At 42.6% G+C, this 72,089-nt stretch overlaps 1 protein-coding gene and 1 pseudogene across 1 annotated transcript; both read right to left on the reverse strand.

The window, feature by feature from the left end:
• Positions 1 to 30,696: 30,696 nt before the first annotated feature.
• On the reverse strand, positions 30,697 to 32,249 carry LOC149258665 (uncharacterized; annotated as a pseudogene).
• A 35,930-nt stretch (positions 32,250 to 68,179) lies between these two features.
• On the reverse strand, positions 68,180 to 71,101 carry LOC149258666 (uncharacterized). The gene is made up of 2 exons (XM_089372494.1): positions 69,914 to 71,101; positions 68,180 to 69,733 (listed from the first exon to the last, which is right to left on the reverse strand). The coding sequence occupies exons 1-2, from the start codon at positions 71,048 to 71,050 to the stop codon at positions 68,648 to 68,650; spliced, it is 2,223 nt and encodes a 740-aa protein (XP_089228620.1). The 5' UTR covers positions 71,051 to 71,101; the 3' UTR covers positions 68,180 to 68,647.
• Positions 71,102 to 72,089: the final 988 nt, after the last annotated feature.

A 72,089-nucleotide genomic window follows, 5' to 3' on the forward strand; every position in this document is an offset into this window, starting at 1 on the left:
TCAATAAAACTATTTGAGTTTCTCCTATATGCTTGTATATCAATCATGCTTTGTTATATTTGCATGTTTAGCTTAATCTGATCCTAAGCTATTTATGAATGTAAATCTATGTCTTTTGTGTAGTTTCCTCTTCTGTGATCTTGCAAGAACTTGGTGAAGCTGGACCAGTGAGAGAGCAGGCAGCGGGAAGCGAACAAAGGAGAGAGCGATTGGATCAACAAACTAGCGAAAGACACAGGTTAGTTACATCCTTCCTCTTCGTTTACATTTCATAAAGAAGAATACGAAAATAGTTTTCCTTGTTTGTTGCTAAGGCACTGTCACACCTTAGAGTGGGATAGGGGCGTTCTGAATGGATACTTTTCCCAACAACAGCGATGAAAGATAGATTTCCTGTCGAACAAGTAAGGACTTCCCAAAACAATTCCTGCTATATCAAAAGGTACCACATCAAGTTCAACTGTGTCAATAAAATGTGCAGTAATTGCAAAGCGCAATGTGCACTTTCTTGAAACTTGTAAATTTGCATCCTTGCAAATCCATCCAAGTGGATATGGCTTTGGATGTGGAACGGTCTCAAGTTTAAGCTACTTGACCAAGTCCTCTGATATAAGGTTTGCTTGTGACCCACTATCAAAAAGTGTGTCAATTTTAGTATGTTTTGAAATCACCCTCACATGAAACAGTTCAATTCTTTCTTCCTCATTAGGAGCTTGTACATGGCAGTTTGAGGTACTAGTGTTGGCTTGAGTTTCAACTTCTTTTCCCTTCAAGTTTTTCAAACCCATGGCTATAATTTTGGTTTCATCACCTGAATCTTCCCCTAAATCTTGTGGTGTAGATGTAGTAGCAACAGTTTTCTGTTTCCCTTTGGATTTGTTAAATTGAGGTCTTTTTTCAGGATATAATTTCCAACAGTTTTTCTCCTCATGGCCTGGTTTAGAACAGTGTTTACAGATCACTTTCTCACTCTCCTGTTTGACAGATGCATTCTTTTTGCCCTTTCCCTTGGAGGTTTTCTCTTTGTTTTTCCCCTTGGGGGGCTTGTTTCTACCCTCTTCAAATGTGTTTTTTCCCCTTGCCTCTAAATGTGTAGCTTGGACACAAACCTCATCCAGGCTAGTAGGGTTAAACATCAAGATGGTGTGTCTAAGGTAGCTATGCAAGCCACCAATGTATTTCAGCAAGGTTTCCTGGGTCTGCAAATCTACCCCTAACAAGAGAGCTCTTCTCCTGAATTCTTGGGTGTAGTCTTGGACACTCTGACCCTTAAGTTGTCTGAAATTTTGCCAATTCATAATGGCCTTCTGCATGTGAGCAAGAGGATAAAACTGTTTTTTAATGGCTAACAGAAATTCAGGCCATGTTAAGGTAACCTTACCAAATTTCTTGATCTCCTCTTTAGTCTTGGCCTCCCACCAGACCAATGCTGCTCCATCCATACTCAAAGAAGCCAACTAAATCTTTGTGGCATCATCATGCATATTCTGGATCCTCAAGTAAACTTCCAACTGCCTAATCCAGTTGTCAAGCTTTTCTGCATTCACTTCACCATTAAACATAGGTAATTCGAATTTTACATCAAGCTTCAAAAAAGGACTTTTTCCAGAGGATCTATGCTTATGAACAGAAGAAGACGAGGATGAAGAGGAAGAAGGTGAAGATGGGGGTGGTGGATCACCATTTCCTCCATGTCCTTTCTTGGAATGATCATCATCCTTCTTACCTCCTGAAGAGCCCTCTCCTTCATGTGGATGTTTGGACCCTTCTCTAGCCAATTTCTCATTTCTTTCTTGGTACAATATCCTCACCATTTCAGTGAGGTCCAAGAAAGCCTTTCTGAAGACTCTTTCTTCTTCTCTTGGATCTATCTCTATAGGAATTTCTCCTTCATGTTCAGACATCCTTGAAGCTTCTGTTGAGACTCTTGAGGGTGAAATTGAAGGTGGAGGTGATGGCTCTCTGGCCTTCCTTGACTGAGGATTCTCTCATTCTCTAGTCAACTGTCCTTCCCCTCTTTTAAGTTTCAACCTGGTAAGCATCAATACTTTGCAAGACAATTAGAAGATCTTTGCACAAAACCCTGAGCTCTGATACCAACTTGATCTGAATTTGAAACTACTTGAAATTTGTTTGCAAGGTATTCAATTCAGAATTAAACATGTTTAAAAGATTTCCATGTCTTGTAGAAAGAAAACACATGAAATTTTCAACTGTTCATGACCCATTTAAGCATAGCAGAGTTATTTCCTTTTACTATTAATACATTAAAACAAATTTGTTCTGCAAAACAAATCAACCACAAATGAAAAAGAAGTTGATAAAGCAGTTCACCCCCTCCAGGGCTACGTCTGCTGGGTCCAAAGCTCCCAACCGAGCTTGTCCTTGTTTTTATTAAATGCTCAAATTGAAAATACAGCTGAATAGAAGCATCTACAGGTGAAATAGATGGAAAAAATGAATTCAGAACACTGGAATCCTTCAGGATTGACTATTGGATCACCTCCAATGGATACCTGCAACCCTATACAGTCTTCACAAAACTGGGCCCTAGTGGCTCCTAGAACTTTCATGGCTCCAAAACCTCTGCAAATGACCTCAGATGGCTGTAAGACCTGCACCAATAGCTTCAGAAGGTCGAAAATACACAAAATCAAAAACAAATTCGTCCAAAACCGACTTTCCTAGCCAAAGTTATGGCCATTTAAAGTTTCTCCAGTTTTTCCCTGGAAAACTCCAGCTAACTTTAGTTAACTCCAGATAGCTCCGCCAATTATGGCGGGTCCGCCAAATTTGGCGCTCCTGCAAAAATTCCGCCAACTTAACTGCAGTTACATTTAATGTTTGGTGGTTGCCTCAGATTTCGTGCCAGGCGGAATATTCCTTTTTAATTTTTTTTTTGAAAAATTAAAATTTCTAATGTTATGGACAAATTCTTCTTTTTGTCATAACTTCCTCATACGGCGACTGTTTTTCGAACCGTTTGCGGCGCTGGAATCGGGAAGACGAGCACTTTCCAGTAATTCAACTTTGAACCAGTTTTAAGCACTTTAAATTTTGAGCATTTTACGACACTTAGGACATGAGCACCTGATCAGCTTTGGAACCTAGTAACAAGGAAGGTGGTGTACAGTCGAGATGTGGTGTTCAAAGAGGTGAAAGATGTTATTAAACATGAAGTCCAACTAAAGGAACCTGAGAAGATGGAGTTTGAGATTAAGGAGGAAGAATCAAACTCTACAACAGAGGAGGAATCAAAAGACGAGGAGCCACAAACTCTGGGTGTGAGAAGATCAGTTCGAGAAAGAAGGCAGCTAGAAAGGTATAGTCATTCTGATTTTTGTTCAAATTTTTCTTTACCTATTACTGATGATTCAAAGGATGGAAAACTATGGAAAGAGGCCATGGTTGATGAAATGGCATCTTTGCACAAAAATAATTCTTGGGATCTGGTGGAGTTGTCGGCTGGAAGGAAACCCATTGGAAAAAAATGGGTGTTCAAGACAAAGACAAATGTAGAAGGAAAGGTGGAGAAATACAAATCTCAGTTGGTAGCAAAAGGTTATTCTCAGGTGTCGGGAATTGATTTTGGTGATATTTTTTCTCCTGTTGCCAAGGTAGCTTCTATTAGATTGCTTTTATTTGTTGTTGCTGCTTTTGATTTTGAGGTAGAACAGATGGATGTGAAGACAACATTTCTTCACGGGGATATAGAAGAGGAGATCTACATGAAGCAACCTGAAGGCTTTGTGGTGAAGGGTAAGAAAGAATTGGTATGCAAGTTAAATAAGTCTTTGTATGGGTTAAAATAGTCACCAAGGATGTGATATCATAAATTTGATACATTTATACAAGGACTTGGCTTCACCAGAAGCAAAGCAGATCACTATGTGTATTTTAAATTTATTGGTGACCGTGTTATTTATCTGGTATTGTATGTGGATGATATGTTGCTGGTTGGAAATGACAAATAAATTATCCAGGATTTCAAGGCCCAAGTGTCCTCCAAATTTGACATGAAAGATCTTGGTGCTGCAAACTATATTTTGGGAATGGAAATTAAAAGAGATCGGGAAAAGAGGAATCTCTGGTTAAACTAGAGGAAGTATGTCGAGACAATACTGCCAAGTTTTAATATGGAGGATAGTAAAATGGTGAAGGTTCCTATTCCTGTAGGTGTGAAGTTATCTACTGAACAGTGTCCCAAGGCACAAGAAGAGGAAGAGGACATGTCTCGTGTTCCATATGAAAGTGCAGTCAGTAGCTTGATGTATGCAATGGTCTATACTAGACCAAACATTACACAAATAGTGGGAGTATTGAGCAAGTTTATGACAAAGACGGGAAAGCAACATTAGACAGCAATGAAGCAGGTTTTCAGGTATTTATGTCGCACTAGCGATTATGGTTTGTGCTACCAAGGAAGACCAGGATTGGATATAGTTTTGGATATCCGTAGCTTTGTTGATGCAAACTGGGATGGAGATCTGGATTAGAGAAGATCTACAAGTGGGTATGTGTTTAACCTATTTGGAGGTGAATTCAGCTAGATGAGTAAGAAACAATCTATAGTGGCATTATCAACTACAGAGTCAGAATACATGGCAGCCACTCATGCAAGAAAGGAAGCAGTTTGGTTGCAGAGATTGTGTTCAAGTATGGGGTTAGTACAGCGACCTATAAGGATAGACTGTGACAGCCAAAGTGAAATTTTCTTGGAAAAGAACCCTACTTATCATTCAAAGACAAAGCACATTGATGTTCAGTATCACTTTGTGAGGGATATGTTAGAAGACAAAAAGGTGTTGCTGGTAAAGGTGGACACTTTGAAGAATACTGTAGATGCATTGAAAAATCTCTGAGCTCTGAGAAGTTCTCTTGGTGTAGAGAAACAATGGGTGTTTGAAGGATGGATAAATGACTAAGCTTTCCTATGGCCCCCTGTGGAAAGAAAACAACAAGTGGGAGAATCTTGGGTTGTGTTATATTATTTCCATGACTAGCCTACGTAGTTTACAGGGGGTTAGAACAGGGTAGAGTCTGCCCTTCGTTGAGCCGACTGCGTAGCGGGGGGGGTCACAGGGGGGCAGCAACCCTCCTTGTACGGGGGGTTTGAGGGGGGTGATGGGCACATACCTCCTTTGGTGTGCGTGAACAGGTTCAATGGGCGAGATGGGAATTTGGTGCGGTGTGAAGCGGGTTCAATGGGCAAGATGGAAGCAAAAAGTGTTTCTCGATAGAACCTTACCTTACCAGGGAATATAACCTTACCTTTATGTAGGGCCCTAGCTTCGAAGGTATTCGGGTGTAGCAGGACACCAAAGAAAGACTCTTTCCATCCAGCTAGCGCTCCTCTATTATAAAGGCAAGTCATGAGGCAAGTAATGATCCCTTAAAGTCATGCCTTATCGGGTTGGGTTAAAGCCTTATTGGGTTAGGAACTGCTTACTTGCGCCTTACTAGTTGGGTTCAAGTCGGGTTCCAGTCTCTCTAGTTTCTATAGGAAGGCCAGTCTCTTTATAGCAGGCAGGAAGGCAGGAAGGATGGCTTGCTTGACGTCCCCTTAGTAGGCAGAGAAAATTCAGTAGGCAGGAAAGAAAGAAGATTCATTCAGTAGGCAGGAAGAAGAGAAGACTAAAGGAGAGCATTTTAAGCCAATTTATTCATGTTATATATGTTTATTATTTCACTTAAGCTTCACATGGTGCAGCTAAGGCCTACCATCCAGCAGGTGTCCCCGAAAGAGTGGGTGCCTTACTGACTTCCCTGGGGGAGGTTGAACCATGAGTGAAGTGTGTCTAAAGTGAAATATGTTTGGTTAGGTGCGTGTCTCTTTCGGTCCGTGGTTGGGTCTCGCTCGGGGTGGTTCGATCGGTCATTCCATCCCTGCAAGTGGCTAGTTCGTCCCGCTTCGCACCTCGTCCCCGTTAGGGCATGAAATCTGTTGGCAGTGAATAACTCTCAAAGGCATATCTGTCACAATTCGTTGCCCCGTCCGCTGGGCACGACACCCCGCCAGGTCTCTATCTGTTGGCTTTCAATCGTCAAAGCATCTCCGTCAAAGGTAGGTAGGACCACTCTTTCTCTTCTTGGTTAGTCCTGGCTATTGGCGGTAAGCATAGTTAGGGTTGGTAGGCACACATAAGTAGGCAGGTAAAGGTGGGTCTAAAGGCTAATAAGGGTTTATAGGAATGAGAGGTAGGAAGGTAGGTGTGCGTGATCGGGTCATAGGCGAGTTGCCTGTACTTAGCTCATAAGTACTTAGCCAGCCACAATATCTCCTAGCTAGCCGAAGGATCTCCCAGCCAGCCGAACCCCAATGTGGTAGGTGTGGTAAAGAATCTTTTCTTCCCCGATCTATACAACTCCGTCCTCATTTCCTACCTTACTAGTGGTGGATAATATGATTCGGGAATAACTATGTTGATGTACCTTACAGGTAGAGGTAAAGACTAAACTTGACCAAAGACAGATCTCTAAAGGACTCGACAAAGTATGTAAGCGAGAAAAGTCAATCTCTTGCAAATCAAGGACTAATAACCATAGAGAGCTTCATGGAAAGAGGGATTTCTTGGCTATGGGTGGCAAGAGATTCGTTCTTTACTAAACACTTCGGCAGGTATAGGGAGACAGCCAACCTACCAATGCTGGGATTTGGATGTTGCCCACCCAATAAGCATCAAGGAAGCATGGCTCAACTAAAAGGCTACCATCATGCATTAGCACACTCGACTGTCAAGGAGAGGGATATAGTCGCGGCTCACCTAGGTACCGGGAAGGGGGAATAACGGTGTGATAAGGGTAGCGGGCGGTAAGGATCTATGGCATAGTGCGGTAAGGGAAGCGGGCGGTAAGGATATATGGCACAGTGCGGTAAGGGAAGCGGGAAGGAAGGAAAGAGGTAAGGAGAAGGGTAAGGACAACGGTAAGGACCTATGGCACAGTGCGGTAAGGGGAGAAGGAAGGAATGAGAGAGAGAAAGAGGGGTTGGCTATTTTAGCTCAACGCCAATCAACCAATAAGGAGCTTATATCATTGGAGGGAGTTTCTATCATCGTAGGGAGCATATATCTATTATTAGAATTGATTCTTATTATTATATAAGTATTTATGTTTATGCCTAACTTGATGCTTATTGGGTGGGGGGTGGTGGTCGAGCCCTCTCCTTAACAGTCGAGCGTTCGTACCTCACCCTGCCGGGGGCATCCTCAGCACCTAACGTATTTATTGAGAAGTATCTAAAGGGAAGTATCTCAAGCCATCTGGTCATCCCTATGGCTTCTCTCGCTAGCTGTTGGGCTGAAAAGTTGTGACCCAAAACAAGCGACCTGCCCAAAAGAAAGGGGGATCAGAGATAGTGAAAGACTTTACTAAAGTGAAGATATTTTGGCATAATATAAACGTAGCTCTAAGCTCAGATCCCACCGAGTCAACATACACTCCAGCTCTATGAGAACTCAGAGTCAAACTCATCCCACATAGAATACTACCCATCAATGGTCCATTCAAGATGATTTCCACAGCCTTGAGTGTTAGGGGAGCTTCAGTGTATGGCCGACGTTCGCCCAGGATCACACGACCCAACCCCATCCGAATACAACGCATCCATACTAATAGCTGCGTTTTACTGGCCTCAGCCTATACCATTTGCTTCCTATCTGCACGACCTATACCAATGCGGTAATGGACTTTGAGCTCGGGCTCTTTTATTTCACTCGCCTACCCCTTCCATCAAAGGAAAGAGAGATAGATCTTTTCTTATCGATCTAATAACAAGGCAGGCACGAAACAACCTTCAAATTCTTCCTAACCTTCAACTCCTTCTTGACCTTCTTGCTCTTTTCCCCAGACCAATAGCATATGTTTCCTTGCACTCGAAAGCGCAAGACCCCCATACTTAAATTCAAAAAGAGTCAAGGGATCTCTTCTTGAATGGTTCATGAGGCACAATACTTGCTAAGGTTTTGCAAATGGGGTAGCAAGCTAAGTGGGCTTGATTGTGGGAAAAACTCCACAGTTAAGCGCGCTTGAGCCAGAGGAGTTCTGGGATGGGTGACCTCCTGGGAAGTCCTGGTTACCGGGTGCAAGCCCCGGAAGTGATGATTGATGCTATGTGATTCGTTCTCCACATTTCACTAGTTTCAATCCCACTTCTTCACCCCTGTGAGCATCACCCGATGCAATGAGTGCTAAGTGAACTATTCAAAAATCATGAGAAATTAGTCAGTTACGACTACCTCTCATGGAAATTGTCATACGTTTGAATGACTTACTTAACGCAGTTGAATCCCAAAAAAAAAAAATGATATCTAATATAATGCACTGCGTAAATCCCCCATACTTAAATTCAAAAATTAGTCGATCCAGTTGATTCAACATTTGAATAAGTAGATCTCGTCAAGCATGGAAGGTCGGAGCTATGGCTTAAGTAAGAAAGAATCGAGCATCCGCTCGTCATATTTGTCCATCATTGACCCACAACGGAGCATTCTTACTTACTGTTACTACAGTGGTATACCTATAGCGCTATAGCCCTACATCCGACAGCTTATTAGATACAGAATATAACATATGTAAGAATGATACTGAGTAGGGTCAATCTTGTTCGCTACGCCTATAAGAGCCACAGCAACAGATATACTCTGGAAAGACTCAACTCGTGGTTAAGACCTTTCCTTCCTTGCAGTATGGGTTATACCAACGGGAAAGACCTTGCAGTAGGCATGGGGTTGTCTCCCTGAAGGACATGGTTGAAGACATGGTTGAAGGCATGGTTGAACGCTTCATTAACTGCCTTTAGTTGGGATTACATGCCTCATGAACGGCCATCTTTGTGTCCTTTTTAGGCATTCGTCAGGTACCCGTTATCTCAGCAATCATGCTCCCTTTTTTCTCTTCGTAACGTCTGAGTAACCCGCCTCATTCACTTCCTCTTTCCCACTTCTTATGCCTTAGCATATGGGAAATGATCCTGCGTGAATCTGGAAAAGAAAGGGACAACCAATTGAGAGGTAAGGCCAAATTGATTACCACCTTGTTCTGGCATTGAGAGGGAAAGAACCTGCGTGAGGAATGGCTAGCCTTACTGGCTTATGAGCTTGCTATCGAGAGATATGCCCATCTACTATAGATTGACATTCAAGGAGCACTGACCACTATTCTTCCTTGGTATTGCACTTCCTTGGTGGAGCGACTGCCCGTATACTTTTTAAGGCACCAAAAGACACCAAGTGAGGCGCCATACGTGAGTGAGTGAGTTGCCTAGCACGTGGTAGTGATAGAGAAAGTTACCTAGCATGTGGGCAAGGAAATGATGGAAGGCTTGCTTTTTCTACTTGCCGGGAGTAAGGCAGCTGGGATTGGCCGAGAGGAGATGGCCCCCCCACATTACCAACAGACGACGAGAGAAGAGATGTACCCCAAGCGATAAAAGAGAAGGACCCATTCAATCCATACCCGATAAAAAAGAGTTACCCCATGCCCCGGGAAGGGACTATATGTGCAAGGGATGAGGCTATGTGAGTGATATCATCGCACCCATCTCACCCATTGCAGCCAAGTACAACAAAACCTACGTCCCTGGAACATAACCCTTAAGGAGGAGGAAATAGATAGACCCATGGAGAGGGACTAGGTTGAGCCAGTCACGCAGGTCAGATTTAGCCATTCAGGGAGGTCAGTTAGTGCTCAGCGTGAGGTTATCCTTAGAAACCATTCCCATTCCCCCAACTCCAAAGCCCTGGTTAGTAGTTATTGCTTGTTGGCCGACTGCTAGATTACATCCCCAATAAGCCCCGTTGCCCCACACCATACACGAGAGAAAGAGAGAGTGCACCATCACACGATATCTGAGTCACCTTCACCACATACATGAAAGATATATGTCCCCCATACCTTGGGACAGGACTATGCGCAGTGAACGACGGCCATGTGCACGTAGTGGTTGCCACCAAACGAGAGAGGGACCACATCACTGGCCCAGAGGAGAAGAGAAGTAACACATCAATGGATACCCGCTGAGAGAAGAGAGAGGTCCCACATACCCCTCATGAATCTGACCTCTACAAGGGGGAAATAGTGAATAGCAATGAGGAAGCGTTACATACGATGATTCACCCATTTGAGGATCATACGCAAATAGTCCTCAGGGAGAGGGGATAGAGCCAGTCACGCAGGTCAGGTAGTGCCCATTCCCCTAAATCCTTCCTCCATCCATTCCAAGTTCCCACTATATCCGAAAGAGGAAAAGGACCCTTTCAATACATACCCGACAGAGAGGCCATACCCCTGCACGATACAATACGGTAAGGTACGGTACAGGGCCAACACTGTGAGGCACACTGCCTACTGAACAATACAACTTGCAGCTGCTTGCCGAAGGTCTCTTGCTCGATCTTGCCCTGGAAATAATGAGAAAGAAATAATAGCCACCGGTTGCTCACTTTCTCTTTTCCCCATGTTCCCCGGGACCGGGCTTACCCAGAAGTTCCTACCTTATTGAATGAATGCTATGATGAGGCGTTACATACGATGATTCCACATTTGAGGTTCATACTCTTTCCATACATAGCCAATCATTGCCAGTCATTGCCAAATAGTAATCATAGCCGCCATACATCATTTCCGATCATCGCCAGCCAGAAGGTCATAGCCTATAGTCTTTCATAGCCAGTAGTCATTCCCATAAATAAGGTTATTGCTAGAAGGTCAGCTGATTTCCGGTCATATTGCCAGTCATTGCTAGCCGGTCATTGCAAGAAGGTCATAGTAAGCCAGTCATAGTAAGTCAGTCATAGCTGCTGGGCTCATGGGATGGGATACTCGGCTTGGATACTTGGGTGGAGGCAGTCATAGCCTAGAGCAACCATACATAGATCTCGACACTTGACCCTCTACCTCGACAAAAACATAGCCCTCAAAATCTATCTCGAATTCCACCTCGAACTCGATCTCGGCCCCCTACCCTACAGATAAATTGAACCTCACCCCTACAGAGAACTCGACCTCGAACTCAATTACCCTATGGAACAAGAGTTACTACCAACTCGATTTGATGGATGATCATTACTTATGATGCACCTGAGGATCATCGCCACATGGTCTCATTCACGCTAGGAAGGAATGCCAGTCAGGGAGGAGGGTTGTGGGTGTTTCCCGGATAGTGATTGATTTATAACATCTTGAGAGATGGGCGGTCCCATAGACAATAGAAAACATCTACCGAGATGGTGGTCCCACGACCCTATTTTTAGTCAGGCAAATGAAGACTAGCCAGGAGGGCCCTTACTTCTTCATAGGGGTCACTCACTATTCATATGGTGAGGGTGAGGTAACGAACGCTCGACCCCCGGGCCGCCATCGATTTATCGCTCACCTTCCCCAAAGAAGTGAGGGACTCGGCCGAGGTTACGAGGTCGGGGAGAGGCCCAATAAGGACTCACTATTCCGATGGTGAGAACCAGTAGGATGCGTAAGCATGCTCGACTATTAAGGCCGCCATCGGCTCGACTGTTAAGGAGAGGGACGAAGTCATTCACTCATTCCGATGGGTGAGGGATTATGAAACTCTAGATTATTAACCAATTATGAAGAACCGGAGAAGGTGATCCCTGGACTGATAAGGTCCTGAAAGGCAGGCCCCAACACTACTATTCTGTCTTTCTATGGTGTGGTGTAACTAGTAAGGTCCAGGCCAGGCGGCTATCCCAGTCAGTCCTTTCTTGAAAGAGACAAGCAACAAACAAGGAACAAACAAGGAGCCCTTGAACAGGTTTGGTAATGAACGAATCGAAATTTCCCTCTTCGCCCGCCTCGTAGTCCCCTTTCTTTATGCTATGTTATGGCTCTGTCTCTAGCCCTCTTTCATGCTATGCCCTAGCAAGGAATGAAAATCGCCAAGCTGAGAAATGAGCGTTCTATCAGGTCTCTATGGCTTCTATTGTTTGTGGAGCCCCGACAAACTCAGATCATTCATACACTGACTTATTACTGGCTGACCTACCATCCATATAGCAAGTAGACCTCTTTCCTTCCCCTAGGGCGGGCTGGGGCTTGGGAAGTATTCAGAGACCTTGGTTTTGGACCTTGTGAGTAGGAGGAGCGAGGCACCTTGCCCCCGGAGGGCCCGCCCAATTATGCTTCGCACCTCTCCACTACTGAGATCTATTATTAATAGGAAAATCAAGGGTGGGCGGGCTTCGCACCTTGTCTGATGCATAATTAATGCGATAATTAGATCGAAAAAATGAGCGAAGAATATCGTATACAAAGACAAATTGTCAAACCTTTCAATGGCATCAGGTCAGGTGAGATTCTACCAGTAAGCTATCTATCTGAGGGGTGTGGTAAGGACAACTAAGCGGTCCCCCCAGCCCCCCAAGGGGCATGTTCTCAATCGGTGAAGCCTCAATCAATCATCCGTTTATCTGAGTCTGAAGTCAGATTATGCATTTTCCTTCCCTGATTACAGGAAAGCGCCCTCCGGGTCCTTCTTCCACCCACCCGGAGTCTAGGCCAATGCTATGCCGGGCCGGACATCAATATGTGACAACATGAGTGAGTCCCCTAGTCAGACAATCTTGAAACGCAAAATGTATTTTTACGCCTACAGCAGCAAGCAAAGGCTAGAGCAACAAGAAAGACAACTGAGTAAGCATATGAGCCACCGGCATCAATTGCATTTGCACCACCAATACTAGAGTCAATTGATTGTTAGTACCCGTTGAATAACCACAGGGAAACCCAACACCTACCATGTGGGTAGCCCCATTACAGATCATTATTATATACCCACTGATTGGAGCTAAAGCTTTACGTGTTGAAATTGAGTGTATAGACTAAATAGTAACTAACTAGTAATGGTTGGGCTATGATAGTTACTATGATGAAGCGTCGGGGTAAAGTCCTCTCCCTGTGGTCGAGCCTGCTTACGCATCCTCTTAACATTGTGACGACAAAGCTGGGCCTATTAAGAGAAAAGGTGGGGAGAGCCTTGATCGGAAAAGAGATCTTTAGGGGAGGCATTGTCTTCACCACCTATTGAAGTAGCGGATCCACTTATAATATTGAAAAGTATATCCAGTAGATCTCGTTCCAGGACTATGGGCATCCCCTCCTTTTCAATATTCATATCCATATCCAGACACAGATCGAGATGCAAAGACGAAAGTAGGAAAGGCATAGCCCGGAAAGTCTATTGATCGAGTGAAAGATAAGAAAAGGTGGAGACGAAGAAAGCATAGGTAAAGGCCGTAAAGTCCCTAGTGACACAGTCCAGCGAAGGATCCCGCACCGGTTGACCTTATTTACTAATAACCCCCAATGACGGAGGCTCGGAAGCAGTAGTTTATTTACTTAGTTTCTTATCCAGTCAAAGAGCCAGCTAACCGTGCTTACCTAGTTGATGGACCCGCCCAGGTATGGTAAATAAGTAGGAAAACAGATAGCTAAAAGCTCGAAGAGAATCTTCAATTGGTTATAAACCAAAAAGGGACGTGGTTAGGTCCACCAGCTTTGACCTTTTCACTTTCTCAACTGAGTCCGTGCTTGGAACTGAAACTTAGTCAAATCAATCCCTAGCAAGAAGGGATACTAGGTGATATGGTGATGAGGAAGCTCGCTTTGGATCAACAACTGGAGAATCTGTTACCTTAAGTCAATTATCTCCCCCAAAAGAAGCAGAGGGTGTTTTTCCCTCTCTCAAGACTAAGATCGAGTGCCTAAAGGATATCCCTATCGGTCGGTTGAGACCTTAACCACAGCAACAAGCAGTTATCGCTTCCATCTTTTTCCCTTCTGCCCGGGAGGCACGTAAGCTGTATCCGTTCGATCAGCATACATTCGTTCTGGGCCAGGATCAAACCCGATCGATGCATACGAGAACCTGCCCTTCCGAGTCCATTATTGACGTATTAGGGAAGGGAAAGAGCATGAATGACCTCGACTCACTTATTCAAAGTTGGGTTATTTACGTAACATAATTGATTCATGTCACATCATCACATCAATTGTGCAACGTATGTAATGGAACAAGCACCACTTATATCTGAATGCCCTATCATTTTGGGGGAGATAATTGACTTAAGATCTAGGCTCTCTCTAGTTACCTCAGTAAGGAATTACCCAGGTGTTATTCTCTTTATGCTATCTTTGGACAGGGGAGATAATTGAATTTAGATTGTATGTCATCATAGCTCCCTTCGGTCACAACCCGTATGACCGGTATTGAAGTTTGCTCCCTCTCGGTCACATATGAATGGATGGATTGACTGCTCCCTCTTGGTCACACAAGAATGGAGATAAGAAAGGACCGCTCCCTCGCAATACTATGCAATACTCTCGGATTGGTTTGGTTCTGCCGAGAACCAAGAAGATATTCTAGTGCAAGCGGAAATAAGTAAGTAGTGCGGCAGGAAGGTAAGGCCTTCAGGTAAGGTCAAGTATTAAGGTATTGGCTCCTCTATTACTGGCTTTTCCACTAGTTCTTATACCGGTACTGCCTCTGCTACTCGTTCTAGAGGAGAAGACCCGTAGAGACACTGGGCTAGGAAATAATCGAACATCGCTTGGAATCCTATTCGTCCTAGTGGGCTGGGAGTGCTATCGTACTATTAGTCGCTTGGAGTGCTATCGTACTAAAGATAGTCGAGTTATTGAGGGGAAGAATGAAAGGGCAGTAACACCTCACTACCTGAGCCAGCCCCACAAACCGTTTCGAGCCCGAAAAGCACTTGAACCACTTGGCCCGGCAAGCGCAGGATGAACAGGCAGGAAAGTATCAGGAGATAACCCGATTCTTCTTTCAAGCAAGCCACTTGATAAGATAAGAATGATAACCTGAGCCCGGACCAGGGCCAGCGCTTTAGAAGAACGATAACCCTACTTTGACCACCCAGCGTTCTTCAGATTGGACGGGTTGGGTGGGTATACAGACAGCATTCACAGGCCAGGCTTCAATAAAGAAAACTTGCTTGAATATTCTTAGCAGTAGCAATAGTAGTATCATCACTAGTACTCTCTTACTCTACTCCCTTTACTTACGTGCATGCTACCAACCACCTTCTCTCTTTACCACCTCAATTTATCCCCTTACCTAACTTACTGATGGATGGCCTAACCACTTGCTTGACCGATGAATCTCAATCCCCCAAACAACCCACCAATATTGATAGCCCGGAACGAGACTAGAGACCCTATACCCTCCCCTAATGCATCCTCTCTTCCTTGCCATGCCATGCCCTTATTCTAAAGCTTCTCTGGCTAGCCATCCCCCCTATACGATTGGTGGCCAGATCAAGGAATTGATAATGTATGTCTAGGTTGCTTATAGTGAAGTAACAAACTACCGAGTGTGGGAACATGATGACCTCCTCTTTATATAAATGCCAGGCACGGAGTCAAGTTTGCTATAGAAAGAAGAGAGTTAGGGAAGGGACCCCAGTAGCCCATTATGTATACGAACCCGTCCACATCGTGCCTTGCTTCAACCAAGAATGTGGGTGGGTACAGCACTTAGTGCCCTCTTACTATTCACCCACTTTGTGCCTTGCTTGATTTTAGTTTGACCCACAAACTCTTTCGAGCTTCACTTACTCATCAACTTTGTGATGCCCAAATATCACTAGCTACTCACACCAATACCAATAGTTATACCGCTAGCTATCTAACCCACTAATGCTTATATCGCTAGGCTATACAGTAGATGGCGTAGCTTAGCTACCCAAGATTGCTTGTCCTCATCATAGGGGGTCCATTTTAGCCCTTCCATGAGCCCTTCGAGCTTTCTACACAAAACATAATTGCGGTCCCGACAGATTTTAGCAATCTATTAGCTATAACCCTAGAGAAAGGCTATTGTTCGAGAAATGGCATCCTCCCACTAGGTGATCCAGCTAGAGTCGTCGTGTGGTCGGGGGGAAATGTTCCACACAATACGAATGCAGGCCAGACATCTAGGGCCCTTAAGGTGGGAAACATTGATTTATAATGTAACAGGTTAAAGCCATGCGCGTCTGCTTGGCTCCCTAGGAGATATAAAACTATATGGGCTGGTGGTCAAAAATAGTAGCAGTGCCCCCCACATGGATTGGACAGACCCCGGTTGAATCAAAAAAGAAGGTCCGGAGGGTCTTACGCTTCCGAGTGCAAGGACCCTACAGGGGGCTCAACTGATAAGGAGAGGAGTTATGCTCAGAAAGGAGAGCCTTTCTAGCCTCCTGGTAAATATACTCAGTGCTTTTGTGGAATTTGGTCCTCATTCACCAAGCGGAGCAAGGTGAAGTAGTGATAAGCCCATGAACAGATGAATAACCAGGTGTAAGCCCAGTAACCCAAAGGATAAGGTGAAGCTAGAGCTATTGATTGATACCTAGGACACTTGAGTCTATCTAAAGCTAGTATAGAAATATATTGTTGACAAACCCCATCAATAAGCTCCTGTTCGTACAGTGCTTCCGCTAGCTGGGGTTAGACTCTTACCTTTGGGCAGTTATCCAGAAGCCCAGGATGCACTTTGATAGTCTTTTACCACCCCTTTTATATGCCCCGCTATATCGACTGGAGGTGGTTGAAACTTGGAGGTGGGTGAGGTGGGTGAACCTAGAGGTGGGTTCAACTTGGAGGTGACTTAATCAATAGACTCTATCATCGGGATAGGTCCAGCTGGTTAGGTACCGGGTATATACTCTTCAGGATCATGAGTTCTCACAGATGAGTTCTCAGTTATAAGAGACTCTTCAATGGGTAGAAGGCGAAGCCGAACCTACATTCCCCACTTGTGATTTCATGGCAATACACGAACACAAATGAGTTCATGGCTATGTTAGTTACGACATTTACCCGCCTCTATTTGACTATGTGCATTCTCAACTATCTCGGGGCCAAAGGTCTTGTTTCAGTGTGTTCACCTAAGCAGATAAGGTACCAAGCTCGTGGTAAGTAAATCCATCAATAATGTGAGAAGGAAGGGTTACGATCATCAAAGGAAGGGTGAGGTCATCAGAGCTAACAGAACGTGGTGAGTGTAAGGAAGGTCGAGGGTGTTGGCCAAAGGGCTCGAGTCCGGATAGATAGATTTATTTTCTTTATGGAAGCAAGGCATACTTACCAAGGAAGCATAGTTTCGAGGTCTATGAACAAGGAAGACATAAGCTAAAGGTTACTAATCCTGTGAGCTGACTTCTGAGCTGATCATCTATGTCCCTTCTATTCATGGAAGGAAGGCGAAGTGGTACATCCATTCATCTATAAAGCTACCTTTAGTCCTTCACCACCGAGATAGATTTCTTTGACTGGCTAGCCATGTATGGGAACACTAAGGAACGGGAACACTAAGGATGAAGGACGCGTACTTCTGAGCTGACTTATATGAGCTTACTAAGTACGAGGACACCGTTAGGCACAGCTACTTTAGAGTCAATTCTATGCTACACTTTAGGGCCCGAGGAAATACTTCAGTCTGAGGAAGGTCATAATATATATATGAAATTCAACATCCCCGGATCCAAGGAACCCATATTTGGATATTCGGGGATCTGCTTGGGTCCGGTTCATGCTCATCTTCCTAATCCCTTTCATTGTTACAGAAGCTGTACTTCCATTCATAGAGTCGCCTATAACTGTGAAAGTTACCATGAAATTGAACCAAGGAAGGCATAGTTACTGAGGTAGATGGGACAAGGAAAGACTCTTTAGTTTGCTTCTATCGTTGAAATGGCATTTACAGCAAGTCCAACAACGCTGGAATGGCCATGTGTTTTAGAACCACTTTACCCCAAGGAAGGTCAGAAAGCCGGGTTTTCCCGGTCATCTTGAATCCATATCTTTAGTAAGGAATGTCATTGCGGGAGGTAACAGGAGAGTGAGAGTGCTTGCCTATAATCAGTGAGCCTTCACGTTTTATGTAGATAGAGCTTTATGTGTTCCCTTCATGGCTTGCGGTCAATGCGGAGTTTTTAGTTCGAGGAGGCCTTACCGACCCAGTTGGGGAGTTATCCCATCGAGGAGGCTTGTCGACGTGGAGTTGTTAAGGGGATAAGTGCTTTCCTTATTACTTGAAGGAGAGTACTCGCTGTGTTAATACCTTTGGGAGATATCTGGTCGCTTTCTTATGAACTCTATTGATCACTCTTGCCTAACTCTATTATATACGAGTCAATGGGTTCTTGTTTAGTTAGACGCTGGCCTTCCCCAAAAGCCTAATGAGCTAGCCTAATTTGTGATTTAGTCAGTACCATTTTAAGTAAAGCTAACCTAAGCAGGGATCTCAATAAGCACCCTCTAACTGCCCTGCCTTAGAAGAAAAAGCCGTAGGGAAATATGAAGAATATAGATATATCTATATTGCCTTGCCCCCGCGAAGAATAAGTCGTACAGTTATAGATATATAGATGACCTACCTGACCGTACCGTTCACTGCCCTGCTGAGGTAGTATGCGTCCCATTCTGATACCAGCTACCAGCTAATAGAAGGGTATTTAGAAGCAGTATCCGACCCTCCTAACTAAGCAGCGATTCATTTCTTAAGTGGTCTAGGGTGAGCTTGCCGAACTCTCGACTAAAGGCCGCCATCGCTCCAGATCTCCTTTACAAGTTCGTGCAGGTAAAGCCCTTTAAATGGTAAACCAAGCCAAGCAAGCCAAGCCAAGGGTTTCATAGCATGTCATCCTCCTCTATGTTTGTTTAAGGTCTAAAGACTAGGTTTTGATCATCCCTCCACTCACTCCACGCTCCCCTAGGTTTATCTCAGGCAATAAGAAAAGGTTAGGTTAGCCGGCCTAATTCCGATAACCCGATAATATCAGGTATAGTGCAGTAGCCATGAAGCAATTCAATAAAGCCGGTATAGTCCTAGTCTAGTTATTGCAGGTGGGTGGGTTGTAAAGTAAGGTATATAGATGACATCCCCTATTTTTATTATTTCCTAGCTTCATAAGAGGTTGGGCAACACTCCCATCCCACCCCACTCCATGGGTTGTTGGGTGAAAGGAAATAAAAGGTTCATAGATGCAATACCTCCTACCTAAGATTCCTAAAGGCAAGAAGGCGAGTATGATAAAGCATCTCCTAGCAGTCTGAAGCTCATCCCCCCATAATATAATAAGGTTTCTATGTTATAATGGACCATAATCCAAGTCATCCAGCAGTTCCACGATCTAAGCTAAAGGTAAAGCACCACCCCACCCTATCTTATGTGAGCTACTCACCCATCCCTCCCATCCAAGTTATTCTATAGTAGTTTGTCCTAAGCGCTCTTCATAAGTGTGAGTGCCATCTCCTAGCGATGTAGTCTTAAGTCCATGACCAACGCTTTTCTATTTGAAGCCTGTATAGCTATTTCTATTTCTATGTCAAGCTCTTTCCATCCTTCCATCCTTCCATCTATCCAATGCGCTGTAAGTCTAAGTAAGCTTCATTGGGGTATTTCACTCTGTGTTTTCTTTAGGGTGAGGAAACAAACTCTCGACCAGGGGGAGAGGTAACTCGCTCACTCCGTGCCTGAATTCCATGCCTTGGGCCATTAGAAACTGGTCCCACGATGTTGATCCTCATCCGATAAGGGCAATAAATATATGACCACTTTGTCTCTGAAGCAATATATGGCAGCCATGCTGTCTGTCTGGCAATTTGAAAAAGCTTCTGAGATGTCGCTCCGCTCCTCTATCAAACCTTTGTGTTAAGAGGGTTTTAGGCATAATAACCATCAAATTAGGTCTTTAAATTGCATTTGTCTGTATCCAAATAATGGATAAAATACATATATAATATAAGGGCCCCAGATCTAAAGCGGTGAGGATCGAAGAGAAGATCCTTATCTTTCCAGGTGGGTCCGGTCGATCCGAAAAGCCCTCACCAAACGTGTATTATATAAATAAAATCTATGTGGGGGGTAGGCATATGAAATCTGGGTTCCCGAACTCTAAATTGTCTATAGGCAAATAGCTTATTTAATGCATGGTTGTTCCTTCCAATAAAGAAACCCAGGGGGTAGGATAACGAGGGAGCGAACGGCGAATTAGGTTAAATAAAGATATGTTTATGGATCAACTGGTATGATTAGGCATCTGGTATCTCAACGTGAATTTTAAGGGCCTACCAACTGGATAAGATATATTTATTTGACTGGTAGGAAATGAGATGTTACCTTTCATAGAAAGAGTAAATGAACTGAAAGGCCAATCACTCGTGCTATGAATCCTTCCTGTAAGGACGTTCTTCTTACCTGGATAGATTGATTCTCTTCTTGCCTGGATAGATTGTTGATCAAGGATATCGACACGCCGTCTCCTGGATAAGATATTTTTATTTGACTGGCTCGGGCTTTGTAACGAAGCATTGTAGTTATGTAACGAAGTTATCCTTGTAACGAAGCATTGTTTTTTTCTCATGACTCGTATCATTTCACTAGTTTATGGCTGCTTTCTCCGGACCTCCAGGACATGAAAAGGCTCGAATGGTACGATCTGTTTCCCCTGCCTGAATGAAAAGGGTGATCTCATAGTTCTCTGTGAAGATCGTGGTTAGGTGCTCCATTTGGCTTCAAGCTAGAAGATAAAGGCGTTAAGAAAGGAATGTGCTACTCGAATGGAATGAATGTATCATATCCGCCCGCAGGTGATATACAGTTGTCACAAAGGATGTATCAGTAGGTGGGTGCAGTTTTCACAAAGGTCGCTTCATTTTCATTCACTCACTGCCTGCCTAGCGAAATCCCATCCCGTTCCCGTTAGTACGTTGTTCCTCCGTACGATACACGCGTACGAGACGCGAATGAAACACATCTGGTAGAAATAACGATAGAATATAATCTTCGATGCCGAGCGTATTTAGGAAGGAGATTCGGGACGTTAGGAAGGGACAGTGCCGAACTACCAAGAGTTATAACCTCTTGCTTCAGCCAGGCCAAAAATAGGAGGGTATGGCATCTATGAACCCTTTATACTTCCCTTACCTTTATTACGGCCTTTCCACACACACCACAACACCACTGGATACTACAAGGCTTAACCCTGGACCTGAGAATGGGCCAGATGACTGAGAAATGGCATTTACAGGGCAGTTGGGGGATGGCTGACCTAACTTGAGGGTCACTTGGATTAGCTGACTACCTAGACTACCTAGCCTAAAGAGAATGGGTGGTGGGTGGTGGATGGAAGAATTTAGTTAAGACGCCCGGTCCAACCTTCGAAGCGTTGAAAGTGTAAGTGTATGGCATCGTTTTCATGCCCCAATAACTTACTTATTATCTAGAAGTATACAATAGAGTATCTATAAGCAGGTACACGTAGAGGTTGTAACGCAACTTAGAATGACGTACAAACTTCGCCAGAGTCGTTAGTGAAATTCGCCTTCCTGCCATTGAGACTGAACCAGGGAACAGAAGGGAATGGAGGTACCGGCTTCGCCTTCCTTCCATTCTTCATGAAAGCCCTTATCTCAAGCCCTTTCTTGCCAGCCCTTAACTTAAATAAGCTAACAGAGCGAGAATGCGGGATACAGTGCTGTCTTTCTAGATCCTTCCATCCCTTGCAAGCGATCCCAGCCTATTATTGGTGGGGTGAACCCAGCAGTGTTGGTAGAGATTCCCTTCCTTGCCAGCGATTCCACATCCGCCTAGGTGGGTAAGCCCCTCAAAGTAAACAACAACCTCTGCAGTGTTGTCCAGTGGTTGTAGTCCAGTCCCGTGAACAACCACCTCTTTTACTCTGCCACCAGTGACCACCACCACCTCTGCTTCAGTCCAGTGCTTCAGTCTAGTGCGTCTTCTCCAGTGCTTAAGTCCAGTGGCTCTCTTCAGTCCAGTGGTTCCTCTCCTCTCCAGTGGTTATTATCCATTGCTTTCCAGTCCTTTCCCGTCCAGTGAAAAAACCACCTACCTCTCCCCATCAGTGGTAGCACGACCAGTGAAAATGCCCCATAAGTTGGATGTTCCCATAATCTCTCTAGTGCATTCAGTGTAAGCCCTTCTTTCCAACACATAAACATAAAGCAAGCGATCAATTTACTTTTTATTTCCCCCTTGCTAGGCATACTACTGTCTCGGGTCTGTGTTGAAGGTTCCTCAGCTATGTGGGGCTATGTCAGAATGCCGTATGAACCTCAACCAGCGAATCATCGTATGTAACGCGCATCATTCATTAATTCATTCCATACCGTTGAGGTAGAAACATAGCGTTGTTCCGTAGCGTTAAGTGAGTTCGAGGTATAGGTTAGAGGTCTAGTTCAAGGGCTATGGTTCCTCCGTGGAGGGTCGAGTTCGAGGGCTGTGTATCCGTACAGGTCCGGTGGGAACACGTCATGCTGCATGGGTGTATAAGCAGTTGTAAGGGTAATCGGTGACCTCACAAACACTCTCGGGTATGAACTGAGGTATGGATTGAATGTATATAGATTTCACGTAGACTGAACTGAACGTCTTTCTTTCATGGCTGGAATGGCTGGAACATAAGGTGGCGTGTCTGCTTGAACCACCTCCTATCTAGTAACATTTGCCTGCCGTTCACCTAGAGCACAAGCAATGATAGCGTTATATACGTGAATATACACCCGTGCATAATCACCGCCCACCTCACACTAGTTCTTCCTTGCACTAGGAAGCGCAAGCCCCTCCGGGACCTTAACTTCCGTCGCCTCTGGCCACTCTTCCCGGCCATCCTCAGCATCAGAATAAAATAAGTATTGGTTACCTCACTAACACTCTCGGTATGTTTTCTGGCTTGAACTGAATGCTAGTGCCGTAGCCGATGATATCCTAATCCCATAACCCTTCAAGAACCCGATAGTAAGCATGTGTTGGCGTGTCAACCGATTTTAAGTCTTCTGAATGAGATCCGAGCTAACCAAAGCAATCGAATTTCCATATTTTTGTAGGCTAACGGGCATTTCGTCATTCCTAAACCGGCAAGGGAAGCTACTGGCAACCCATCACCTTCCTTTAGTCAAACAAGTCAATGGGAAAATACCCCCAGCATCTCAAGTTCTTAGGCGAGGTCAGTCCAGTTATGGGTTACAGGTAAGCTCATGAATGCCTTAGCTAAACTTGAGTTCCTACCTATTGAAAAATTTCAAGTGAGTGAAGTTAGATGAGGAGCCGGATCCACATAGAGCTCACCTAGACTGACTTTCCCGATAGCGGAATCGATAGATGTTCCCACGGAGTGCTAACTAGCAACCTTTATTCCTTCTTTTACGTCTTGCCTTTGCTACTTGAGAGAATGCCTTGGACCGAGACCGAAAGTAGCTGACTTGCTTGTTATGCCTTTTCCGTTAGCTACTTAGAATGAACCACACAGAAGCGATTTCGAACATTGCTATACGACATGATTTGCTCCAGTATTGGTTTGTCGTGGTATCCGGCCTTAAGAGAGATATTTCATCCCCTCGGCTTGCATTCCCCTTCAAGCATTCTGATTCATGTGGACCGATGCCCATAGCCAGAGAACAATGAAAATAAATCGATGAATGTGTCTAGACCAAGCAAGGAATAAGCGCTAGCAGATGAGATTGGACCTATAGACTAGGCACCAAAGGAAGAAGCTGCACACGAATCTGCTGTTGGTGGAAGGCTATAAGGAAGCAAAGGAACTTTAGGGCTTAAGCTGGCTCATGACCCGAGGGTGGGGGTAGGCAACTCTCAATGGTCACTCTATCTCTAGAAGCCCACCAATTGGAATGCTTGACTTTGACTCTATCTCGCTATTCAATACAATAGGAAGGTGACAGTTCTAGATCCGCCTTTGTTGAAGAAGGGCGAAACAACAGAGTAGCGGTCGGTGTGAACTCGTCTCTCTGGGGGGTTTCCCTTGGTTTCGGTGAAAGCTCAATACCATCTCCTCATGTTCACAAAGACAGTTGCAAGAATTGGAGGATGCGCAAGAATGAATATATGCAGCCAATCCCTTCTTACTGCTACTAGCACTAAGATAAGACGAATTCCGTCTAGTAAGCCTAGAGGTCTTATAGATGCTGTTAAGAATCATCATTAGGAAAGAAAGGCTGCCCTTCGTGCTCCACAGTCTCATATAAAATAGGTAAATGGCATCTTTCTTCTGCCTAATCAGTGTAATCCAGTTCAGTTCAGGAAAGCAAGAAAGTGCTAACAGGGGCACAAGACTAGCATTCGATGCTTTTTCTTCATTTCCTTCGACACCTTCCATGTGAAATCTCCATTCCTCAAGTCAGTGCCATAGCTTCTTAAAATTCAATAGCAAAGGATATTCACCCAACAGCGGCAACTTCTTGAGATGATACGCAAACAAGACCAAAAAGACCGGTTACACGTACACCAACAACGGCTACTCTTTCTTCTCTCTTTCACTCCTTCAAGGCCTCTTTCAAGTTAGTGAAGTGTCTGGATGGACCGTCATTTAGAGCTTTAGTCATTGATTTAATGGAAAGTACTAGTTCAGTGCTGGAAAAGTCAGATGCTACACACGTGGAAAGTCTCTCCTTTCTGTTCTTTACATGAAAGTTGACCGACTAAACCCATCATTTCTACTAGAAAATTATCCTACATATCAGACCTTTGAAGCTGGAGTTGAGCGAGAATCAAATTCTGATACTCGAAACAACTCGGCACTCACATTAGTAAAATAACGTATAATAGATAGACCTGGAAATCGATGCTTTCTGGCTCCTCACTTCCAGTCGGTGTGCCTCCCCTTTTTTTGTTTTCTTTGATTCACAAGCTGGAATTGAACCAGCATCTCCAGTTTCTTTCCCGATGCACTTCCATTTATTTATTGTTATTGTGAAAGCCAGTTCCTCATGATGGTACATGTGGGATTGGTTATTGAGGTACAAGAAAGATGATTGTGGAAACGAGTAAAAGGTTCACTACTAGGATAAAAAGAAGGATTCAATCCAGCCCCAAGCGTACCCTTATTAGATAGGTGGCGCTACCCTGTTTACCGGATCCTTAGAGGTCTGCCCGTCCGGCGTTGGTACCTCACATCATTTCATTAGGGTGGCACCCCAGTTTTCTGAGTGCCACTTTACAATAATAAGCCGGCGGCCTACCTGCTTTTCTCTCGGTCAGCTGCCCCCACATTAGGGGTCTTCCCAATAACAAATAAAATCATCATCCAAGGCCACTGTTCCATGCAAGTACTATATGGAAGGTCCCTATAACTCATGAAATTTCAGGTCTTCTTTCATTGAACGCACTAATCACTTCTTTTTTCCAAAAGCTTCGCTCTTCTTCCGAGAGAAAGTCCAAGCTCTCCTTCTTTAATAGCGGTATCACTACCAAAGACAACGCTATGTCCAACATTGGTTTTGGCAACCCTCCTCATATCACTACCAAAGACAAAAATAAGTCAAATGAATTTCTTGCTTGCTTGACGTTAGGAAAGCAAGGACCGGTAGGATGCGTAAGCATGCTCGACTGGCCGCCATCGGCTCGACTGATAAGGAGAGGAATTCCGCTATTGCAACTCGAAGAATCAGTGATCGAATATGATCAATCGATTCATGCATCTGGAAAACTACTGAATCATATATAATATGAAAGCATATCGCTACTGGAATGTGAGCAAGTTCTTCATGCATAACGACCTATATAGTAGGTTTTCGGGTGGTATTGAGTTATGTCATAATTCCAGATATTATATATGTCATTTCTGAACCAGAGAGATGCTCCTGAGATAAGGAGAGATATTCATGACTGGAAGAAAGAAATGAGAAACCATAATGACATATGCCCATATATGCTCAGTGATCGAATATTCCCAATTTCTTTGTGCATAATGACATATATAATATATGCTCGGAATATCCCTCATTCAGAAACCGATAACGTAATGACATATATAATGATCTTGATTTCGGTAACTAGAGGCAGCCTTGAGCAATATATAAACCCCCAAAAAGAAAGAAAAGCATAATGACATATATAATATATCTCATTCATGACTGGAATAAATGAATTTGAGGGGAAGAAATAGAAACTTACGCTCTGCTATTCTCTTTGAGGGGAAGAAATATGAGGGTGAGTAAGCGAACTCTCGACCAGGGGGAGAGGGATAACCAACCCTCCCTATTACAGAGTGTTCAACTGGAAAGTCTTTTGGGGTCAACCCAGCCCCCCCTCCCGATAAGTCACTTCAAGCCTTTCCCCTCCCATTTCAGAACCTTCCCATCCATTACAGTTCATAGGGTATTACGAAGGCGGATATCTCCGTGGCCTGCGGAGTCATGCTGGTGGATGAAGTGGTACGCCCTACCATCCGGCCTGCCTTATGGCTTGCTTGCGCGAACTAATGCCAGTAGCCTTTATTCTACAATGGGTGGGTGAGTTAGCTTGTTACGGCACTAACTTGGACAGGTGGATAGATCCAGCCAGGAAAGTCCTGAAAAAGCCAGGTGACCCATTTTACCAAGGTGGTCTCGCCTTTCGCCGGCCTTACCTTATGAAGTAATCTCTATTTCTTTCTTTTCGGTAACTAGAGATAGATAGAATCAAGAATGAGAATGACAATCCCTCACCATATGAATAGTGAGTGACTCCGTCCCAGCTGGTAATTCATTCAAGGTGCGAAGCTGCTTGTCCCTCCGGGGGGCAAGGAAAATAGATAGATCGGTGGTAACTAGAGATATAATAAAGAGTGTCTAAAGACCCTCACCATATGAATAGTGAGTGACTCTGTCGATGGCGGCCTTGACAGTCGAGTGTGCTAACGCACCCTGGTGTACACTTCTAAACATAAGTCATAGTATAATGCGCATCATGATGTTTGGTAGATAATGCATGCATCGTTTTGCCATCTCTAATGCAACATATATAAGGCATCCACAGACAGATCTCAATCCAACTGGGAGAAATAGATGCATCCACATTCTCCATCATGCGGTCGCATTTCCTATCCATTCAGCATTCTCCGAACGCACCGCAATAGAGCGATGACAAAATATGGGGTATCGGTCCGGATCCGATAGCGAGTATAGACGTGTCTAAGGGCGAGTATAACCCAATAGGTCAGAGTGTCAGATTGTGAATTCGAAAACACGGGTTCGAATCCCGTTATTCGCCGCACCCCATTGTCGACCAGGCCCTCCCCCCCCCTATGAAATAAGTAAAGCGATGGCCCTGGCTTTCAATACGTTACGCTTCATATTTATTCCCCTAAAAGCTAAGCCAAGGAGATAAGTCAAATAGTTATGCCTAGCTTTCAATATACCTATGTGTAGCCTAGCTTGAAATACGTTACGCCTAACTTGAAATATGCTACGCCTCACCTTCACACGCTCCCTCACCTGGTACTTCTCTCCCCGGCTTTTCATGGCTCTTCCTTGACGAAGTATTACTTCTTTTATAACGTATTTACTCATATCATTTTGGTAACTATAGATAGAATAAAGCCAAGGTGCGAAGCCGCTTGTCCCTCCGGGGGGCAAGGAAAATAGTAAGTTACACAGCACCATGGAAACTTTGATTGAGGGGCTAAAAATAGCAGTAGTGTTATGGAGTTATGTCTTTTGGGGTATCGGGTTATGGGTCACTATTTTGGTTTCTTCGCAACTCCGTGACTCGATTGATCATAGGGGCGAGTCACTAACCGTACCTCACCCACGACGGGTGAGTACTCCGTTCCTCTCCCTTTGGTCGAGCACTTCGTTCCTCTCCTTGACAGTCGAGTGTGCTAACGCACCCTGGTGTTTATTTCGTTACATAAGTCATGGCAAGGCCCTGTCACGTTATAGGCGAACCTACTTGAAGAGTAAGGCCCCCCTGATTCTGGGCCTGAAAGGTCTTATCAGGTCCTGGGTCAACCCAGCCAGTAAGGTCCTGATCAACCCTCTCATTTTTTTCACTTGGTCCTTTCTTTCCTAACGTCAAGCAAGAAATAAATTTCAATTTACTTATTGGGTGGGGAGGCGTTGGTCGAGCCCCTACTGGTCCTCTCTTGGTGGTCGAGCAACTAAAGTTCCTTACTTTCCTAGCATCAAGCAAGCCCCTACTGGTCCTTGCTCGGTGTGGGATAAGTAATAAATTCCTCTCCTTATCAGTCGAGCCCCCTGTCGGGTCCTTGCACTAGGAAGCACAAGCCCCTCCGAGACCTTGATTTCCTAACGTCAAGCAAGCAAGAAATTCCTCTCCCGTGGGTCGAGCCCTGCCGGAGGCATCCTCTCATTATCAGTCGAGCCCCTGCCGGTCCTTACTAGGCCCTTGATTTCTTCCCCTCAAAGAGCTCGAAGAGTTGGTCCTTCCTGCACCGATCAACCCCTTCTAAGTAAGGTAAGGTCCTGCGCGTATTTTAGGGGAAGAAATGGCCTGCGCCGACCTTATTTGGTTGGTTTGGTCTTGCGCCGGTCCTACGCCGACCTTATGAAAGATAAGGAGAACCTTTCGCTACGGGAAAGGGATAACCCTTCACTTTGCTCAAGGGAGATCCTTCCTTTTGCTATGCTCGCTCAAGCCTACACAAATTCCCACCTACACCAATTATGGAAGAACCGGGATAACATTGTTATGTAGAATTGTACGAACACTGTTAGTAAACACTGCTTGGAACGGGAGGCGGAAGGCGTGTAATGGAAATGGAGTGGAATCAGAGCCAGCGCGAAAGCAATGGTCGACGAACGAAATAGTTTATTAGGGTCGATCCCTGGTGGGGGGCATGAAGTGCTCGACCCCGCCCGATAAGAGGCGGTAGCAGACAACCTAACCACTAGCTCGCCTCGCGGTGCATAAGTAACTATTTCATGAAAAACCACCTATATATTTTGTTACGTTATATATCTGATAATGCCGACGAGGGCTTAAAAATGATTCTCCATAGAGAGGAGGTAGGTGGCGCCCGGTCTACCACTAAAGATGAAGAGAAAGGCCCGGCATTCCAGCCTCCCGCTTCTTCCAACCAATATGTGTTCTACAACCCAGCCAATTTGATTTTCATTGTACCCATCTTTCCTTTATCTCTCGACTACTGAAATTCAACCGCATTTGTTGATTGAAAGACCTTATCCCGAACAAAACCCCTATAGATTGAAGGAGAATCACTCACCCTACCTATTCGTTCATCCGGGTGGGGACGAAAAATAGATAAAAATGACGAATTAGGTGCCGACAGCAATTACCTGGCTAGCGTCGTTCGTCTACCTTTCGTGCGTGTTCTCCATGCATGCAAAAAGTGCACCATTATTTATGCATGCGCAGCTCTCACTTGCCACATTATTGAACAAAAGAGATAATAGTTATTGGAAGATGCTTTCTCCATCAGTCAGTATTGGACAACGAAGGGAATAATCCATTTATTATTCATCAATTTCTCTCCCATGACGACTAGGAACAAACAAATCAAAAATTTCACTTCGAATTTCGGACCTCAACATCCTGCTGCTCATGGTGTTTCACGATCAGTATTGGAAATGAACAGAGAAGTGGTGGAACGTGCGGAACCACATATTGGATCACTCCAGTGCGGCATGAAGACGATGACACCGAGTCGGCTCCTATGCTGCTAGCGGGCGCCCTGCTCTGTCCCCTAGCACGGGTGGCGCGTGCCACTTCCGTAGCGTGTCATGAGCACCGGGAAAAAGGTGGTTGAGCCACTCAAGTGGGGCGAACCACCCACAAGGGAAAGAAGGGAGAGGATTGTGAAGGTGGCCTCGTTATCCACATTGTAGGTGTAGGGAATGGGGTACGTCCCCCACCTTGGTTGGTTGGTTGTGCCCAGCCTGGGTTGTGTCCGAACGCGCGTTGGCGGGTCTTGGAGTGCCCGTCAAGGGCGCACATACCCCGGGGTCATTATCACCACCTGCACCCCACGATCGATCATCTCAGCACAGTGGAACATGTAACCTGCCTTCTGCCCCATTCAATTACACTTGTTCCTGTCATAGCCTACCTAAAAAAATGCACGAGGGACAACCCTGGAATACTAAGCAGCCATCGGGGAGGATGGCACTACTAGCAAATACCGTCTGGTGAAAACGCCGCAGGCGCAAAGCATGGTAGGCCTGCGCCGAGAGCATAGGAAAATCCTCTCCTGTTGGTCGAGCCTACTTCCGCATCCTCTCCTTATCAGTCAAGCCTGCTTGCACATCCTTTGTTTGCGGGAGGAGCTGAGCCCGGACGGTGAAAGAGCCAGGGGAGGCCGGGTCATTGGAAATGGAGAGGCCTTCTGATCCATTTCTTTAGGGGGTGAGGGTGCGTTAGCACGCTCGACTAAAAGGCCGCCATCGCCCCTACTCCTTTATAGGGGTCGCTCGACCAACGCCTTTTAGTTACTTATTTGAGAGGGGCACCCAATAAGCATCAAGGATAGTACACTCGACTGCCCTTAGTTACTTATTTGAGAGGGGGGCCGCCATCGATTTGGAAGCTCGACCATCGCCATCGCCGATTCCTTTTCCGAGCGAGAAGGGGGATCAATTCTTGGTTGGAAAAAGAGGGGGGCCGGCCCTCTCCCCCCGAGGGTCGAGCGATAAATCCCTATAAATGGATCAATGAATAGATAGAGCAGGTTTACGGTACAACAGACAGCACGCCAATTTGCTTCCAAGGTTACAACAAGCACGCGCACAGGAGACAGGGGACATTTCACCAATGGCCACCCACCTACCTTGTAAGTAAAAAATGGCATGAGCTGCATGCGGGGATACTCGCACGTACGGTTCTTAGGGAGAAAATACTGGCGCCCACCCGGCTAGAGGCACAAAGAAACTAATGGAATACAAAACGTATCTTCAAGCTCTACCTTATTTTGATCATTTAGAGGGCGATCGCAGAGTCACTGAATGAAGTCCTCCATTTCTTCCGGAGGTAGGTGTTGCAGAGACCCGCAACGAGGAAGAGATTACCAAGTGACACATAGAATATGGCGACGACAACAGCATGTCATAGAAGGAGATATGGAGCCACCCTTGGCTCGATGTATCTACAACTACATCCTCGAGCGGTAGTGAAATGGGTATCGTGAATGTGAGATGCCAGCGAAATGATCGGCCAGATGTGCATGCAGGGGCTAGGGCCTATTGCGTCCTCCCTTGTGTGTGATAGATCTAGAGCGAGTGCACCAGAGAGGAATGGGAACTAGGTTTATATATTCTATGGTGAAGCATCTGAGGCATAACTGCACACTCACATGATCTTTGCCGAGAGATAGGAGCATTCGGTGGAACCGGTGAACTACACTTGCTTCTGGATAGATGTGTGGGACAGAGGGCTCGTGGTACCTGCTGCCTACCCTTCCGCTTTGGAAACCGTGTGAACGGAGAGTGGGCAGAAGGGAAGGAGGTCCTCATACGGAGTCGCACACTTGAGCAGTGCGGGAGACCCGAATGGGGAATGGGTCAGTGCAGTGAACTCCACACCCTACCCCTTGAAGATGGAGAAGAATCACCACTTACGGGGTACGGAGAGGTATTGATTTCTTTATTTCAAGAAAGTTCCGGTATTTAGTCAAGGGAAAGAAAGGTGAAACAACGACTGGCTTCTTCTGAAACTGCTGCTTCTAGTGCTACTACGTTCCATTCATTGCTACATACGACGACCAGAAGCAGCTTGTGGTCGGCTCGGTTCTAGTTCCAACTGCATCTGATATAATATTGACAGCCTATATAAGAATAAGAATTTGAAAACGGCCAACCACTTATAAATAGGTTATACCTTTATTGAATGGAATGAAATCCCCTACCAGTCTTTCTTTCTTAACTAATGAAATAACCTAAAGAAATCGGTGGCATTGGTCGAGCGACTCCATCGATGGCGGCCTTATTAGTCGAGCGTGCGAATGCACCCTAAATAAATCCCAATGAGGCACCCTCAAGAAAGTGCTCTCTGGCAATACAATAAAGGCAGGCAAGCGAATCTTAGAATGCCCACGTAGATTAATACGCCTTCCAACATTAGCACTGTTGTGGTAATGGAATGCATGGGGCGTGGCCTTCCTTGCATCGCAAATTAGTAGTAGTTCTTTTACAGAAAGGTCCTGCCTTCCTGTTACTCGGAGGTATCCTTCCACATAGGGGTGCCCCTTAACTCAATTAGTAAAGGTAGAATATGGGGTAGAAGACTGTGCCCTTCTTTCTCTTCCAATATCTTCCACATCTTCTATTTTCTCCTTGTCCCGTAATGCATCGGCTAGTAGAGATAGCAGTCTACAAAATCTATAGAAAAGCCACTTAATACAGACCTGCTCTGTTCTCCCTCCAATGAGCTCAGAGGGGGGATGTGAATAGCCTGAAGCTGTTCATTGAATACCTTCTGCTGCTGTGCCTTCAATTGTTTTGTCTCTTCTGGCTGCCTCCATAGTATAGATGCTTGAATGTGTCATAGCTGCCTGCATATTCCTTTAGGGATGTCTATCACCATTTCAAAGTGTTCTCCGCCCTTTTGCATCTTGAGCTATTGGAGGATCTAGAATACACTTTGATTTGACCGGTGTAGATGAAACCCATCCCAATCCGGCTTCTTTGCCATGGTCAAGTGGCCTTTCCTCTCCTTATCAGTCGAGCCCCTCCAGTCCTCTCCTGGGGGTCGAGCAACTAAAGTTCCTCTCCTTATCAGTCGATCCCCGTTGCCGGTCCTTGATTGCTTATTTTAGGGGCTTATGGTCGAGCCTCCCTCCACATCCTCTCCCTCTCCTTAACAGTCGAGCTGATGGCGGCCTTATTAGTCGAGCGTGCTACGCACCCTGACGGATCTTATGGTTGAGCCCCTCACCATCGGAATAGTGAGTGACTCCATCCCTCCGATCCTTGTTATGGTGGTAGTTATATATGAGCATGTGGTAGTTTAGGTAGAGATAGAGATGTGCACCTCAGCAAGATGGCATAATGACATATATAATGATATTGATTTCTTAGCTAGAGAGAGAGAAGAAAGACGAGGTTGAGGAGATTCACTTCTTTGGGGAAGGTGAGCGATAAATCCCTCTGGGCCTTCCTTCATCAAGTCCGCATTGGATTGGTTCATGAGTCAAGCGAACACAAGGGTTCATGAGGCAAGCGAACTACAATGCACAGGGTAATAAAGTCTATGACCTTGAGCACAGTGCCCCCACCCGGTGAGATGTAGGCTTTCAGTAGCTACATAAGAGGTAAGATCGAGTGCCAGTTGAATCCCCAGTTGATGATAGCTCCAATTGATCGATAGCTTGCTGGTTTGCTGGTTAGCTCGTTAGCTGGCAAGATGGGAAGCTGGGCAGGAGCTGGCTGGTTAGCTGGCGAGATGGGGAGCTGGAGCTAGATGGCGGGATGGGGGAGCTTGCTACTGGGAGAATGGAAGCTGGGTGGTGGTCTTACTCAGTTGGGCGCAGGCACTAAGTTTGCTTGGTACAGAATTAGAAAAACCTTTTCAGTTGCTATTTTTATTGAGATAAACTCACCTGAGGTACGAGCCCCCCCACCCAATAAGTAAATTGAAACGAAGTCGCTCGTTTTTAGGGGGAAGGGTTGGAAATCCTATCATTCGGGCACTTCAAGTGATTTCTTATTTCCGAAGAATGACATTTCATGAAGTTTCCCTATGAGAGGTGGGATGGAATCATTTGGAGGTTGAGCGCCTTTATGCTTGCTGGCCGGACTTGACGAAAGAAACTGACAAAGGAAGAAGCTTGGCACGAGGGCTGCTGGCAGAACCCGTGATGCAAGAACGTCAAGGTAGGTAGTGGGCTAGAGTGTGGCTAGCTAGACCTCATGAGAAAGGCACCCATCACACCCATCCGTCGACCCACCATACGCAAGAGAAGGACTTACCGCCAGACGAGAAAGAAAGAAATAAGCCCGTCATCACGCCATACCCGAGGGAGAAGGAACCTACCCGCTTCGAACTTGCTGCGGCTTTACGAATCACCGAATGAGAGAGATTATGTTCCCCATGATGTTCCCATTAATCCCAGTGTTTCCTACCTGCCGGTCGAAAAGAACATGACATTGCATGGCAAGGAACAGAATGTAACAACCTAGGTTATCAACAGTCAGTCAGCCTTCACCCGATGCCCACCAGGAGAACCTACCTGCAAGAGAGAGATATTCTTGCCCGTTGAGAAAGATCTTACTTAAGTAAATAGGCCTAGGGAGGTTATAACCGATAGGCCACAATACCTACCCACCTGGGGAATAGCCAATGAAAGCTGAACGCTACGGAACAATGCTATGTTCCTACCTGGGCTGACCAAAGAAAGCTGAACGCTATGGAACAATCTGTTGATTGTCCCTACCTCTGCTGACCCTTAGTGCTACAGAACAATTTGTTGACTGTCCCTACTCCAACAACTAGACATAGCGAGAGAGACATGGTTGGTTCATATACGTTGATTCACCGTGCGACCTCTTAATTTGATTTCGGTCCCACTAGATTAGATTGATTCGTGGGCTGCGAGAAAAAAAGAAGTTATGAACCGAACCCCGGGAACGGGTGCACGGAATGACCCCAGACGGACGGGGGGTGAATGCTTCGAGGGATGCCGTGCTTTTAGTGATACAGAGAGAGATGCCTTATATACGTTACACCCAGAGAGAGCATGTGTATTATTTATAGATGCTGCTCGAATCGATTCTAGTTGCTCCCAACAGATCACAGTGAAACTCAAGTCCTTAGTTCACTCGATCCCACAATGCAACCACTCCACCCATCGTTACACACCCATTCATCCACCAGACGCGAGATATTCATTATGTTTATCCAGTCCAATCAGTCCAGTCCCACCAATAAAACCAGTCCACCAACAGGGAGGGCCTACACAAAGAAACTGCCCACCAACTACTCCACTAGCCCAACTAACAACAACTGGTGCTTTCTCCCTTGCTTGCCTTACAACCCACCACACTACAATTGGTGCTCCCTTACTTACGAGCTTGCCTTCCCACCCTTGCCCACCAAACTCCAACCAGTTTAGGTTTGCTTACTTGGCTTGCCTGGAACCGCCCACCACATGACAACGGGTTATTGCTTGCTTTTACGCTAGACCCGCTTAACTAGATTTGAGTTCGTTACTTGCATCGTTACTTGCTGGCTGGGAGAAGAAACAACGGCTGGTTGTTGAAACCGAGGCTGGGATATGAAATGAAATGAAACGAGCGGGCTGGTCCAAGAACTCCCGGCTTGCTGATTGCTGGAGGGTGAGCTGTCGGGGAGAACGAATCCCGGCTTGATGCTTGATGCTTAGCTTCTTGAAACAGCTGGCTGGCACCCATCAACGCCACATTGGGCACACCCGTAGTTCACTTTATGCCCACTAGGAGAACCTACCTGCTTGAGAGATTGTTGCCCTTTGAGATAGATAGAGATTGCTTACTTACGCTAATCAGAACTAGGAGGGATGTTATAACCCATAGAACACAGTAACGCCTACCTACTTATCGAATGAACTATATATGTAATTACAAAACCTCCGCCTCCTGAAAATGGCAAAATAGGAGCTAAAAGTTCAAAAAGCTCCGCCAAGAGAAAATGGCAAATATAATAGATGCTTTGAATCTCCCTCATTCATCCGGCGATGGCGTAATGACATATATAATATATGACTTGAAGAAATGGGAGAAGGGAAAGAAATGGGCATATGTAATTACGCTTTAGCACCGTATGTGAGCTTAGAATCTTTCTAGAATCGTAAATCAAGAAACTTTCAGAAAGGAAGAGCTTTAAGACTTGAAAGGGATCGAGGCCCAGCAGACTCCATTACAGTTAGAGGTAAAGACCACTCAACAGTAGCAATTGACTGAATTTCCCCACCAACAGTAGCAGAGATAGAGGCAAAGGTGAAAGCATAGTTAGTTTTAGTCCCAATATCTTTGTCAATTCGATAGCTAGTAGCAGTTCCTGTCCCACCAATAGTAGTTCGAGAATCATTACCCCACCCAGATACAGATAATGAACCATAAACGACATAGGCCATAGCAGAAGAAATAGTCAAGCTAACTAGAATGGTATAATAAGATAGGTTTACGCCTATCGTTTAGTTATGGGTTTCATCCCGCCTGATGTCATATTAGCTTGATGATCCGGATCCAGTAGTTGACTTCACGGGAATAGTACCGTTCGAATACACCAGCCAGATTCAATTCATATGAGGTGGCGGTTCTCTCTTTCATAGATAGCAGTGAATGGGCGGAGACAACCGAGACAAGTGAACAGATACGGCCCAAACCATTCCCAAAAGCCCATCCGATTTCATGAATAAAGCACCCTCACTCACTTAGGGAATAAAGAGTGGGTGGCTCGCTGTCGCTCACAGCACTTCCTTTCCCAAAAGCCCATCCGATTTCATGAATAAAGCACCCTCACTCACTTAGGGAATAAAGAGTGGGTGGCTCACTGTCACTCACAGCAGTTCCTTCGTTCCTACACCTAATCGTTCCCATCCCATCCAATCCACTAGCTAACTCATTATGTGAAAGGTACCTAGCTTACTCATTATGAAAAAGGTACATCGTTATAGATACGCTTGTGCAGGCCCCTGTCAATGCAATGTACACCCCAAAGTAGGGGTTCATGGGACCATGCATGCCCCACCTGAACCATAAATAGATAGTAGAATTCTTTATATAAGTGAAAACAACACCCACCATCCCAATAGTGGAGTCCGCGTTACCTTATTCTCCCTTGGGCATCTCTTGCTAGCAGAGAATTTCCCTCCCACGAATGGTCCATCATAGCTTTATCACGAATGAGATCCTTCCCTCACTAGAATATTAGCTAAGCGGGTGGGCCAGCCGTATAATTCCAAGCAGGCCCTTGCCCTCGCTGAGCTAGAGCAGGAAGGTCACTAGAGCAGGTCACGAGAGCTAGAGCAGGAAGAGCTAAGATAACTAACACTTCCTGTGGTATTTGGGGATGGAAAAACCGAACTGCCTATTCAATCCCTAAATAGGCAAGAGATATAAATGGATGTAGGGCTACGCCTTCCTTCAATCTATCGCTTGATATCCGAGTAATCAAAATGGGCCATTCAATTCAAACGATTTAGTTAGGTCGGGGCCCGTCAAACCACGGCGTCCAATGTGTGCTGTAACACCCCTTATCTATGATATTATGCATTTTGGGGAAGGGTTTGGGGAGTAATCCCTTCCCCCTCTCATTTGGTTTGTAAGAAAAAATCCTGCCAATCTGACCGGCCGTGAATGAGCTGTGTCATTTCATTAGAGTGAGCTATGTAAGTAAATGATTCCTTCCCCTTGACCAACCTTTAGTTACTTATTTGAGAGGGCCCACCCAATAAGTCAAATGAAGGCAGAGTTGAAGTCTGTTTCCAAGGCAGAGGTGAAGGTCCCCAGGACCGGCAACGGGGCTCGACTGATAAGGAGAGGAATTTCTTGTTTAGGAGCTACTGGTATTATTACTTCTCTTAGAAGGACCGGATCACTCCGTGCCTTACCCTACTTATTTATAATGAATCAGCTAGAAATACTTTGTGGGAAGGGGAGGCATCTAGTAATGAACCCTTTACCCTTGCCTTACCTTTGTTGATTAAGTGTTACCCCATAAAAAATATCGACCTTCAGAACTAGACCTGTTTGATACCACTTTATTCAGTAATCGGAGGTACATCTAGAGAGAGACCCGGTATTGCATGGCATGAAACATACTTCAATGTTGACAAACTACCTACCTATGGACTTAGAACTGTTAACCTTATACCACTTGACTCAGTAATGCTTAGGCTACTGCACTAGACTTCAAGATTCACCTAGCCTTACATTTAGTATCATATACAACAAGCACTCCATCACTACGGATCCACCTAGAGACCTAGACTAGACCACTTGGAGTCATTAAGCGCTTAGGAGGGAGTATCCCCCCTCAACACGGGCCAAAAATAAGCTTTCCTATGGCCCCTCTATGGGGTCTACGGAAGTGCCCCAGAGAATTTTTTTTTGGACCCTATATTAGGTTCGGCAGACCTACCTATGGTTTTTTGCATGGTTTTCGCACATGGTTTTGGACGCGATGGTTTTCGGTCCATGGTTTTGGACGCGATGGTTTTTGGTCCATGGTATTGGATGCTTCAACATGTATAAATATGTATTGTAACATTGAAAGGAACATAATAAAAAATCAAGCTGGTAGTCCCGGTTTTGGGATCCAAGGGAAAATCTCTATGTATATGTGTTTTATGTGTTATGCTCTTGCATTGTTTATTTTCTATGTTTTAGAGTTCGTAAGTAGGTAATTTTTGTACAAGGTTAAAACCTACAAAGAACAATCCAGCTTGTCCTGGTAAGGACTGGAACTTTTGCAATGCGCAGTTTTAGTCAGGATGACTGCTACTTGGGAAATTGCATTTGTGCAATCCTAGGACCAATTGAGGTACTACCTCTCAAAATTACACAGAGAACATCCTTGGAGGCTAGTGTGAGGTAGACTCTGTGCAATTATTGGGAGCAAGGCATGGACTTCCATCCCAAAAATGCGGAGTGCAAGCCAAGAAAGGCAAGGTTCAGGCCAAGGAAGCTCAGACCTGTCGACGAGCGACTGAAAATCAGTAAGGACTGAAAGCATGTGCAACGCTAGGTTCAAACATGAGCGAATGAACATGCATGCAATCATTAAGTGCAGGATTCAGTAAGATGGGAAAATAATGAAGTGTTTGAAGCCAGTCAACAAAACAATGAATTTTAGTGTAGAACAGTGTCATGCATGAGACAACAAGGAAATGAATGAAAAACTTGAAACGACGCTTCTACAAGCTAACATGCATTGAAATGACAACAATCATTCAATAAAATCAAGAAAAAACATTCAAACAAACCAAAATACAAAAAGAAACAGAAAATTAAAAAAATACATGAAAGGCAGACTTACCTAGAAAAAGTTGTGATGAGTGTGTCAAAGGATCTTAGATGCGTTGGGAATGCCAGAGCTCCAAGATTAAAGTGAAGAATGAGCCCTAAAGCATCAAATAAATAGTTTTTACAAGATCGAAGCTTATGACATGCATGCCACAAATCTCGGGAAAAGTAACACTTGCGCAAGATTTATAAAACGCCTTTTGCATGTAACCCCCAACTGCTAAAAGTAGATCCCTAAAATATAGGGATGCCTTTTGCTTATTTCTTTTTTTTTTTGGAAAAACTGCCCATGCATGCAAGGAAATATTGCACAGTCCTGGAGGGAACCGATCAACCTGTGAGCACATCCAATGGTCAGCAAGCCTTGGGATGACTTCTGCATAGTTTCTGGGCTAAGTGGCTCTACCTGCCACTTAAGCTCTACCCAATTTCTGGACTCAAGCCAGGGCTGCCAGCCAGAACTACACAAATTCTGAGAGAAAGGTCGGTAATGGATTTTTTGTGAAATTTTCTTAGGGAAGGTAGCTTGCCTTCTCTGTGCAATTCTGGAGAGCAGTGCGATCTTCCATGATGCACTATGTAATTTCAAAGAGAAAGGTTGGATTCCTTCAATTGCTGCGTAGTTTTCCAAGTCATAACAAGAAACAGTGTGAGACCAAGTCACAGGAGGTCAGCTTGCAGGTGAAAGACAAAAAAGTTAGTGAACACAAGATGTTATGCCAAAGAAACTCAAGTAAAAATCAGTAAGGACATAAAACATGTACAAAGTTGGGTGCAGACATGAGCGAATGAATATGCATGAAATTAGTAAGTCCAGGATTCAGTAAGATGGGAAAACAACAAAGTATGTGAAGCCAGTTGCTGCAACGACGATTGTTAGTGCAGAATAGTGTCATGCATGTGACAGTAAAGAATGCAATGCAAAACTTGAAACAACGCTTCTATAATCTAACATGTATTGAAATGGTAACAAGCATTCAATAAAACCAAGAAAACATCATTCACACAAACAGAAATACAAAAAGCAACTGAAAAGTAGGAAAAGACATGGAAAGAAGACTTACACGGAAAAAGTTGCAATGAAGGTGTCGAAGATTCCTAGATGCATTGGGAATTCCAGGGCTCCAATATTGAAGTGAAGAATGAGACCTAAAGCATCAAATAAATATTTTTGAAAAGATCAAGGCTTATGACACGCATGTCATAAATCTAGGAAAAAGTGACACTTGGCGGAAGGTTTCTAAAATGACTTTTGCATGTAACCCCCAGCTGCTAAAAGTAGATCCCTAAAATCTAGGGATCCTTTTTTCCTTTTTCTTTTTCAGAAAAATTGGCATGCATGCAAGCAAGATTGCACTGTCTTGGAGAGAATCGGTCAACCTATGAGCACATGTAATGGTCAGCAAGCCTTGGGATGACTTCTATGCAGTTTCTGGGTTGAGTGGCTCTGGCTGCCCCTCAATATCTGTGTAATTTCTAGACTAAAGTCAGGGTTTCCAGCAAAAACTCACAAATTCTGAGAGCAAGCCTAGTGATGGATTCTTTGTGAAATTTTCTTTGGGAAGGAAGCTTGCCTCCTATGCACAATTCTGGAGAGAAGTGCTCACTTCCATGATGCACTACACAATTCTGGAGAGCAAGGTTGGTTGCCCTCCAATGTTGTGCAGTTTTCCAGGTTAGCACAAGAACAAGTTTGATACGAAGTCATGGGAGGTCAGGTTGAGGGTGAAAGACAAAAAAGTTAGCAAACATAAGTTATTATGCCAAAGAAAATCAACTGAAATAATAAGTACCTGGGTAGTGTAGAAATTTTGAATAATTTAACACATATTCAACAGAGGTTATCCTGATCATGTACTATTGCGGAATACATACACAATACATAAACTCCTCTACATTGATCATCAATATAGCAGCATCAATAACAATAAAACATCAAGAGCATTCACACATTAACACAGTATGTAACCCGGGGAAAGCATCTCGCTAAAAACCCCACACTATCTGTATATTAATGATTGAGACGATGTAACATTACAAAGTATAGTGTTTATCACAAGCAATCCAGTACCAGCTCCACCTGTTACACACAATACAGCTAAGATCTAACCTCCAAATCTATTCCACTGCTTGCCTGCCTCCACTGCTCAATACCTGCTCAAGAATGAATGAGAATGGTCTACCAAACTCGTATTTCACCTCCAAAGAATCACTCACAATGTGTAAGACGTGAGAAGAAGCTACAAACTGGGCAAATACATGAGCAAACTCATTGGCATACTCAATCCCTTGATTGTGCAAGATCTGATGCACAACTATAGTCACAACTGATAGCAATCTGATTCTCTAACACCTGTCCCTGCTGAACTGAACATGCACTAACATGCAACTGAATTAACTGATGTATTCTATAGTTGTATTATGAGTTAATAATTAGTTTAACAACTCATCATTAGTCTATTTGCAGTTAGACTAACTACAACTAGTTTAACCAAGTCAAACTGAACACAACTCCATCAACTCCACAATCAACTCCACCAAACTCAACTGATTGAGTTCTAACTGAAGTCATGCGTGCAACAACTCAACTGACTCATAAGAAAAGCGTACTTCCTTCTGACAGTTGCATGGGCCACATCTGTAGCTCAAACTGAAGTGCTCCAAGAGAATAAGATCAAGTTTATAGTCCAAATATTATTATGAGACAATAATATTTGACTTTTCTATTTTTGACAGCCAGTCTAAAAATAGACTTTGATCACCCACACTGTGATCACTCACACTGTGGTCACCCACACTGTGATCACCCACACTGTGGTCACCCACATTGTGGTCACCCACACTGTGATCACTCACACTGTGATCACCCACACTGTGATCATCCACACTATGATCAAAAATAGAACTTGCACCATAATTTGCCTGCAGGCCCACTTAGTTAAGGCGACTCTTTTCACTAAGCTCCATCATCTTGTTGCAATCTCAACACTCCCTCAAAACAAGATATGGATTATCAGCAACCCCTATCCTGCCTCGGTGGTACTCGAATTTTCTCCTGGTGAGAGCCTTCGTCAGAATATCAGCATCCTGATCCTCCGTTGGAATGTATGAAAGCAACATGATCCTCCGCTGCACACAATCTCTGATATGATGGTACCTGATGTCAATATGCTTAGATCTATCATGAAATATAGGATTAGCCGAGAGTTTAATGCAACTCTGGTTATCACAGTAAATCACAGTAGGTTCCAAATGAGAACCGAACAAACCAACCAGGATCTTCCTCATCCATATAGCCTCGCATGCAGCCAAACTTGCTGCCATATACTCGGCCTCTGCTGAACTGAGTGCCATGGATCTCTGCTTCCTGCTGTACCAAGAAACTGCTGTCGATCCAATACTGAAGACCCCTCCTGATGTGCTCTTTTTGTCCGTTGGGCTCCCTACCAAATATACATCCGTGAAGCCACATAGCTTCACCTCATCCTCCTGTCTGTACCACAAACCATATCCCGATGTGCCTCCCAAGTAGAGCAATACATGCTTGCCCGCCTTCCAGAAGAGCTTGGTAGGCTTAACCATAGCTTGTGAAAGCTGGTTAACTGCATAGCATATATCAGGTCGTGTATTGACCAAATACATCAGCAACCCCACCAACTGTCGATAAACAGTGGCATCCACTTCTTCTCCCGAAGTGGCATCCTCCTTCCTCCAACCTCCAAGAAGAGGAGTATCAACAAGCTTGCAGCCATGCATGTTGAACTTCTCCAATATCTCCCGAGCATACTTTCCCTGAGAAACAAACAGTCCACCACTGCGCTGCCATATTTCCAATCCTAGGAAATAGTGAAGGAGGCCCAAGTCCTTCATCTCAAACTCTGTAGCAAGATCCTTCTTGCATGACAGTATCAATAGCTCATCACCCGTTAGAATCAAATCATCAACATACAGTACAATGATAAGCAACTTACCCTCCACCACAATCTGGTATAGGTTAGGATCCGCCTCGCTCTTGGAGAATCCAAGTCCTGTGAAATAGTTGTCTATCCGTGTGTACCAATCACGTGGTGCTTGCTTCAACCCATACAGCGCTCTCTTGAGCCTGCACACATGCGACTCGCTACTGAAGACCTCAAAGTCTTCGGGCTGCTCAATGTACACCTCCTCCTCAATGACTCCATTGAGGAATGCAGTCTTCACATCAATCTGATGAATGTGCCATTCCATCTGCGCTGAGAGAGCAAGAATCGTCCGTATGGAGGAATACCTTGCGATAGGTGCAAAGGTCTCCTCATAATCGATCCCCTCTATCTGTGAAAAGCCTCGGGCAACAAATCTTTCCTTGTACTTCTCCACACTCCCGTCAGCTGCCTGCTTGACCTTGTAGATCCATCTCAAACCCACCACTGATTTCCCCTCCGGTCTAGGAACAATCTCCCATGCACTATTTCTGACAATAGAATCATACTCTTCCACCATGGCGTCTACCCATGCGGGATCCTCCACAACTTCCTCGAAAGAGGATGGCTCAGTCACAACACACTTGCTCATCAGAGCCATGTATCCAGTGTACCGATCAGGTGACTGTCTCTGCCTGCGTTGGGCTGTAGGTGGTCCTACAACTTTCTGTGCATCTTGAGCCAGTCGCTCAGCTTCTGTCAAGCGCTTTCGCCCTCTGATGGTTGGCGCTGCATGAGTGGTCTCTTCCACTCCATGAACCTCGTCCTATGGCTGATCCACGTCCTGAAGCTCATCCTTAGGAACTAATAGCTCCTCATCTGCATGCAAGTGTAGCTCCCTCTCAAGCGAACACTTCATGGCTTTCTCCTCCTGAAATTTTATATCCCATCGCACAACAGTTTTACCACTGTCTGGAAAATACACATGATAGTTGTGGGGCGTATCAGTGTACCCCACAAATATCCCAACCTCTGCGGTCGGCTCCAACTTCTTCCTGGCATCCTTCGTCACATGCATGTAAACGTTAGCACCAAAAATCCTCAAATGAGAAAGATCAGGCTTCTTACCAGAATAAGTCTCCTCAGGTGTACTCATGCCAAGTATCCTATGAGGACAACAGTTCTGCACATAAACTACTATATTGCATGCTTCCACCCACAAGTGAAGGGGTAGGCCCTGATCATGCAACATTGCCCGTGCAGCACCCACAATCGTTCTGTTCTTCCGCTCAGCTACCCCGTTCTGCTGTGGGTTATGGGGAGCTATGAGCTCTCTACGAATCCCTTCTGCCTTGCAGAAATCCTTGAACTCATCCGAGATGCATTCACCACCATTATCGCTCCTAAGAGCCTTCACCTTCTTCCCCGACTCCTTCTCGACCAGTGCTTTGAATTCACAGAACTTTGAATATGTCTCGCTCTTCTTCTGCATGAATAAGATCCAGCACTTACAAGAGAAATCATCAACAAAAATCACATAATACCTGTGTTTTGCTGTTGAAGCAACTGAGAAAGGTCCACACACGTCTGTGTGAATTCTCTCAAGGATCGTCGTGGCGCGACTATCCTTCTCGTGAAAGGTGTCTTTCACAAACTTCCCCAAAGTACACCCCTTGCACTGATCTGACTGCGCAAGTGTGCCTTTAGGAAGCCCTGTAGTGATCTGCTGCAGTATCTTCAAGGCTCCATGGTGAAGGTGACCCAATCTCCTGTTCCACAACTCGCCATCATCTCGGCTCACCAATCCTTCTGCCTTGCCCGCCATTGCTGCGCATCCATCTACATGCAACTGATAAAGGTTCCTCACTCAAACCCCTATCTTCTGGGTCTCACCAGTTGTCTTGCTGCGCAGGAAAGCCTTTCTCTCGCTGAAAACAACATCATACCCCTTGTCTTCTAACATCGCCATTGAGATGAGATTCTTCATCAATCCTGGAACATGCATGACTTCCTTCAATACGAAGGGTTTACCAGACTCCCACTCAAAGGAAATGGTACCAATACCAGTCGCACTGTATCTACCATCATCGCCCATCTCGATGTGCACTCCAAGATCTTTGTCCTCTAGATCAGAGAACAAATCTCTATCTCCCGTCATGTGAAAAGATGCACCACTGTCCAGAACCACACTGATCCCATCACACTTGAAACCAAGCATGCGATCAACGAAAAATCAAGCTCAAACTGTGAGGCTAGAGCTTCTCCTACTGAAGATCCATCATCCTGCTTGTTCTTCTTCTTTTGCGGACAATTAGTGGCATAGTGTCCGTGCTGGTGACAGTGAAAACACTTCACCTTGGACATATCCTGCTTCTTGCCTTTTGCACCAGACTGAGAAGCTTTCTTGTTCTTCCCCTTCTTTGCTTTGGCAGCTAAAGCGCAATTCTCTTCATCAGATACCTTTGATGAAGATCCATTCTCACCTTTATTGTTTCTGAATTTATCCTTGAGCGCCAGGTCGCTCTTGCTTTGGAATAACATTTGCAATCTGTTGAAAGACATTTCAACAATACTGCTGCAAATTCGAATTTCCACCAGCTCCAACTCAACCGCTTCCGATCTAAAATTCGTGAGAACACAATATTTCTCGTACAAAGATTGACTGTATGGGAATTCACTGGATATCTCACCTTCCAAAGGAAGGATGAATCCAGAGGCTACCTGGCCCGATTACAGACTCTACCTGAAGAAATAGAATGTAAACACTTCCTGAATAGTAGATCTGATGATCAACAGCTCCGATACCATGTAGAAATTTTGAATAATTTAACACATATTCAACAGAGATTATCCTGATCATGTACTATTGCGGAATACATACACAATACATAAGCTCCTCTACGTTGATCATCAATATAGCAGCATCAATAACAATAAAACATCAAGAGCATTCACACATTAACACAGTATGTAACCCAGGGAAAGCATCTCGCTAAAAACCCCACACTATCTGTATATTAATGATTGAGACCATGTAACATTACAAAGTACAATGCTTATCACAAGCAATCCAGTACTAGCTCCACCTGTTACACACAATACAGCTAAGATCTGATCACCAAATCTATTCCACTGCTTGCCTGCCTCCACTGCTCAATACCTGCTCAAGAATGAATGAGAATGGTCTACCAAACTCGTATTTCACCTCCAAAGAATCACTCACAATGTGTAAGACGTGAGCAGAAGCTACAAACTGGGCAAATACATGAGCAAACTCATTGGCATACTCAATCCCTTGATTGTGCAAGATCTGATGCACAACTATAGTCACAACTGATAACAATCTGATTCTCTAACACCTGTCCCTGCTGAACTGAACATGCACTGACATGCAACTAAGTTAACTGATGTATTCTATAGTTGTATTACGAGTTAATAATTAGTTTAACAACTCATCATTAGTCTATTTGCAGTTAGACTAACTACAACTAGTTTAACCAAGTCAAACTGAACACAACTCCATCAACTCCACATTCAACTCCACCAAACTCAACTGATTGAGTTCTAACTGAAGTCATGCATGCAAAAACTCAACTGACTCATAGGAAAAGCGTACTTCCTTCTGACAGATGCATGGGCCACATCTGTAGCTCAAACTGAAGTGCTCCAAGAGAATAAGATCAAGTTTATAGTCCAAATATTATTATGAGACAATAATATTTGACTTTTCTATTTTTGACAGCCAGTCTAAAAATAGACTTTGATCACCCACACTGTGATCACTCACACTGTGGTCACCCACACTGTGGTCACCCACACTGTGATCACTCACACTGTGATCACCCACACTGTGATCATCCACACTGTGATAAAAAATAGAACTTGTGCCATAATTTGCTTGTGGGCCCACTTAGTGAAGGCGACTCTTTTCACTAAGCTCCATCATCTTGTTGCAATCTCAACAGGTAGTGCAAGACATGCTACTAAGGATGGTTGGTAGGAAGGCTCCCAAACGAAGTTGAGGAAAAATTTTGGAGGATGGTTGTAGCCACTACAACATCATGCTAAGATGTGTGAAGTGCCAGGGTGTGCCATCATGTGGCAAGGAGTGCTATGGAGTGATATGGAAACACAAGGGAGCACTGGGTCAAAATGCATGGAAATGAACAAATAAGAGTATGTGATAGGGTGTTTAACTGAGTTCTAGGTGTGCTAAGGAGGGAGTGACAAGCTATGTTAGGTAGTGATAAGGCATGATAGAGGTTAGTGAAGCATGTCAAAATGTGTTCGGTTCCAGGGTGTGCCAACGCATGCTAGGTAGTGTTATGGAGTTCTAGGGAAACACAAGTGAGCACTAAGTCAAAATGCATGGAAATGAATGAATAATAGTGTGTGATAGAGAGTTTTAATGAGTTCTACGTGTGCTAAGGAGGGAATGACAAGGTATACTAGGTAGTGCCAACGAATTCTAGAGTGCCAGGGATGACATGCGTTATGTGTGTTGTTATATACCCTACATTTTTTGTGCATGTGTCAAGAGGGTTTCATTAAGCATATTTGGTTCAAAAATAGATCAATGGATCATGTGGGAACTTATAGGTCCTAGTGGTACACCAAGAACCTCTCGTGTCAGAGTTCACAATGATATACATTTTCACTAAGCGGGCACAACAGTTTGATAAGTGAAAATAACAAAGGAATGAAGTTTAGGCTAATGATCGAGTAGGTTTGAAGACAGATCACCATTCATCTCCACAACCAGCCCCTTGAGACACTTCTCAGGGTAACTTGTGTGGCAAATAAACCAATGCTACCCCCTAGAGTGGAAGATTTTGTGGGGAGGGATCTGCTGATCAATGACCCAGATTGATTCTGGGGCATCTTGTCTTGATCCCGCCCCCAATCGTTCACCTTCCAGAGAGAGGCGGGGACCACTTGCCATGAGATGGACCTTCTGATACCTTAAGTAAGCAAGCACCATAGGTAAATGGTAAAGTCGCCCCCCCCCCCCCCCCATGACTCTCATCCACCTGTCACCTCTCCAATCATCCTCCACCATGTGTCCTCCCTATGACATCATATGACTGTTTCCCTTTCGCCTATAAGGATCCCTCCCACTGCAACCATTTGAATTTAAATTGTATTTCATGTTTCCAGTTTCTCCCATCATTCAAGTTGGCCTGCGTCGATGTTCAACCCCTGGACGAATCCAAGGCTCCCAACAACTCCATTCTCTAGCCCCCACTTGGTCAACCAAGTGACCTGCTAGTCTCCCTACCTGTAAATTGTTTGTATCTATTTTCAAAATTAGGAAACCAACTCCAAATACCCCCAAATCCTAGGGTTTCAAACCCTCCTCCAACATTGAGCCACTAAGGGACATGGAAGCTCAAATGTTTGACCCCTCCTATCCTTATCAACTATTGGACCTCTGGTTCTGTATCATTTCCCTGAGTTTATCTCGTGGGTGGCTACATCTTATGTTGAGAAGAAGAATTGTTTCATTTCTGCCACTAGAGCCAAAATCTTGGATGTGTCCCCTGAACTTATCCAAAAGGATTTAGTGTACCCTACTTCTCCTACACTAGAAAAAATTAACTGAGACCATTTTGCTCTATAGCTATGACACCCTTTTAGCAGGGGAACAACAAGCCTTCCTGCAAATGATTCTAGCCCTTGGTCACCAAACCTTGCCCATTATTGAAACTATCCTAGTGTCCATATTCATAGAAGCAGTGCATCCTATTATTACTATAATTTCCCATATGTTTGGAGAAGATGATGCCAACATTGCCACAAAGGCTACTGTAGTGTTTTTGAAGTAGATGATGCAGCCATGTCATCTTTTTGACATACCTTCTTTCCTGGATGATTCCATCAAGTTCTATCTGCAACACTTTTCTACCACTTCATTTTTCAAATACTATTCGTTAATGCTTTACCTGTTCCTATACACCCATCTCAATGAATTTGAGTGCCTAGGTCTCAGTATTATGACCCCAAAAAAGTAGAGGAAGTCAGTCTTTGACTGGGATATTGTTCTTAGGTAGAAACCAAACAATGAGGGCTACTCCTAATTTATATCCTCCTACCTGGCCATTGCTTACAAAATTATTCATAATGTGTCACCCCCAAGGTTCCTCCCCGAGCAGAAAGAGATCCTCTAACTCAACAAATACATTAGGGTGGGTGACTGATATTTATTTGAGGAATACAAAAATATTAGGGTTTATGGGTGTGAGCTTCCTCCTTATCGTTTGGTTGTGTTCATTCCAATGAGGATATTTTCCTTAGAATTCATTAGGTAGAGCCTGAATGTGGACCTAGCTCATTGTTTCCCTACCAAAACAGGGTATATGTTAAAATTGGGTAAAACTGTAGGTCCTTTCATTCTCAACACCAAACATGCCTTTTAGGCAGCTGAAGATCTACTAAAATAAATTAATTTTGAGATGGGGGATGTATGGCATTATGACATTTAAGGCATTATTGCAAAAATAATAAATAACATTAACGCTTCAACTTATGATAATGAATCTAGGCCTGAGATTGAATGGAAGGCAAACCTTGATTCATGGGCCATTAACACTGACATGGAGATTGAGACTTAAACAACAAAAGATAAGGCACAGAAAAAGACCATGGATGATATCAAGGAAGTGGATATGGAGGAGATTCACACCATAAGAAATGTAAAACCTAGGAGGTAGAGGAAGAGGAAATTGAAACTAGGTTGGTGCAGATAAAACCAAACTAGTTAAGCTTCGAGGTAGCTTTAAAAGATCCACTGCAACATGCTGCCTCACCATATTAATAGGTATCCATTGTAAGTTTTACAAGGGGTGCAACTAGGATAGATCCCATTTGGCTTGTAGGGAAAGCAATTAAGGAAATAAATAAGATTGGGGAAGAGATGTTGCAATAAATGGCATCGAATTCGGTCTCACATCAAACTAGGCTCCTTGTTGTTATGGACCTAGAGAGGAACCAAATGAATTTCTCACTGCACCATCCTTTGACACAGTCACTACCTTCAGGTTCATAGTTCAAGGTGTTGGATGTGTCTTTGGAACTCACAAGTGCCCCCCCTACCAGACAAGGTCAACTTCCATAGGTAGGTGGGGGGAATGCTACACAGTGAGTTAAACAGGAATGTAATGACCATAAGCAAGGTCGGAAATTTTTTCTAGAAGGTTGCAACAAAGTTGAAACATGAGAGATCTACTTATAGAGATATACATATGTAGAATGAGAGCTTCAAATAATTTATTTTAAATCTAGGAGTAACCCGAAATACAATGTCGCTTTTGAGACCCTTCTCCAAAGTTCACGGGTTGAGATTCAGGAGCTCAGACATAAGCTAAAGTTGCCTGCAAGTGAACATGTGCATTCCCAAGAACTGGAACATGTGGAGGAAGAGAAAGAGATCCTAGCCAAAGAGCTAATAGGAAGGAACAATGAGGTAATGGCTCTCAAATAGTAGGTAGCAAAGCTTCAGCAGAAGATAGAGTCCCACATTTATCTAGTGCTTGTGCTAGAGAATACTCAAAACCATATAGAGAAGCTTACTAAGACTCTCACTGAGCTATAACTCTCAAAGGGGGAACTCAAGAAGCTACATATGGATTTGGAAAATGCCCAGCAGACCCTTGCACAAAAGGATAAATAGCTCGAGATTGCTAAGACTAATGCAGAGTTGATAAACTAGAATTTATAGGCAACTAATAAATAGATAATTGAGCTCGAAGAAAGACTAAAAGGAAACATGTCCCTCCTCCAGGAAATGAAGGATATATGGGATGAAATAATAGTATATATGAAGAACCATTGGGAGTACATAACTCTAATGGCTGAGAAAAAAATTGTAATCAAAGACTATGAGTTCTTCATCTTGTCTACCAAGGAAGAGGGTGAAAAGAATGCTCATACTGCTAAGAAATTCATACAGTATGTAAATGAAAAGCCACTCAGTGAGTTGAGGGCCACAAATGTGGTGGATCAGATGCCTACAATCATAGATATCTCTATGGTATTCCAAAAAGAGGAAGCCAAAGCTAATGCTGAAGTATGCCTGGAGGTAATACTAAAGGATGTAGCTCCCATCAATTCAAAGTTCAAGCAGAGGGTCCAAGCAATATTTCCCCATTGTTGGGGCCTTGTAGAAGTGTTAATCCCTTGGGAGAAGTACATTTAGATGCTCATAGAGGCCAAGCATAGGGTTGATTCATCCTATGAGAATACTACCACCTTGAAGGGTAGAACTATGGTCAACAATTTGAGGAAAGAGTTCCAATTGCTGGGGCTGGTGAAGACTTTATTTCCTCCCCGACTGAATTATACAGGGCTCACAAATCTTAAGAATTCCTATCATGTGTTCTTTCATGCTCCTCTACCAAGTCCATCATTGTGTAAGATACGTGATCAATTCATCAACCCTCCACTACTCCATATCATTGATCCAACGACTCTCCCTCCTCAATCGGTCTACCATGACTAAAGATATTAATGATCATATCAATCATGAAAGTTTGTTGTTTATGTTTTTGTAAATATTTTTTTTCCAATAATGAACTCTAATTAGTTATGGTTTAGCTAATACATATGTGCTACTAGTGCACTCGGATCCTTTTGTTATTGTGAATCATTGAGAAATCAAGAAGGAATGTTTTGTAAGGGGTTCTCATCCTGAGGCCCTATAAAAACATTTTATGATTAATTATTAAGGGTTTTTAAAAATTTCAAGAGGAAAGATCTACAATTTTGAATGGAATGTATGCCATGTTTGAAGATTAATGGAATTTTTTGTGATTCTGGCTCACATGAGGCTGTAGTATGTATTCTTCTTTGTGTTTATCCATTTATCTCCATTCTTCTTTTTAGATTACATGTAATAATAGTTGTTGGATTTGTTTTTATGAAATCATATATTCATATATGTCTAATGTTGATTTAAGATTCCTGTGACTAGTAAAATTTAACATCCTAAATATGCACTCCATGTAATATGACATCTCATTTACTGTTACTTTCACTCTTTTCATGTTAAAGTATGATACACATTATTCTAAATTAAGCCATGTGTGTTTGGTTCAAATTCTCTACAATTCTTCTCTTCCATATGCTACAATCACTGATGAACTACATACTCAAGTAATGTTGGCCACCAAAACTATCATTTAATTCTTCTATGTGTTTTACTTTGCTACCAAATTTTCATTTTGCTTCTTAAAGAAGATTCTAAACCGAGACTTTTCAAAATTATATTTAATGTTGAGTGTAGGTAAACTATTCCAGCAAATCCTGCAAACACTCATCAAGATGTCCTAATCACTAGTCCCTCCTCAACCTAGGGGTTGTATCTAGGAGCTACAACAATGTGCCAGGTGCCAGGGTGTTTCAATGCATGCTAAGGAGTATTAGGGAGTCTCAAGGAAACACAAGGGATCACTAGGCCAAAATGAAAATGAACAAATAAGAGTGTGTGATAGGGAGTGTCACTGAGTATAAGGTGTGCTAAGGAGGGAGTGAAAAGGTATTCTAGGTAGTGCTAAGGAATGCTAGAGTGATAGGGAAACAAGAAAATATGTGTCAAGTGCTAGGGTGTGCCAATGTGTTCCAAGGAGTGTTAGGGAGTGCTCAGAAAACACAAGGCAAGACTATGCGAAAATGCATGGAAATGAATGAATAAGAGTGTGTGACAGGCAATGTCAATGAGTTCCAGGTTTTCTAAGCAGGGAGTGACAAGGCATGCTAGGTAGTTCCAAGACATGTTAGAGTGCCAAGGCAACATACCGAGATCCTCCAAGTGATAAGGTGTGCCAAACAATGCTAGGAAGTGTTAGGAAGTGATAGGGAAACAAAAGAGAGGACTAGGTCAAATTAATGCATGGAAATGAATGAATAAGAGTATGGGATAAGAAGTGTTAGTGAGTTCTAAGTGTGGTAAGGATGGAGTGAGAAGGTATGCTAGGAAGTGATAAGCCATGGAGACATTCCAATATGTGCTAGGTGTTAGGGTGTGCCAAAATGTGCTAGGGAGTGTTAAGGAGTGCATGGGAAATGCAACGAAGAACTAGGTCAAAATGCATGTAAATGAAAAAATAAAAGTGTGTGACAAGGAGTGTTAGAGAGTTTGAGGTGTGCTAAGGAGGGAGTGACAAGGTATGCTAGGTAGTGCCAAGGAATACTAGATTTCCAAGTTAACATTCCAAGATGTTCTAGGTCTCAGGGTGTGCTAATGCATGCTAGGGAGTGCTAGGGAAACACAAGGGAGCGTTAGGTCAAAATGTGAGATAAACAAATAAGAGTGTGTGATAGGGAGTGTTGGCAAGTTCCGTGCGTGCTAAGGAGGGAGTGACAAGGTCATATGCTAGACAGTTATAAGGCATGTTAGGGAGTGTTAGAGTGTGCTAAGGAGTGCCAAATCATGCAAATGAATGTAGTGGACACTATCATGTGCAACATAGTTCCAAGGGATTCTAAGGCGTGCTAGGTCCTATGACATGTCATGATGTAAAATATGTTTCTTAGTTGTTTTACAACCATGAATGGATGTGAGCCTTTTCTTGGTAACTTTTATAGTAGGATCAATTGACATTGGACATGAGTATTCTAAGATGTGTTATAGGCATTTCTTAGTTGAACAAGGAATACTTTTGTTGTAGTAATCGTAACTTGGTATAGTTGTTGTAATCGAGGCAGGACTTGGTTGGGTTCCCGAGTCGTAAAAACAATAAGTGTAGTAGTGATGGCATGATAGCTAGGGAGTTCTAGAGCATACCAAGGAATAAAAAGGTGTTCTAACACATGGTAGACAATGTTAATGCATGCCTAGGAGTGTTAGGGAGTGCCAAGCATCACAAGGGAGAACTAGGTCAAAATGCATGGAAATGACAGAATAAGAGTGTGTGCTAGGGAGTGTCAGCGAATTCCAAGTGTGTCATGGACAAAGTGTTTTAGGACAAGTTTAGAATAAGATTTGAAAGAGGAAATCTTATGGTTATGATAAGGGGTTGGATAGAGAAGCTTCAGACAAAGGAATACTTTGTGTTGGGTGCAACACTAGTTTTCCATTCACTTGGTTAGGTTCCTAAGTTGAAAAAAAAGAAAGGCTATTTATCAGGGCATGACAAATAGGGAGTGCTAATGTGTGTCAATGAATGCTAGTAAGTTGTAATGCATGATAAACAATTCCAAGGCATGTTAGGCATGCCAAGACATGTTAAGTCCTAAGGCATTCCAAGATGTGTCAGGTGCTAGGGTGTGCTAGCACATGTCAATGAGTGTTAGGGAGTGGCAGGGAAACACGAGGGATCCCTAGTTTCAAATGCATGGAAATGATTGAATAAGAGTGTGTGGTGGGGAGTGTTAGTGAGTTCTAGGTGTCGTAAGGAGGGAGTGACAAGGTATGCAAGGTAGTTCCAGGGAATGTTAGAGCATCAGGGTGTTAGGGTGTTCCAATGCATGGCAGGGATTGTTAAGGAGTGTTATGGAAATACAAGGGAGAACTAGGTCAAAATACATGGAATGAATGAAGAGTGTTTGATAGGGAGTGTCAGCAAGTTCTAGGTGTGTTGAGGAAGTGAAAATGTTATATCCTAGGCAGTGCCAAGGCATGCTAGAGTTATAAGGCTTATCATAAAGTGCTAGGGTGTGCTAGGAAGTTTCAAAGCATGCCAATGAAGGCATGGGATGCTAACATGTGCCACATAGTGCAAAGTGATTGTTAGGCATGCTAGGTGCTATGGTATGTCAAGATGTAAACTATGCCTCTTAGTTGTTTTATGACCATGGTTAGACGTGAGCTTTGTCTTTGTAACATGTTAAGTGGGATGAGTTGAGGTTGGACATGAGTAGCCTAAGATTAGTTATAGGTATTTCTTAGGTGAACAAGACATAGTCTAGTTGTAGTAATGATAACATGGTCAAGTTTTTTTAGTTAAGGCAGGAATTGGTTGGGTTCCCAAGTCACCAAAAAAGTAAGGGTGGTTGTTAGGGAATGATAGCTAAGGAGTGTCATGTCTTGCTAATGAATGAAAAGGTCCATTAAAACATGCTAGATAGTGTCAATGCATGTCAAGATGTGTTAGGAAGTTCCAACTTATCACAAGGGAGAACTAGGTCAATATGCATGGAAATGAATAAATAAGAGAATGCGTTAATGAGTGTTAGTGAATTCTAGGTGTCCCAAGGATGAACTGTGTTAGGAGAAGTTCATAATAGGACTTGTAGGAGGCAAGCCTATAGTTGCAATAAGGGGTTGGATAAAGAAGTTTTAGTCAAAGGGAGAATTTGGGTTGGGCACAACACTATTTTTCGAATGAATTGGTTGGGTTCCCAAGTCGTAAAAACAATAAGGCTATTTGTGAGGGCATGACACCTAGGGAGTGACAAGATGTGCTAGGGAATTCCAGAAACTGCTAACACATGCTAGAAAATTCCAAGGCATGGTAGGCATACCAATAATTTCCAAGAGCTAAGGCATTCCAAAATGTGTTAGGTGCCAGGATGTGATGCCAACACATGCTAGGAAGTGTTAGGGAGTGCCAAGGAAACACAAGGGAGTAATAATTTCAAATGCATGGAAATGAATGAATAAGAGTGTGTGATAGGGAGTGTCAGTGAGTTTCGGGTGTGCTAAGGAGGGAGTTACAAGGTACGTTAGGCAGTGCCAATGCATGCTAGCGTGCAAGGGAAAATTGCCAAGATGTGCAGAGTGCTAGGGGGTGCCAATGCATGCCTAGGAGTCTTAGCGAGTGCCAAGGAAACATAAGGGAACACTAGGTAAAAATGTATAGAAATGAATGAATAAGAGCGTGACATGGAGTGTCAATGAGTTCTAGGTGTGCTAAGAAGGGAGTGACAAGGTATGCAAGGCAGTGCTAATGCATGATAGAGTGTTAGGGCGACATGTGGCCAAGTTGTGCCAATGCATGCTAGTAAGTGTTATATGGGAGTGCCATGGAAACAAAACGGAGCAATACTTCAAAATGCATGGAAATGAATAGATAAGAGATTGTTTCAATAATTTTTAGTGAGTTTTAGGTGTGGTAAGGAGTGAGTGACAAGGTATGTTAGGAAGTTCTAAGGCATTCCAGAGGCTAGGGTGGCATGCAAAGATGTGTTTGGTGTTAGGGTGTGCCAAAACCATGCCAAGGAGTGTTAGGTAGTGCTAGGGAAACACAAGAGAGAGATAGGTAAAAATGCATGGAAATGAAAGAATAAGAGTGTATGATAGGGAGTGCGAGCGAGTTCTAGGTGTGCTAAGGAGAGAGTGACAAGGTATGCTAGGTAGTGCCAAGGAATGCTAGAGTGTCAAGGAGACATAACAAGATGTGCGAGGTGGTAGGGTGTGTCAATGCATGTTAGGGAGTGATAGAGACTGTCAGGGAAACAGAAGGGAGCACTAGGTCAAAATGCATGGAAATGAATGAATAATAGTGTGTGACAGGGAGTGTTAGCAAGTTCTAGGTGTGATAAGGAGCGAGTGACAAGGTTATATGCTAAGCAGTATCAGGGCATGCTAGTGTGCCAAGGCATGTTATGGAGTGGTAGGTTGTGCTAAGGAGTGCCAAAACATGCCAAGGAATGTAGGGGATGCTAAGTACACGTGCCACATAGTTCCAAGGTATTCTAAGACAGGCTAGGTGCTATAGCATGTCAGGATGTAGACTATGTTGCTTAGTTGTTTTAAGACTATGATTGGACATGATCCTTGTCTTGGTAACTTGTTAAGTGGGATGAGTTTGTATTGAACATGAGTATCCTAATATGAGTTGTAGTCAATTCTTATGTGATGAGGCATAGTCTAGTTGTAGTAATTGTAACTCGGTCAAGCTATTGTAGTCAAACCAAGACTTAGTTGGATTCCCATGTCGTAAAAAAAGTAATGGTAGTTGTGAGGCATGATAGTTAGGGACTACAAGGGCATGACAACGAATCAAAAAGGTGTGCTAAAATATTCCAGACAATATTAATGCATGTTGAGGATTATTTTTGAGTGCTAGGGAATCACAAGGGAGAAATAGGTCAAAATGCATGGAAATGAATGAATAAGAGTGTGTGTCAGGGAGTAACAGTGAATTCCAAGTGTGCCAAGGAAGAAGTGTTTTAGGAGAGGTTCATAATGGGATTTGTGGGAGGAAAGCCTACAATTATGATAAGAGGATGGACAAAGAAATTTTAGACAAAGGGATACTTTTTACTGGGAGCAACACCATTTTTCCAATGAATTGGTTGGGTTCCCAAGTTGCAAAAAAATTAAGGCTATCTATGAGGGCATGAAAACTATGGAGTGCCAAGATGTTCCATGGAATCCTAGGAAGTGTTAATAGATGCTAAATAGTTACAAGACATGTTTGCATGCCAAGACATGCTAAGTTCTAAGGCATGCCAAGATGCGCTAGGTGTGAGGGTGTGCCAACACATGGCAGAAAGTGTTAGGGAATGTAAGGGAAACACAAGGGAGCACTAGTTTCACATGTATTGAAATGAATGAATAAGAGTGTGTGATGGGGAGTTTCAATGAGTTCTAGGTGTGCTAAGGAGGGAGTGGCAAGGTATGCTAGGTAGTTCTAAGGCATGCTAGAGGCTAGGGTGGCATGCAAAGATGTGTTAGGTGCTAGTGTGTGCCAACACGTTCCAGGGAGTGTTAGGGAGTGCTAGGGAAATACAAGAGAGCACTACATAAAATTGTATGGAAATGAATGAATAAGAGTGTGTGATAGGGAGTGTCGGCAATTTTTAGGTTTGCTAGGGAGAGAGTGACAAGGTATGCTAGGTAGTGCCAAGGAATGATAGAGTGTCAGGGACACATGCCAAGATGTGTGAGGTACCAGGGTGTGCCAATGTGCACTAGGGAGTGATAGAGACTGTCAGGGAAACACATGGGAGCACTAGGTAAAAATGCATGGAAATTAATGAATAAGAGTGTGTGACAACGAGTGTTAGTGAGTTCTAGGTGTTCTAAGGAGGGAGTGACAAGGTTATATGCTAAGCAGTGTCAGCGCATGCTAGAGTGCCAAGGTGTGTTAGGGATTGGTAGGGTGTGCTAGGGAGTGCCAAAGTATGCCAAGGAATGTAAGGGATGCTAACTACACATGCCACATAGTTCAAAGGGATTCTAAGACATGCTAGGTGCTATAGCATGTCAGTATGTAAACTATGTTGCTTAGTTGTTTTACAACCACTATTGGACATGACCCTTCTGTTGGTAACTTGTTAACTGGGATGAGTTTGTATTGGACATTAGTATCCTAATATGAGTTATAGGCAATTATTATGTGAAGAGGAATAGTCTAGTTGTATTAATTGTAACTCGGTCAAGATATATACTCAAACCAAGACTTGGTTGGATTCCCAAGTTGCAAAAAAGGTAAGGGTAGTTGTGACGTAATGATAGTCAGGGAATACCAGAGCATGCCAATGAATGAAAAAGGTGTTCTAACATATGCGAGAAAATGTTAATGAATGTTGAGGAGTATTAGGGAGTGACAGGGCATCAAAATGGAGAACTAGGTCAAAATGAATGGAAATGAATGAATAAGAGTGTGTCAGGGAGTGTTAGTGAATTCCAAGTGTGTCAAGGACGAAGTGTGTTAGGAAGTTCATAATAGGATTTGTAGGAGGAAATCCTATGGTTACGATAAGGGGATGGACAAAGGAGTTCTAGACAAAGGGATACTTTGTGTTGGGAGATACAATATTTTTCCAATGACTTGGTTGGGTTCCCAAGTTGCAAAAAAATTAAGGCTATATATGAGGGCATGAACACTATGGAGTGCCAAGATGTGCCATGGAATTATAGTAAGTGTAAATACATGCTAAATAGTTCCAAGGCATGTTTTCATTCCAAGATGCACTAGCTGCGAGGGTATGCCAGTTAATGCCAGGGAGTTCCAGGGAGTTCCAGGGAAACACAAGGGAGCACTAGTTTAAAATACGTCAAAATGAATGAATAAGAGTGTGTGATGGGGAGTGTCAATGAGTTCTAGGTTTGCTAATGAGGGAGTGACAAGGTATGCTAGGAAGTGCTAAGGCATGTTAGATGTCAGGGACACATGAAAAGATGTGTTAGATGCTAGGGTGTGCCAACATGTTGCAGGGAGTTTTAGGGAGTTCTAGGGAAATATAAGAGAAAGTTGGGTCAAAATACATAAAAAAGTAGAATAAGAGTGTGTGATAGGGAGTGTCAGTGAGTTCTAAGTGTGCTAAGGAGAGAGTGACAAGGCATGCTAGGTAGTGCCAAGGAATGCTAGAGTGTTAGGGAGACATGCCAATATTTGTGAGGTGTTAGGGTGTGCCAATGTGTGCTAGGGAATGATAGAGAGTGTTAGGGAAACACAAGGGAGCACTAGGTCAAAATGCATGGAAATGAATGAATAGGAGTTTGTGACAAGGAGTGTTAGCGAGTTCTAGTTGTGCTAAGGATGGAGTTACAAGGTTATATGCTAAGAATTGTCATGGCATGCTAGAGTGCCAAGGTGTGTTAGGGAGTGGTAGGGTGTGGGAGGGAGTGCCAAAGCATGCCAAGGAATGTAGGGGATGCTAAGTACACGTGCCACATAGCTCCAAGGGATTCTAAGACATGTTAGGTGCTATAGCATGTCAGGATGTAAACTATGTTGCTTAGTGGTTTTACGACCAAGATTGGACATGAGCCTTGTCTTGGTAACTTGCTAAGTGGGATGCATTTATATTGGACATGAGTAGCCCAAGATGAGTTATAGGTAGTTTTTACATCATGAGTCATAGTATAGTTGTAGTAACTATAACTCGATCAACCTATTGCAATCAAACCAAGACTTAGTTGGATTCCCAAGTCGCAAAAAAAGTAAGGGTAGTTGTGAGGGCATGATAGTTAGGCACTACCAGGGCATGCCAAGGAATGAAAAAGGTGTTCTAACATATAGTGGACAATGTTAATGCATGTTGAGGAGTGTTATGGAATGTCAAGGAATCACAAGGGAGAACTAGGTCAAAATGCATGGAAATGAATGAATAAGAGTATGTGTCAAGGAGTGTTATTGAATTCTAAGTGTGCCAAGGATGAAGTGTGCTAGGGAAAGTTCAGAATAAGATTTGAAGGAGGCAAGCCTACGATTGTGATAAATGGATTGACATAGAAATTTAGAAAAAGGAAGTTGTTGTGATGGGAACAACACTATTTTTCCAATGGCTTGGTTGGCTTCCAAGGTTGCAAAAAAATTAAGACTATATATGAGGGCATGGAAACTAGGGAGTGCCAAGATGTGCCATGGAATTCTACAAAGTGTTAATAAATGCTAAATAGATCTAAGGCATGTTTTCATGCCAAGACATGCTAGGTGCTAAGGCATGCCAAGATGCCCCAGGTGCGAGGGTGTGCCAACACATGCCTAGGAGTGCCAGGAAGTGCTAGGGAAAGACAAGGGAGCACTAGTTTCAAAAACATGGAAATGAATGAAAAAGAGTTTGTGATGGGGAGTTTCAATGAGTTCTAGGTGTGCTAAGGAGGGAGTGACAAGGAATGCTAGTTATTTCCAAGGAATTCTAGAGTTTCAAGGTTACATGATGTGGTAGTGTTTTCTTCTCAAAGATGTATGAAAAAAACCCACTTAATATTGTGGATGACAAACAGTCTCAACAATATAAATGACTGCTAAACATTTTACATATGCAGCAATTGATAGAAAAAAAACCCACCAAAGTCCTGATCTATGCTACAATCATAGTTAAACAACAAAAATAAACAGTAATAACTCCAATCATCCAATCGAAACCATATATACAAAGAATATATTTTATTATAACACCTATGAAAGGAACAAATAATGTTACCAGTCCCCCTCTATGGGATGGGTTCTTGGCTATCCTCAAACGTCTTCAGCTTGTGTAGAGTATCTTTGCTCTATAATGCATAAACCCAACAAATAAAATGTTTGAGCTCAATGGGAACTCAAATGGGAAAAATGTGGTGTGTGATAATGAAAATAATCAGAGGTACAAATAGTGAGTGAAACAATGAAAATTATCAAAATTAAATAATGAATGGAAAACCCTTCTATTTATAACAAAATATTGAGTTATCCTCGCATAATGAGCAATAATAAAATATTATTAACCCCATTCTTGGTATAACCACTTCGAATATTTTATTATATTTGGTTAGGAGGGAAAACGTATTTAAACTTATATTTAGAAATATTAAATAAATTATTTATTTATTTATCATCTAAAGAAATTGGTTAAGGAATAATAAACAAATAATTATTTATTGAATTATTCCTAAGGGATTTCGTCAAATTTGACAAAGAATAATAGTTAATTAGTGATTAATTAATTATTATTAGAGAAAAATAAGATAATTAATGATTTATTTGTTGATTTTTCATAATTGGGTCAAATATGACAAGGAATAAAAATTAAACAATGGTTTAATTAATTATTCCTAGAAGAGAATCAAATAAATAGTGATTTATTTAATTATTTTTCATGGGTTTAGCTATAAATTACTTAACAAAGGTGCTTTATTAAGTAATTTCTTACAGTGAAAGAAATTTTACTATGGTAAAATTGGCTTTACATGGTGTACTTCGATCCATCTAGTAAATTAGGTTAGATGACCAATTTTTTGGTGATAACAGATTGCCCCTCAATGTAGGAGTGTTAGGAGCAAAAGGTATGACCAAAGTACATTGTAAAGAAACAATCACTATACAACACAGTGGAGTTAGAGAGAGAGAGAGAGACCAATAAAGCTAAAGCGGAAGAGGATAGGGACAGAGGGGGTGAGACTAATGCAAGTCTCCTTTTACGTTGTGGTACTGGACCTAAATGAGCCAGGAGAGGCATACCCATAACCACCCAATAATGGTGTGCCCAAAAACATAAAACTGAGCAATGAAGTACATGTTGAATGCTACATGACATTTTGGCATAATAAAGCCAGAAAATAATACAATGTATCCCATATATATAATGCACCTAGAAAAACATGAGCCAAGACTGAATACAATAATATCTGAGTAAATGAGGTATAATGTCCCTTCCCTAAAAAAAAAATCGAGGTGGGAGGGAGGGTAGAACAACTAGAGAAGCCCTGTTGAACAGGGAAGGGCTTTGCAAAACTGAAAGGATCATCTGAAGGAGACGTGCATGCTATGAACACTATGGTTGATAGGAACCAAACCCATCAAATATGTGAAACTGCATATGATCTTGTAGCATAATATGAAGGCATTTGAGCATGTGGAGGGCTACCTGAAGGGCCACCCTCTCATGAGGTCTGAAACATCTCACACACACTTGGGAATCACTACTACAATCTGCTACATCACTGGACCATCAAGTGTATGGATCACGAGCATGAAACAACCAAGTCAAAGGGAAATAATGAGTCCCTCTTCTTGATCCAAGGCATCGAACATGAATGGAAGTTGGAACCAAGATACACCACCCTCTAGGGTGTTATTCTTGAATAAATGAGCTGATGTCGACAAAATAGGGCCTGTGATAGGTGAGGCAATGAGGATTATCAACTAAGGAACGAGGGAAAATAGTAATGTTACTGGTGGAATGAAACGAGGGATAATGGGGAAAGTGGTACTAAGGGACAAACATACAACTTCCCTTGTCAGAGCATAAAGTGCATGGTTGACCTGGCAGCAACTGACTCAACTCTAGAGGGGATGGGGACAATATGACTGGAGGCCAAAATGGGCAACACAGGATGAACGATATGAAAATATGGATGGAATATTGTGACATGATATAATGGGACATGAAACAGAATCCATGGATGCAAAGGTGAATCATCGCAGATGCTCTGAACAAGGGTGACTTGATGACACTGCCACACAGAATAGGCCCAGTGGGGACCATAAAAACATGAGCGACTAATGGTTACTCATGACAAAAATCGACACATGGGACGAATAGTATTAAGGGAAGGTGGCCCCTAAGGTACAAGTGTCGCATATGAAGAAATCCGATTTTAAGAGGCCATGAAGTGACCCTTCTTGGAAAAATGGTTTCCGGGTGAAGTGTCAAATCGTCAAAAACTAAGAAAGACCCATTATAGTACTCGATGAGAGATTTATAATGGTGCTAACTTTTCATCAGACAGAGCTATGGTCTGGTTGCAATGTGCACCAAAAAAGCTATGGGTTTTCCTATAAAAGGGTGATTTCTCTCCAATTTGAGAGGAGAAGAAGGCCCTAAATCTTGTGGATATCATAATAGGCAAACCGACCATCGGAATCAAGATCTACAACTTTGAGGAAAGTCTCCTTACTTATCTAAAGACGGCCTTGATGCTTCTTGGAATGATGGTTCCTGGTGAAGAATTAAGGGAAGAGGAAAACAAGAATGAATTACTAGAGGAGGTCTAGAATCATTCTCACCCACTAAGTCAATGATGAAAAAGTTAAAAGATGGTTGGAGTTGGCTAACCTTTCCCACAAAAACTGAATGCTGTTCCATTATCCTTAATCTAGTAAATCTCTTAATTCTTCCTAACATTTCTTATCTGGGATAGAAACCTTTGTTACCCTCTTGTAGATTTCATCCATCTCAGTGCATTTGGTAAAAGTGGGTTTTACCAAGAATATATGCTTGATTTCATCTAGGATGAAGAAAGAATCCCTGAGTGTTTTTATTATGAGAGCTAGTGTTGCTGATCCTTTGATATTGGCTACTGATTCTTCCTAGCATTTCTTATCTGGGATAGAAACCTTTGTTATCCTCTTGTAGATTTCATCCATCTCGATGCATTTGGTAAAAGTGGGTTTTACCAAGAATATATGCTTGATTTCATCTAGGATGAAGAAAGAATCCTTGAGTGTTTTTATTATGAGAGCTAGAGTTGTTGATCCTTTGATATTGGCTACTGAAGCTGCATGGGTGTCCACCTCTGTTAACTTCTTGACATAATCCTCGATTTCTTTGGCCATTGGATACTCAGATGCCGGTAGTTTCAGCTGTTTCTTTAATGCTTTATACTCTATCTGGTTCCTCTGTTTTAACAGTCAAGGCTCTGTATGAATGTTTTCCTCTCGGTTCTGTGTGTAATGGTCTTCTTCTAAATATAGGCTTTTCAACAAGTTTCTTATTGAGTCTTGGAGTAAACAAGTTCTGCAACTAGTATCAGAATTGTTTATACAAGCTTTGGTCTTCAGTTGATTACCTGAAAAACACAACAATAATTAAGAAAAAATAGGTCCAACAGGAAAAGAAATTGATGGCTTTGTTTGCACAGGGATGCCTGAGGAAAGAGTTGTGGAAGTGCTTTGAACATAAATGGAGGTGAAATTGTGTTGCAGAGGTTCAGGCTGACAATGGAGGGTCTAATGGGTTTTATCTGCGAAATGGGTGAAAGGCAAAAAACAAAGGTTTTTTGGGTTTTAAAGTGTAACAGGCAATTTTTTGAATATGGCACGAGATTTCATATTTATGGATAATAGGCGGTTTATCAGGTTGGCGGGGAGGTGGTATTAAGGGTCGTCGTATCTCTTATGAGGCAAAGGAATTTTGAGGAGGGGTCACCAGATATACCCCAACACGTGACACATAGCCTCGGGGGGTCAAGGAAAACCACTTTATCAGATATGTATTGTTCGGCCATTAGGCGTGCCCGATATGGATGTGGAGCGTTGGATTAGGTAGAAGTTGATCTAATGGTAGTCGGGCGAGGGAAGCAAGCGGGAGATAAAGCATGGGCTTAGGGAGGGGCCCAATGCTTTAAACCTTGGCGATATGGGTTTATTTAAGGTTAATGATGGGTTTAATATGATCGGGCAAAGCTTAATGAAGTGAAACGTGACGTGGAGGTGATGTGGGGTGGCAGTAACGGCTACGTAAGATACCACGTTCGGGGATACGACGAAGCGGTTTGTGGTTTTGGGATTTTTAGTCCCAAAAGACTAAAGGGTAGTTTTGTGGTTTATATGGGTGGTATTAAAGACTACCCATTTCGCGCACACACCCCCCCCCCCGCATAAACTTCGGATGGTGAATGAGGGCTGAAAGGGAGTGTGGGTAGTGTGATTGTGGAGGAGTGTGCGGGATGAGAGGTGAGGTGGAGGGAGTTTAACATGTATGAGTGGGGAATGAATGGTGGGGTCACGATATGATAGGGAGACGTGGCAGCTGTGGGTCTGGGTGATTTAATGAATGAAATGATAGCATATCGCACATCGCACTTTCCTCAGCCCAATGGTTCATGCAGTTATGAATGATGTGATGTGATATGATCCTATGGTCAAGAATGAGCAGTCATCCAATGGTTGATAGCGATATTGCATATCGCACATCGCACTTTCTTCTGCCCAATGGTTTATTCACTTATGAATGATGCGATGTGATATGGATCTTTAGGAAATAACCATTCAAACTTTCACATTTCTACCAACCCTTCTATTCCTAACATATTTACTTATCCTTCTGGAGTGCATTTGTACTAGAAACCAAATATTTTCTTTTTATAAACAATATATCTCTATACCTTATTTCTTCCATTGGCTTAGATTAAATTGTTGAGCCAATTTATTTTCTACCTATGAGAACAAATCCAATTATGATGCAACTGTATAATTGGATAAAATAACCTAGTGTGGCATCTAAACAAACTGAACACAACTATTATTTTTCAAACTAAATTTAGAACAAAGTAGTGGCATTTGGATTTGCAACACTTTCAAAGTTTATTTATTTTTCTTTTCTTTCTAACCTAACATTTTATTTTGCCTTTATTTTTTAGGGCATCTACCCTAACATTTTCTTTGATATGGACATATTTATCAAAATATTTTCCTAACATTTTTTATTCAATATTCTTTTTGTCCATATCTTATCTTAACATTTTGTAAATACATTTTCATTTTTTGTCTAATTTATTGTAATTTATCAAAACCAAAAAATGCTACAACATTGGCTCCAACTGGGGACTACTCTCTACTATAAAATGTAGAGAACCTGTAGATCCATGTGCCTTCTCCTTGGGCTATGGAAACCTTTGTTGTAAAAAATCTCACTGGCAGCTTAAAAAGTAAAAGAAACCGAAGTATTTACAATGAAATGTATCCCAACTTCTCAGTATTGAATGAAATGTTTGAGAAACCTTCCATTTACAAGATAAGTGGAATATCATCCCTCAAGATTTTGTAGCACAAAAGTGTTGTTACCCCAATTGCTAAAGGACCAAACCATAGATTATCAAACTTACCATGCTTTCCCTTTTCCTCTCTCCTCGAGTCCCGTCTTAGAACTAGGTCACATTCCTTGAAGTCTCTTTCCTTGGCTCTTCTGTCAAACATGCTTTTCATCTTATTATGATATTTCTTCAATTTGTATTTAACTTCATCTCTGTTTTCATTTAGTTCAATACTCTAATTTATCCTTCTTGAAAAATCACCAGGTTCATCTGTTGAGTCTTACAAGAATTTTAAAACTAGGAAAGCCAAATTGGTGGGAAAAATTTCATCTTTTCCATAGACTAACTGAAAAGGAGATTTCCTAGTAGATCTTTTTGGAGTTATTCTATTTTCCCATACTGCATAAATTAAATGAGAGTCCCAGCTCTTTTTATGATCTTCTAGGGTCTTTTTGATTACCTTCACCAGACTTTTATTTGAGGATTCTGCAAGGCCATTACCTTGAGGGTAGTATGGAGTTGAATGATGTAACAAAATTTGATATTTCTAGCAAAACTCAATAATTTTAACACTAGAGAATGTTACTGTGTTATCTGTGACAATTTGAGTTGGGCAACCAAACCTAGATAAGATATTTTCTTCAATTAATTTAATTACTATTGAATTAGTAGCATTTCCTACCGGAATTTCTTCTACCCATTTAGTGAAGTAGTTTGTTGCTATGAAGATCCATCTGTGTTGATTACTTGAAGTGGGATGGATTTCTCCAACAAAATCTAATCCCCATTGAAGGAAAGGTGTTGAGATTATTGATGGTACTAGTGGAAGAGCTGCTAGTTTCTGCTTACCAACAAACATCTGACAAGGAACACAACCTCTAACTTTTTACCCTACTTGCAAGAACAATGTTGGCCAATAAAATCCTCCCCTTAAAATCTTGTATGTTGTTTCTCTCCAAGGATAATGTCCTCCACAAAATCCTTTATGAAATTGATCAATGATTCCTTCAGTTTTTGATTCGGTTAAACATAATAAAAAAATATTCAGTGGATCTTTCCAGTACAAATTTGCATTTATGATGTAGTACTTGGCTTCTTTCAATTTAAGAGTTTTACACTGGGCTTTGGAGAATGATGTTAGGCATTCAAAATGGAGCAGAAAATTTATAATGTATTGATACCAATCTGACAATAGAAATTTGTCATCAATATGTAAAGGGCTAATCCGATCTGAAGATAAAGGTTCTTGTGGATTCTTTTCTTCAGGTTGAAGAGAAGGTTCTTGTGGATTCTCCCCTTTTGCAAGGACAGAAGGTTCTTATGGATTCTTCCCTTGTGAAAGGACAGAAGGTTCTTGTGTATTCTTCCCTTGCACTTCTAAAATAGAATTGATTCCAAGCACATTGCAATTGGATTCTCCTAGAATCTTGGCTAATCCCTGGCCTTTTACTAGATTTTTAGTTTTGATAGTTAGATCAAACTCAAGTATTTGAGTGATCCACCTACCTCCTTTCCCATCAGTGTCAGGTTGAGTTAAAATGATTTTTACAGCACCATTAGGAACATAAGCAGTAATATGTGAATGTAGGACATACATCCTGAAATATTTCGGAGCTTGGATGAGGGCATAAGCTTGCTTCTTGATTACGTCATACTTAAGCTCAACATCTCTCATAACCTTGCTGAAAAGGCTATGGGCTAGTCATGGGAATCTTCATTCTTTTGTAATAGAACAACAACAAGGGTTGTTTCTGAGGCAAAAGAAAAGATGCTAGAAGGTTTAGTATAATTAGGGTTGGCCAAGGTGGGAGCTTTGGAGATAGCTTTCTTGATCTGATCAAATGCATTCCTAGAAGAGATAGTCCATTTAACTTCATGATCCTTTCGGAGCATGTCAGTTATATCTTTACAATCTCTGCATAATTTGGGATGAATCTCCTTAAAAAATTAATCTTACCCAGAAAAGCTTGAATTTCTTTCTTGTTTCTAGGTAAGGTCAATGTTTCAATGGCAGACACATGCTTGGGATCAATTACCACTCCTTCCTTTGAGATTATATGGCCCAATAGTTTTCCTTCTTTGATAGCAAAGAAAGACTTTTTAGGGTTCAATGATATCCCAAATTTTCTACACATGTCAAAAACCTTGGTCAAGTGCTTTAGATGTTTCTGATCAAATTTAGAAAAAACAGTAATGTCATCAAGATAGATCTAAGTTACCAGAAAACGGATACAGGAACGGATATGGGTACGGGGTTTGAAACGGATACGGCAAATTTTCAAAAAATCTGGATACGATACGGCAGGAAACGGCACATAATAAATATATAAAAATTTAAAATATATATATATATATTAAAAATAAAAAATTCATATTACCATTCATATTTCAGAATCTAAATTTAAATTATCTATGATCTATCATGATTGATGATTGATGATTCATCATCATCATCATCAATTCAAGTTTCAAGTTTCAAACTTTCAACATATGCCATATGGCATAAACATTCAACATTGCCATCATCATTAACGATTATTCTAACATTCATGATTCAAGTTTCAAGTTTCAACATATCATCAGAGTCTCAGACATCAAGTTTTTGTTTCAAATTTCAAACAATGTTTATCAACATGACAAACATCAAGTTATCAACATGACAAGTTACAAATTACAATTTACAAACTTACACAAACACCATCATTACCAAAATTAATAATGCATACTAATTACTACATACTATGATAATGAAAGTACAAATTTCAAAATGAACTATGACTGGCAGTCGTACTATCATAATATCATTACTCATAAAGTCATAATTCATATGGTTGTTCAAAACTTAAAAGTTTAAAAGTTAAAAGTTAAAACACCATCATAAATTACAAATTTACATATCATCAAATATGTCTTCATTCATGCCACTATAATGTTCCACTTCCACATCCTCTCTAGAAGTGGCACTGGGAGTGGGAACATTGCTTCCATGTCCACTTGAAGATGCACCTATTCCCAATGATGGCTCCGAATCAAACAAACTCATGTGAGACATGGCATTCAATGTCATATCCAAGTCAGGCAACTCTGGTTCCACGTCCCATAATTTGTTGGGCCCAAATTTGTATTCATCTCTCTTGTGTGACAGAAGGCGAAGGTTTGAATGAATATACACTAGTTCCTCAGCTTTCTTAGAGCCCAATCTATTTCGCTTCACTGAATGGATGAAGCCGTATGTACTCCAGTTCCTTTCTGCTGAAGAAGAACTAGCAACCTGTGACAAGACCTTGATGGCCAATTTTTGGATATGTGGAAGTGCCCCACCATAGAAGTTCCACCACTCAATTGGACTTAATCTGCTCTTGTCCCGCATACAGTCAATATCACAACCCCAACCCTCCGATCCCACAAAATGAGAAAACTGTGCACGAATCCGAAGCCCAATTTCAGGATCTACAAAAAGCTTTCTAAAAGCATTTTTAAATCCTTCTGCGACTTCTGGGTCTTTGTTTGGTGCGCTTCTTTCTGGATCACGTAGCAACTCTGCAGCATAATATTTTGGATTCAGTGCATAGGCTAAAAGGTGCAATGGAGTGGTCATCTTGTTCCACCTTTTGGTCAATATATCTTTTACTTCTCTGTAAAAGATTTCATCTGGGTCATTCTCCTTGGCATTTATAACCAACCTGATCTTCTCTATCATGGAATCAATGCCCTCATACACCTCTCCCAGATTAGGCATATCTGTGTCAAACATACGGAGCAAATCCACAATTGGCTTAGTAAATGCCAAGAGGTACTCCACCTTATCCCACCATTCGTCATCAACAACCAACCGTTTCATTGCTTGTGCTCTATCAGATTGGGATTGCCTCCATTGATTCCAAAGAGAACTGCATACCATTGATTGTAATGCATCTTTCACCTGCATGAGCCTTGTTAAGACTATGATGTGAGAAGCAAATCGAGTCTCAGCAACCTGCAGGTGTCAAATTGCCAATGTTTCAAATTTCAATCAATTTGAAAATCAAAAATCATAATTTGAATCAAATTTGAAATTATTTGATTGAATAACCTATTATGATTCATCAATTTAGATATTTGAATTTAGAGTCAAATATTTAATAAACTTTAAACTTTAAAGTTTAAGTATATGTACCTTAAGCAGCTCCAACTTAGCAAATTCCCTGTAGATGCCTTGGGACATGTGGTGGTTTGTGATAAAGGCTTGAATTTCTTTTGCCTCTTCAAATATTTTTCGAATCCACTCAATTTGCTTCCCCAACTTGCTCAACATGAGGTTCAATGAATGCACAGCACAAGGGGTCCAAAAAATGTGCTGATATTTGCCTTCAACAATTAGGCCTGCTGCTCTACACACCGTTGCATTGTCAGTTATTACCTGGACAACATTTTCAGGCCCCACCAATTCAATTGCTTCAATCAAGATGTTAGCAATGAATTGAGAATCTTTCACCTGCCCCTCACAATCCACTGCCTTCAAAAACATTGCCCCATGTGGGCTCTGAGCAATCACATTGATCAAAGGCCTATTTCTTTGATCTTTCCATCCATCAGAAATGATGGACACCCCTGAAATGAGCCATGAATCACGAATGGGGGCTAATTTAGCCTCCAAATCTAACTTTTGAGCACTCAACAATGTGGTGCGTATCTTCTCATACCCAGGGCTCTTGTACCCTCTTGGGGCTTCAGTCAAACATTTTACCATCTTTGCCCAGTAAGGAGATCGCACAAGGTTAAAGGGAAGGCCATTTGCATAAATGCATTGGGCTACAGCTGCATCTGCTATCTCTCGAGCATCATTATTAAAACTCTTCTCAAGCGGTCCCAAATTTGACCGCTTTGACCCAACATTTGCATGAGAATAAAGTGGAGGCTTTGAGACTGAGTGTTTTAAATAGGAGACAGGATTTGCTTCATTTGCTTTAGCATCTGCCTCTTCTTGTTCTCTCTGATATTTTGCAATTTTTACCTTGCTTAAACCATTTCCATCTTTCCCATTCTCTTTAGGTGGGCCACTACATATTCGAACCCCTTGGTTTCTTAACCCAAGCAAATGTGCTTTAACCCGTGTGTATGACCCCTTAAACTCCTTTTTACACTCACTGCAAACCCATGCCAATGATCCACCTCCTTGGATCTTCCCAACAGTAGTGACATATTTCCAAAGTGGTGACTTTGGATCAAATTTCTGGGTTGTTTCAGCGTCATGTGCCACTTCCTCTGCCTCATGAATGGCTGAACTTGAAGTTGCCATGAATGATGATGACATTCACTGAAGTCTGAAACTGAAAAAAGAAAATTGACAAATATATTATATCAGTCTTCAAGTTCAGAATCCAGATATGTATTTTACTATTTAAAAAAATTTATTTGGTCATTTCTGGATGCTAATAAAATTATGTCATCATTTATTTATAAAATTATACGCCTTTCTCTTTACTCTGTTTCATAATGACAGCGAACATTGAACTTTGAAGCAAGAAGTTAGAAGTTAGAACTTAGAAAGTTAGAACACTGTTCTTAGAACAACAGCCACTGTTGGGGAAACACTGGGTGTTCTGTTTAAACTTTACAGTTACACTGTGTAATAATTAATTGAAGGTGGCTTCCTAGTTCCTAGGACCTACACTGTACAGCCAGCTCCATGGCCTATTGGAGTCTGGAGTCTGGACATTGCTGGTAAATTCCAATTTTAATTTTAGACATTGCAAAAGTACAAATGATACATAAAATAAACATTTAAATTTTAATATTTTATACAGAATATTAGGTTCAGAACAGTCATTATTTATACAGGTAACAGAATATTAGGTTCAGAACAATGCAATCATTAGAAGACTGTAAAGTTTAAAACTTTAAACATGCTCTAGAGTCTAAACTGCACATTATTAGTAGAATCATCACAGGGATATTCTCTGCATAATTTTCTGAGATAGAAAGCGGATTACACTGTTACAGTGAAGATCAAGAAGGCAGAACTTCGGTGATATATCACAGTAAATGTTTCAAATTCAGACTTAATAAGTTTGGTGCTATGATGCTATCACAGTGATAAGGGTTCAGATTCTCAAATGAAGCCATCTCTGTGATTCAAATTTTCTACATGTGGATATGAATCCTATGAGTATGAAGCTAGATTGAAGGACTACAAACTTACAAAGAGCTGATTGATCATTGAACACACATCTCAAAGACTCAATCAAGAAGACAAAGGCACTAAAATTTTGTGGAGCCATGAATTGCAACTTAATTGCATAGAGACACTATGTTTTTGTCGGAATAATACATATGGCTTTATATCTCTGTTT

This window comes from Pinus tabuliformis, chromosome 6 (assembly GCF_031772625.1).
Source record: "Pinus tabuliformis cultivar Carrire ecotype Pingquan chromosome 6, CPIR1, whole genome shotgun sequence".
Classification (NCBI taxonomy): Eukaryota; Viridiplantae; Streptophyta; class Pinopsida; order Pinales; family Pinaceae; genus Pinus; species Pinus tabuliformis.

Coding starts and splice junctions, on each gene's coding strand:
- LOC149258666 (XM_089372494.1), bottom strand. CDS start 71,050: ATGTCATCATCATTCATGGCAACTTCAAGTTCAGCCATTCATGAGGCA. Junction 69,734..69,913: donor CTAAGTTGGAGCTGCTTAAG/GTACATATACTT, acceptor TGACACCTGCAG/GTTGCTGAGACTCGATTTGC.